Genomic DNA, 72,089 nt, shown 5'->3' on the forward strand with positions numbered 1-72,089 from the left:
GGCTAGTGAAGCTAACGTTCGCTAACTAGCTAGCCCGCTACGAAGACAAGCAAGAACGTACGTCTCAATGGCGCACAAGTGATATGTGAACTGTTAAAGCTGCATTGTTTCTCCTTACCTGCTGTGCGTCTTAAAGCCGTTTAGCTGTCATGATTGTTATGCAAGACTACAGTGTAACGATGGTGTGCGGAATAGTCAAATACACCATCACATTTCACGAGGGCTTGGATTCTTTTTTTTTTCTTCTTTTTTTTTTTTTTTTTTAACATTTGTCGCCATCTAGTGGTGAACATCGGTTGGTGAGGAACAGTGCGCTCCTCACCATGTTCTCTTACGCTTTAGTTGGGCGACCTACTTCTATCGGCTAAAAATGATCTTCAATAATCATGTCTTAATGCATATTTTGGTCTTTTTTATCATATTTGTTTTGCTTCTTTGAAATAGGCCACTCACAAAAAAAAAATTCTATAATTATTCTAATTCTATAATATAAGCGATAATTAATTATATGAATAGCTTGTAGACTATAGTGGATACGACATGTGGTCATCTGATAGAATCCATGCCGACACGGATATTATTGGGTTAGAGGCTACATGAAAAATCCCTTTCATGCAGTCATGTCTGGCCTACATGTGATGGGGCGTTTGTATGCCTATCTCCGGATGGTTACAATACAGTCTACTCATTTGGCATATTCTCTTGCCTGAATTAAACTACGAAAGTACAATTTTGCTCACTGAAAGTGATCATTGTAACCCACAAAAGTGCCATTGAGGTTGTGCATATAAAGCAGATGTTCCTTCCAAAAAAAAAAAAAGCCAACATCTAACAGCCTTTTCAAATATGACCGTGTCACATTTAATAGTGTATCTCCTGCATTGCAGCTGATTTAATGCTACGACTTTACACGCAATTTCCAGTCCATCTGTCCTTTCTTTAAGGGATTATCGTGGGATTAGTTCTTTTTGAAAGGTTGCGTTAAGGAAATAATACATAAGTAGCAACCTTATAAGGATTGTTTTATGCAAATTAGCAGTTAAGCAAGTGCAACCGGGTTCAATGCAATAACCATCTGGATTCATCTAGTTATCCTTCGACTTTGACACAAAAAGGGATGTTGAGGGTCGTTATAAAATGATAGCCTGTCATGCCAAGTCCCCCCCCCCCCCCCTCCCACACACACACACACACACACACACACACACACACGCACACACACTTCGCCGTGAGGAATACTAATCAACCTGTTCACCGTCAAGTGCAGTTCCTTGGCGCACAACTTCCCCATTCTGTGTCTGTCTCTGTTGGATTTAATCCAACAAACCTCCACCTGCTGAATAGTATCGCTTTTTTTCGCAACGTTCTTTGAACAGACCGCGACAGTTATCACTCCGGTCTCCCCCCTGTCTCTGTCTCTGTCTCTGTCTCTGTCTCTGTCTCTGTCTCTTCTGACGTGCGAATTGCAGCCGGAGAGAGTGGATCTGGGGACAGACAGCCCACGCCTGCGCCGCTTCTAGCAAGGGAAGCCCCCACGCGTTGCGCGCCCGGATCGCCGGTAGAAATTCGCGTCGCAGAGTGCGTGTGCATGTGCGTCAGGCTCTAGATGTGTGTGTTCGCGCACGACAAAACCCCTGGTTCCGTCCTCAACAGTTGCTACCGGAGCGGCGGAGAGGAGAGGTGGAGAGCGAGAGAGATAGCAGACTGAGGACGGACGGACGGACGCGGAGCCCCACGCCGCTCTGCCCGGCTCTGCTCCTGACATGCAGTCGTTCATCTCTCCGGTGACCAAGGCCATCCTAGTAGCGCTCTTCATCTTCGCCATACTCCTCATCCTCTATGTGATCCTTTGGTACATTTGCAGGGACGTGGACTGCGACCACGGCATTTGAGGATTCCAAACGGGAATAACGGGAATTTCACAATGGGGCGCACAGGGGAGCCCGCAGAGCCCAGGGTCATCCCGTAAGTCTGCTGCCTTCCTTTTGTCTTGTTTTTCTTGATGTGCCTGTTTAGGTTGTCTGTGAATGCACGCGTGTGTGTGTGTGTGTGTACACGCGCGCTTTCCTTGTCGTGCGTAATGTTAAATGCGCTCTGGTTAGAAGGCAGGTGATGACCGAAGTGCGTCTCACTGGCACCCGGTATCCCAAACCATGAATGAGCAGAAGCCCCACATTTCTTTAACTTGACAGCGATCGTCTATCAACAGCCCGCCGGCGTGTGTGCTACAGTCCCGCTGTCGCAACTGAACAGTGAATTCTCAAAGGTGATACAATGTCATCAAGAGAATATCGAACTGGTGTCGAAACAGGGAGACGGTGCGGGCGCGCGCGTGTGTGGGCTCTCAATTAATCAAGTAGGAAGATCGCCGGTGACATTGCGGTAAACAGCGTGTGTGTCCCTTAAGGTCAAGACCATACAGTGTTTACATCAGGTTGCCAATATTGTTTTGCCCCCCCCCCCCCCCCTCACTCTCTGCCGCCTTCGGTACATCTGCAGCATTAGTTCACGTTCAGTTCATCTTAGTCTCTGAGGAGGCTCCCACGTTGGCATTTTACATCCAACGAGATAACGGGATTATCTCTATTGGCTCCTGTGCGTCTTATTCCTATAATCGCTTTTTGTGCCATGTTTTTTGGCTCCTTATCGTGAATACGGCGCTAATGCTTTTACGCACGGTACATTTCGATTCCCCATGACATCAGTGAGCTTGGTTACAATGCTTTGTCCAGTCTTAGTTTAAAAGATGCTCTGACATGTAGGCTACTCTCTCTCTCTCTCTCTCTCTCTCTCTCTCTCTCTCTCTCTCTCTCTCTCTCACACACACACACACACACACACACACACACACACACACACAGGCACACAGACATTGGCCACGCTTAATGAAGGACTTCTCAATATTGCAGGCACGTTGGCCCCCAGTGCCTACATGCTGTCACATGGTCCACAGAGCTATTAAACATGTGAGATATGATAAGGTGCCATTTTTCATCTGGGTCTCAAAGCATTTAGTTTTTCATCCCCGGTAAACGCAGAACCAGGGAAATTAACACATTTTGCACATTCTAAAATGGATAATGTGAAGGACAAACCAAGGACATGTTGCTTTATAAATGTTTTTTTTGGTGACATTTGAGCAGGCGGATGAATAACAACACTCAGTGCTTTAATGTCTTAATTTGCACAGAAGAGTTTCTTTATAAATTGCATTTATTTTACACATCTTTGATGGTCGAGGATGGCGTGACTCGATCCCTTGTAAAATATTGAATGTTGAATAATATTCGCTGACCGCAGCTCACACTGTAGTTTAGCCACATGTTTTTTTATGGAACACCACGTCCCTATCTTCCCACCTCAAACACCCCAGAGGATTTAAAGAGCCGAGCGTCTCCCCTCACGCGCAGAGAAAGTGAAGGCTTACATTTTTTTTTTTTTTTTTTTAAAACCTTCTTATTTTGAGCTACGGGCACCATAATATTTAAAAATCCATAAGTAGCCTGGATACAGCCATGAGCTAAGGAACCCCCCGCTGCCTCCTAAACTGTTGTGTGTTGCTCCCACGGAGGAGAGGAGCGAGTCTGGTGGGATGGCAGATGCCCTCTTTGACCGGACTACAAAATGATTGCTGTCAGCATGATACGCGAGCGGCCCGTATCACCCCCCCCCCCCCCCCCCCCCCCCCCGCCCCCGCCACACAAACACACACGCATATCGGACTGTAAATGACGGTCCTGACTCTACCGGCCCCCAGTAATGACATAGAGCGTGAGAGAAAGAGAGAGAGAGCAAAAAGGTACACGATAACTGTCTCAACTGCGTCTCTGTCTGTTTAAACCGGTGCCCTGGATTGTGTGTGTGTATGTGTGTGTGTGTGTATGTGTGTGTGTGTGTGTGTGTGTGTGTGTGTGTGTGTGTGTGTGTGTGTGTTGAGATTGGAAAGAAGGGAAAAAAGCTGTGTTTGAGCGATTGTGTATGTTTGTGCAGTTTGTTGAAGAAGAAAGGCGGTGTGTGTGTGTGTGTGTGTGTGTGTGTGTGCGTGCGTGTGTGTGTGTGCCAGCGTGGGAGGGGGTTAAACACTGACGTGCTCCAGAATGACAGATGAAAAAAAAAAAAGTGGAGCAGGAAAGGCTCAGAGGGACTCAGCAGGGGAGACAGGTGTGTGTGTGTGTGTGTGTGTGTGTGTGTGTGTGTGTGTGTGTGTGTGTGTGTGTGTGTGTGTGTGTGTGTCTGTGTGCGTGCCTCTGCATGCATACATGAGCATGAGTGAAATTCACTCGAGTTTATTGAAAATGTTTCCATGTATGAACTGTAATAGTGCATTGTACTAGCCGTGCGATGGCAGAACGTATAGCGAGTAACCTAAAAAGTAGAGCATTAATAATCACGCACACGTTAACGACTCAACTTTTACTGCCGCAAGAATTTGTATTCGTTTTTTCACGAATAAATTTGTACCACAAAAACACGATGTTATGTGGGAGGCAGGCAGGTTCTTTCAGAATGCTTGAACGTTAATACACCTTGATAGATCCAAATTCAATTGAGATTGAAGTCATGAAATATGGAGGGACAAAAGTAAATTATTGAAGCCCGAGGCTGTGGAGAGGGGATTTGTTATCATATTCTCTCCTCACAATGTTCATAAACTGCATATGACAAGGTTTGTGTATGAATGTGTGTGTGTGTGTGTGTGTTTCCATCAGCCATTCATTATCACTAATACTCCATGATGGTCTGATAAACTAGACCCTCATGCTGATACATTCTACAGTCCCGTACAATACTGCCTTCATAAATACAGATATGATCAAAGAAGTTTCACATCATCAAACTATGAATGGCTCTGGATTTTCTGCCTGGGTTGCTGAGATGTGTTCATGGTCAGAGCAGAAGCTACAATGCGATAATGCTTTTCTTTGGCATTCACTCTGAATAACTCATAGCTTAGTATTAAACAGCTGCAAACACTATTCAGCACACTGATGACTCATTTAGACTACAAATGTTCATTATTGGTCCACAGCAAGAAAACATATCTAGTTATTCAATACGTCTAGATACTAAATTCAGAAAAAATATCATAAAAACCTGAACACGCTTTGTGTTTCCACACGTTTCTTGGTTCGGAGGTGAGAGGTCAGGGTCATCTACAGAACAGCGCCGGAGCTGGAGGGTCAGGGTTTTGCTCAAGGACACTTCAGTAGGAGTGGCCCCTTCGTGGCAAAGGGACTTGACCGTGGCTCTCTGAGTAAAAACACGGCCTCTTAGCTGAATGTAACGTGTGCTATTCATTCAAACAGCGTTGAATAATAGTTAAAGGACGTTGAAATATTCATTGGACTCCCAGTATTCTGCATTTCTTTGAAGGATATTCTGCGTTTCACAAGGTAACACTCAACGCTAATCAAGGTTTGACATTGGAATTTAGTAACTATCACCGTTGCATGATTTGGATAATGTAATGGGTAGTTCAGCCATTTAAATGACCTGTTTTAGACAGTTAAAATATACGATAATGAGCAGTAATTATCATATATATATATATATATATATATATATATATATATATATATATATATATATATAGTATTTTAAATATGTTTACATTTTGTTTAAATATTATACAAAGTAGGAAAATGAATTAAAGATGGTTTGCGGAATGTAGAATATAGAATGCAACTATTAAGTATGTATTAGAAAAAGAGCAAATGGATTTAAAATGAAGCCACATTATTAATATTACCATTGTTGCGTTCAGTTTTTGTGTATATTTCTCTGTTTCGAAGACCCTCCAGTGACTACATTCATATCCCATAGTAGTTGTATCACTGTTTGTATTTGAATGCATATCCAGAAGCAGACTCAAATTTCTTAACATTTGCTCTCATTAACATAATACATTTAGATTGCCCAGCCTTTCACTCCTCATTGCTCACTACTGACTTGAGTCCCAATGATTAATCGTCTCAATTTAGCACTTGTTGTGTTTTTTTTTTTAGATCTCCTCACTCTAATTTCTTCACTTCCATCAGGGCCTACATGCCTGGGGCGTCCTGTTGCACTTACGCCCCCTTGTCTCTCTCCTTTCCTTTCCTATCAGCTCTCTAGTGTACTCTCACGAAGGCCAACAATTCCCCAAAACACTCAAATAAGCTCGACATCACAAATCGGAGTCCTCAAACGGCGCCTTTAAGGACTGAAGCCTGGTCAAGATGACCCGACGTCACGCTAATGCTCTCATTGTGAAGGTCTAAAACTCAAATTGGCTCTCAAAAAGATAGAAGCAAAAAACACACACACACACACACACACACACACACACACACACACACACCTCAAAGCCATAAAAATAGATTGTGAGTGACTCAGCCGTTATGTAAAGTCCATCTCTGATAGGGCCGCCTGGGGCTGTTTATGTCAGTTTAGGTTGACGGCACTGGCGCTGAGGTGACACGCGTCTGCTGTGTCCAACTTCCAATACACACTCGCACACTTTCACACAAACACACGCACACTTTTTTTCCCATATGCGTGCAAGCCTCTCCCCCTCTCACTCTTCCTTCCTTTTTTCCCCTCCTCTAAGCCGACATTCCCCGGTGTGTGTGTGTGTATGTCCCCCCCCCCCCCCCCCGACGGACAGAGATGCGATACAGTCAGCGTAATGCACTCCCTCCAGCCCAAACAGCGTTGATTATTAGCATTCAGCGCAGACTGGGAGGGAAACACCACGTTAGACATGAATTACATCAGCCATCCCTCTGGCCGGGTGGACAGTTCAATCGGGGTAAACACGAGCAAACCAGGACTGGAATCTATAGCGCTGAGACTGATGCATCAGCTCGCTGCTGTCTTTAATTAACACCAGATCTGGTCCTGTCTGCATCAACCACCGATCATCAAACAGATGCAGTGTGTTTGATTATATGTTTATCACCTGCTCTGGTTGCCTATGGGTGATCCTTAACTTGTATTCATTATATTGAGACATTTTAATTTTAATCATCTTTCATGCAAATATGCCCCCCCCCCCCCTCCCTGTTATTAACCTGGGCTTATCCCATCCTCACTTGAATGGAATCCATGGGGAAACACTACAGAGTGTTTTGGAATAATAGGGAAGGCTCTAGTTTGAAAATTATCACATTTAAATATCTAAATTTAGCCAAAAGTGTCGTTTTCCACCCAATAACTGGCGCTGGTCCGGCGCTCATCTGTTGTGGCTCAAAGTGGGCGAAGGCGATATTAGTGGAGACGTCGTGATACATGCCGTAATGATCTTTCTGTCACGCCATCAATAATCGGGGGCTGCATCAAAATGTGTGTTTATGCGACCGCATGACTTAGCTGAGGGCGTCGGTGTTGTCGGGTTAAACAGAAAGGTAGGTGACGGGGCTTGAAGCCAACGAAGCAAAACACAGACACACACACACACACACACACACACACACACACACACACACACACACACACACCGCCTTAAAGTCTCGCTGTGCGCACACAGCCTTGGAGTCAAAAAGCAGAGGGAGACAGAAGGTGAGAGAACAAGAGACGAAAGAGTCTCCTCTCAGTCCTGACTCAGTGACAACAGGTCTCAGACGGAAGCAGAGGCCCACACACTGACTCACACGCTGTTAAATCGAGTGTGTTAAATGCCGTGTGTCTGTGTTTGTGTGTGTGTTGCACAGAGTTAATGACAGACTTAATTGGTGCGAGCAAATATCTCCCCCACTGCTCCTCATTCCACATCTACTAATGGAAAGCCATCCACTCCCCAAAGACAGTAAGGGGAAATAGTGTTGGGATGTATTTGATGAACATGAGCGTGCGCACACACACGCACACACAAACACACACACACACATACACACACACACACACACACACACACACACACACACATGCACTGTTTGGGTTGCTGAAATATGGAGTTTAAGGTCAGAGCAGAAGCTGCAATGCAACAATAAGAACTCATACTTTTACGTATTTCTATTTTCAGTCCTTCAAGCTCATATTAATTTAGCGACAAATGCTTGAAACCTCCATCAATACTTGGTCCATAACAAGAACAAATATCTAGCTAATAACAACGTTTCTACTGAATAGAAATATCATATAGATGCCAAATGGAAAGCTTTATTGATTTACAATAAAAATTAGGAAATGTAACCTGAAAGTTGCAGTATTTAGAATGGATGCTAATTCAACTTTTCCTGCATTAACAATATAGTTTCTGGATTCACACACACACACAAATGAATAAATAGCACACACAGCATGCATAATACTGAAGTTAGTGCACAACAATGTATCTAAAGCCAGATAGAGATTTTAAAGTAAGTATCAGTTCAGCCTGGCCGTATTTATGCTGCAACTATCTATAATGTATATTTAATGCCGCTGCCTTTGTTCTGGTTTCAAACTAGGTGCTACACAAATGAAGGGAAGCATGACTCTGCATCCGCATGGGTTCATTTCTTCCCTCAAATTTTACTCAGGTGCTTGAGATTGGAAAATTGAAAAGCAAAGACCACGCTCAGAGGTGCGCTCAGTAGAGTGCGCATCTCTGCCAGGTGTGTCTTCAAAGGACCACAGCTGTATTGTGTGATTGAATGAACACAAGCCACAATTGGCTGGCCTGTCGTCTAGACGCTAATGGGCTAAAACCCGCTTCATTCAAACCCAATGGATTGGCAGCAGCTGAGTTGTGGAGAGGTTCAGCAGTGTGTGTACTGATAGTTCAGTTAGCTGCTAGCGGTTAGCCAAACACATCATCCCAAACAACAAAAGTGAGCCACAGTGCAGCGGCGAGAGGCGCGCAGCAGTGAGTGCTGGTACTTCCGTTAGCTCTTGGCCAAACACGCCGTAAACCGTTATCCTTTACTGTGGGTGCAGAGTGGTGCTTGGGGGTCGGTGTCAGTCCGCTGGCAGTCAATGGCGGTATAAAAAAGGCAATAAAAGGTGTAAGCATGCAGCCATAACTGGACACTCAAAATACTGAGCAGTTTGCTGCAGCAGAATACGAGATTAGTCGTTAACAGACACAGAGGTGCACACTCACTCACTCACTCACTCACTCACTCACTCACTCACTCACTCACGCATGCAAAAAGCTACCCATCACATGATCTTCCTGGCGGAGATAATTGCAGTTCAAGGAACAGTGTGTTCAAGTGGTCATGTGTAGAAGAAACCCTCACTGTATTTTAAAAAGTACAGCTGTTGAATCATTATGGCTAATGAAAAAAAACGTGATCACAGCCCATTTAATACGTGCAAATCTATTTACTCTGTGGGTTATTTTTACCCAGCCCCAAAAATAAAAGTGGGATTTATTCTCTGTTTGTCGCAAATGCCTGTAAGTAAAAAAAAAAAAGAGGGACATGAGTCCCGGACCGGATGTGGATCCAGGATGCTGTCTGTGTGCAGTCGCCCACCGCAAACACATGCAGAAATCTCAGGTTTCACTTTCATGTTTACAAGCTGGCCTTTGGCTCGTCTCCCCATGGAAAGCCGGTGGCGGCCGCAGCTGAGCCGACACAACAATTACCAAATCTGTCCACGTACAGTCCACTGCCTTTTCCGACCCCCGAATCCTCCGGTGGTACACATCCAGTCATCTGTGGAGGGGGAATGCCTTGTGAATTGCTTCTCCTGAGGTTCCTTCTATTTTTTTATTCTTACTTACGATCTAAGCGTTTGTTTTTTGAGTGCAGTTTGAGTCTATGAAGCCCTTCGAGACACTGTGTGTGATGCCGGTGAACAGTATACAGATACTCTTGACTTCCTGTAAATAGGAAGTAAAAATCCTGATTGTGTTATCGTCTTTGGCTGTGGCTCAGAAGGCAGAGCGGGTCGTCCAAACACCAAGGTTGCCTGGCTGGCTCCATACGTCAAAGTGTCCTTGAGCGAGACAACGAACCCCAACTTGTTTTACTGCTCCTAATGCTGAGGGTGGGGCTAAATGCAGAGGTTGAATTTCATGTACGCATGTATGTGACAATATAAATGACATTTAAGTTAGATGAGAAAAGCAATACTACTCTCGTGTTTGTATGGTAAATGCAGCTGGAGCCAGCAGGTGATTAGCTTAGCTTAGCATGAAGGCTGAAAGCAGGGGGAGGCAAAAAAAAAAAATCAGCCATTTAGCTTCTTTAAGCATGTCTTCAACTTCCTCATATGCACAGATAAACACCTGCTGCTATTTACAGACAACAGATATACTCTCACACTCACACACACACACACACACACTCACACACACACACACACACACACACACACACACACACACACACACACACACAGAGAGAGAGAGACCCTTGTGCTTCAGGCTGCAAAATAAGGCATCCCCCATGGGGTTTGTCTTACATGATACATGCTGGCTCATTAGTGGCTGGACACTGTGAGTCCTGCAGTCTCTGAGCTTTGAGTCCATCCTCGATCGTCTGCCTCTCAGACGGAACAGACTTCTCAGGGAAAGCTCTCAAAGAAGCAGCTCCAACTGTGAGAAAAAGACAGCGTCAATTCACTCGAGCTGTTGCACTTTGGAGCCCAAATTGGCCATGACACACCCGGAAAATCCCCTTTCTTTACAATATGACACTTCACCTGCCATCTCCTCGGGGTGGCAGTTGATTAGTAACAAAAAAAAAAAAAAACATGGGGTAAAGTATTAGGGAACAGCGTGTCCTATTTTAAAAATGTCAGTGGCATTTTCTGGTAGAAATATCCGACTTTCTCTACCTTCCCTTCTCACCAGGTATAAATCTATGTGAAACATGAAAAATAAAGAATAGATTTTAACTGGCTCCCGAGATCCCATAGAGCTATTGTCAGCCTGGATTTACAAAAAGAAGACAAGTTGGGCTTTGCAGCCAGCCAGTGGCTGTCATATAAGACTAGGTGACTGTTGGTTGGAGCTATTTTGATGCCGTTCGCATGGTATTTACATCACACACCCTCCTGTCATGTCCTGTTCGCAGCACGTCTCTCGCGTGTGTATACGCACATCTTTATTTCTGTGTGTGTGTGTGTGTGTGTGTGTGTGTGTGTGTGTGTGTCTACGTGTGTGAAGGGCTGTCTCCCTGATGTCCCATCATCCCAAATAATCATCCCATCGTCATGCGTGAGATGCGATTTCCTTTAAACAATAGCAGGCCGGCTCGCCTCGCTGACCCCCAACCTCTCAGGCTGCGGCATAGCAAACACACACACACACACACACACACACACACACACACACACACACACACGTCCTCTCAGCTATGGCATTAACAGCAACACATGCACAATTTCAAAATACACACACGGCCTCCTACCCTCAGCCTCCATCAGGGCAGTGGCGATGAGTCAGTCTCTTTATGCTGCTGCTCATTTAACTGCCTTCTAAGCGTACTTTAATAACCGGGGCCAACTGCTTGTCAATGCTCTTGACCTTAACTATCGGATAGTGGGCGACACACAAAACCAATACTAATGATTTCCCTGCCAACAGAAAAAAGGGATGTGACTGTGAATGCCACAGACCTGTGTCTTTAGCTGACATGAGTGTAATTTAGTTGAAAAGGAAGACGCGGAGAGTTTGGTTGGCCTACTTTGAGTGCCAGTGATAATTCGGCTGATTCCTGCCCTGCTAGCCAAACACAATCCATCGCAGCAGTAGGCTGTCTGCTCACATTTGTGTCGTATAAACTAGAACACAGCTACTATATTATGCTTATTTATTTCAGATCCCTTACTAAAGTAAAAGTCCCATGGAAAAATACTCACTTACAAGTTAAAGTCCCAAATTAAAAACCCCGATTAAGTGAAAGTACAGAAGTATCATCAGCATCAATTAAGCATTTTACTGTCATAGCCGGTCATGGTGGATCTAGTTTGAAATACTTTATAGTTCGGTATTTAGTCTTTGCTCTTTGGAATTTAGTCTCTGGTCACTAAAACATATGAAACATATATTTCTATATATTTTTGGGGACTTTTCTCTAATTTCACTTCTCTGGGTTCAACAGCTATATTTAAATGAAACCATCAAGCAACACACACCTGTTAATTCTAGCGTGTTATGTGCATTAGTGTGCACCTGAAACTGAATCGGGAACCTGTTTCTATTTAAATCTGTGCATACATTGATGCTAAGCTTCCAATTTATGTTACCAATGATTTCCTTTATTCTTGCATAACTGTTGTACATTTTCATTGAACCTTTAGCGAGCCATTTGGAAATGGATTCGCTACTTGTTGGCGACCCCTGGTGTAAATTCATTGATTAGCCTTAATCTATTTCCACTCCCACACAGGTCTCACCACTTGAGTGGACTTAATGATGGCCCTGAGCATTTTAACATTGTGCATTCAATTTGAAAAAGGTTAAATGACAACTTTTCTCTTTCAATCAATCTCTGGTTGCTTCACAGTCATCAATTACACACACTGGGGCATTCATGAAACTACTTTCAGCTGAGCTTTTGTAATAGAGTATGCCTCTTTAAAAAGAGGTGGACGAATGAATTTCATTAATTTATAAAAAACATCAACCATTACTATCATTAAGCATACAGACACTTATGAGAACAAGGATGTTCTCATAACTGGCTTTAATTGGTTATTCTTTGTATTTGATAGCTCCTCATATAATTAAACATTTTCCTTTTATATACAAGGAGTAACTTTGATCATTTGACTATTACCATTTTAGCAACATGTGATCACTCCAACACTGGAATAGCAGAGAATACCTGTTCTCCAAAGCATCAGGAGGCTGAGGAGGAAGTGACAAACTAGGCTGCAGAAAATGTGGTAAACCTTGAAAGATAAAATCATTAAATCATTAGCAACGACACCGTGACATTTAATTATGTAAGCTCAGTGAAAGGTCCAAGACGTTCAATACACATGTGATGTATTGGCAGTGATTGGAAGTCATGGTGCGGGACATGAAGGACATGGGACATAAAAAATGATTTAACTCTGTTACTGAAGCTGTAATAAACACTCTTTAGATGTGTGCCACATTTTTATGTGAAATTATATTTACCAAATAAAAAAAAAGAGGGAAATACTTGTAGATATACAATATAGTTTCATATTGGAAATCCCAAATGAAGTCATTCTTTTCTGCATTTCGTTGGGTAAAACTTTGTGCTGATTGAATCAGGACAAAGTCATGATTTCCACATCTTAAGTCCCATCTCACTAATTATCACAGTAGCATGACTAGCCTCTAATAAGTGTGATGGACTCAAGTCATCCCAGGAGAGACAAAACCTAACATCCACCAGTCAGTCACCCAAAGTGCAGCTGCAGAGCTGCAGACATGAGCTGCAGACATGAGCTGCACTGCTCCAGAAACATGTCCTAAAAGCCTATCCTGGGAAATTATGGATGAAACCAGTGTGTCATGCCTCCGCTGCTTCTCGTGAGTGACCTCTCCGGCTGCAGTTAATGAGATAGTCAGTTTTGCTGAAGGGAGCAATATGCTAGATGGATCTACAGAGAAAGGGTCATACGGCACATCAGGCAGCCAAGCAGACGAGTCCCCGGCCTCCATCAGACACTAATCGCACCACTACACGTGATGGATGGCTGCAAAAGATCCGTATTTTCAAGGCCAACTATAGTGAGCTGTCAGAACAATAAGTCAATCTTAAGATTTCTTCTTTTTTTTTTTTTTTTTTAAGTAATTGTGAAAATGTTTCAAACTCTCTCCACTGTTCTGTCTGTTGCAAATCTGTTTGGAACGATTTGACAAGGAGAGAAAGCGAGGATGGACGACTTCTTATTGGAACGTATCCCGTAAACGGAACTGCACTTTGTTTACCCGGAGCTGTCCCTACACCGCACCGCCTCTCCTCTCTGCTCACTGCGTGACAAGAACGAGGCAAAGATGCTCTCTGCGGTTCGGTCTGGTCTTCTGCCAATGGTCAGACTGTATCTGCTTGGTGTCAAGGTTCTGTTGGTGCAGCTGTTCAGCAGACCCTTCGGGTTGCCAGGTTGGTGCAACTAACTAACTGGCTGGTGTCACCGGCGGGGCGGTGACGCTAGCGTGGATGCTAGCTAAGTTAGCTACGGCTAGTTAGAAAGAAGTAAACACGGGGTGAAATAAAGGGTCGTTTTGTTTATTGTCGTTGCCGAATTATCCAGAAGAGCTCAACGTTTCTGCCTCTTCTCACAGTGTCTTCTTGGAAGGCGTTTACGATTTGTCGCCATTAATTGGGGTTAAATGTCCACTTTTTATAACGCAGTTTGGTGAACGGATACAGTGTTTTTATATATCGTCTACAGGTCAATGAATACACATGAAACAGTATATTTCTCAAAGAACAGTGAAGTGCAGAGACTCAGAATTGTGCTCCTGTTGTGCATTGAACAGATACTGTTCCAGGAGTTCTATCAGTCAGACATGCATTACACATTATTGTGTGTGAAATTGGCACTAATTATAATTGAACAGTATTTGCAAAAAAAGCATGATACACTCAGTTGTCCATCATGCATGTACTAAAACAAATGAGACAAAATCACCTCGATGAACCCAAAAGAAAAAGGCTGAATCACAAATTGTCCATCAGAGCATCTATCAGGTCTTTATTACGAGGACTTCTCGTGTCTTCAAATATAGCTTCCTTATCAAATGGCATGCCCCCTGATGTCTGCGTGTCCTCTTCTGCCTCCGCCAGTGATGCCCAGACAAGATGGCAAGGTTGCCGTAGTGACAGGAGGAGGCAGGGGAATCGGCTATGAGGCGGTCCGCCACATGGCCAAGCTGGGGGCGCATGTTATCATAGGTACAGTATCAAGCACCTCACCGCCGACACGCTAACAGGACCACGAACACACACACACACACACACACACACACACACACACACACCCACACCTATGTGTCAAAATTACAACCACAGACACATTATTCATAATTATAATAATAATCTTTATATTTGTAGTGCTTTTTAAAAATTACAAAGTGCAGTTTTTTACCCAGCAGGCACTTTGACAAATTAAGTGATTATTTTTTTTATTTTTTTTTGAGAAAAGAAGGAAATTATCACCATGGAGTGCAAATTGCATCCCGGGTCAGAGGTCACCTGTGCATAGCGGCGAACATGACGGAGCAATCTGTCAAAGCGCGGAGGGGAAGAATTGAGCCTCGTCTCGTCACAGATAATGACGCCTCAATCACTGCTGAACCGGCTGAGATTAGTTTCGCCCAGTTGTTCGGCACTAATACAGGGACGAGGGGGACGGGGGACGGGGGGGGGGCGGGGGACAAATAACTTTTCAGGCTGAGTAGAGGACAGCTAACTGATGGTGTGGCTTTTAGAAAGTAACGCTAAAGGGATGTCTTGGTCAGAGACAAGTGGGATCCGTGCTCCATGTTGTTTGGGTTCCTCAGCTTCTAAGCTACAGATTCATCCCCTTTATAGTAAAGTGTCAGTCATATTAAAGGCGTCCTCTGTGTGCCTGTTTAAAAAAAAAAAAGAAAAAGCCTGTCGCTGTCAGAGATCCTTAATTAGTACGAGACGGTCAACAGCGCATTCTGAGAGCTCGTTGATCCGTCTTAAGGTTTGGAAATCGCATCAGAACTCTTTGTTTTCATCGTTATTATATATTATATATCGGAAATATGTGAGACGATGCCAAAAGACTTTTTGAGCTCTGCTGGGATTAAAAGGCTGTTATCAAACCGAGTGTTAAATGCAAATTTTAGGATTAAGAGAGGCTTTTTTTTTTTCCTTCTTCTTCATAAAACAAGGTCTGGTATTGTTCCATAAATGATTTAGTACTATTAACTCCCTGCAGATGAATGCAGTGCAACCAAGTGTTGTAAGGGAAGCGTCTGAGTGAAACTCCCAAATTGTGCAATTGTGTAAAAAGTATGACTTTTTAAACTTGGTAAAGATGTGTGGAAGAAAAGGCAAGAGCATTTATTTCATATTCATAAAGAAAGTAACCAAACTAACCAAAATAACATCAACAGGTCTGAATTCACAGCTGCTACCATCGAAAGTTTGATGTATGAAAAACGGACAACAACAAGACCGTGTTTACAGATGCAGCTCAATGCATGCCCGTTGCCACTCTGTCTATATATTATGCTTCCTTCCTTGAAGTGGCGTTGAGTACCTACTTATCAAGGTGATGCACTCTCACTCACTCCTCCTGTATCCCCCGAGCCGCTCGCTGAAACTCGTCGATCACCGCGCCTCTGATGTCCTCCTCCTGAACGTCATGCAGGTCGAGGCTCCGTCTGCCATCAACAGGCTCCTTTTCACTCACCTCAGCATTCTGTTGAGCCCTCTGAGTCGAGGCTCTGAAGTGAATTGTTTGGTGATGAATCTGTGAGTGAGGTACTGATTTAACTATTACATTACATTACAGTCGTTATCCAAAGCGACTTACAATTCAGCATCTATCTACACACCGTAGACGCAGCTACGGGAGACATTTTGGGGTTAAGTGTCTCGCTCAAGGACACATTGACGTGAGACTAGCAGAGCAGGGGATCGAACCGCCGACCCTCTGATTGAAAGGCGGCCCTGCTCTCCACTTATCCATGGTCACCCTACTACTCATGGCTGTTTGCATGTCTTTTTTTTTTACTTCCACGTGCAACTTGTTTAACATTTGACACACAAGTCGCCACGACACGTTTAGATTTCGGGGATGTGCGCATCCGATCCTCTCTCTGTTGTGGTTCACTGAGACATTTGTGTGTGTGTGTGTGTCTTAGCAGAAGCAGAATTCCTGTTTTACTCAAAATGAGCTCTTTTATTTCAGCTTGCATACAGAATGTCTGGATGAGCAAAGTCGCACTACCTCACCAAAACGAGGGCAGAGTTAAGAGGCTTCAATGCATGCAGCACAGGTCCCAACCCGGGGACTGTGTGTTTGCATAAATGTAAATATGAAAATATTATAACAACCCTGTGGGGGGGGGGGGACAGTGATTTGTGAAGCAAAACTTGGCAAACAACTGCGCGTCAAGCATTCAGCTGATGTGTTACAGTGACAGTTGTAATCGTAATCTGCCCAGCGGCATCTGAAGCCGCTTCTGTCCCGATCGGTTCCATCCGTACTTTTCTCTAACAGTGGCGCGATGCGTCTGTTTTAATTGTTTGTATTGTTGTGCGTTTTGTTCTTTTGTCTGGAGGGTTTCTTGAGGGGAATTATATTTTGAGGAAGTGCATTTTCCCCATCTAAGATTTCTCCCAGCGACACTCGACAACCGGCAGCTGAGCGAACCGCCATTAGCGTCTCCTCAAATGTACGCTCCCGCGGGGCTTGATGTCGTCTCTGCTGCTCCCGTTAAAGGAACCTCTTTATTCTCTGTTTGTAGTCCACAGTCACTTGGTTTGGTTTCAACTTAAGTCAGTCATCAGAATAAACCACAGGCGAGTCTAAGGCTTGCAGTCCTGCAGAGTGTTTCACAGCTAAACAGGGATTTTACATTCTGTAGGAATGCATTACATCATTTACAGAACGGTTCTAGATGAAGGTCCCCGTGTGAAAAACAAATTCTATATCTACAATTATTACAACTCCTAAATCGTCAAACGAACATGATCCTTTACAATTTTTTTGGGGGGCATGAAATAATGACTTTTACAAATGCTTTTCTTCAATTTATTACATTTTTTTTTCCCCCCACCAAAGATAAGACAGCGGTGGGTTTATGAATACATTGTCAACGCAGAAGAAGAATGAACAACTAATGGTCATAAATCAAATTCATGCAATACCTCTCACTGAGAGCAGCAGCAGGGAATAAGTAGAGAAAGTTCGCATCATCCACAGGTCTTTTAAAGGGGCAGCGTGGACGTTATAGCGACATCTGGTGGTCTGTGGCAGGTTGACTACCCCTCAGCTCAGCCCCTCCCTGTCCAAGCGTGTGAGCCTACAGGTGGAGATAGCTATCTTTAGATTTTAGTCTAAAAAAAAATAAAAATCATAACTATAATTAATGGCTGTGGATCTTAGTCTACACAAAGATGGAGTCAACAGAAAAATGAATTACCAACTATTTTGATAATTATCGTTTACGTCACTTTTAGTGACGGGGACATATTCAAAGCCTGGTCATACCGTGACATTTTCTTATTTTGTATTTTTTCACAAAGCCCCTCTTCCACAGCAGGATCTACCTCCATAGAACAACAACGCGTCTCCACGCTCTCGGCTTCCGGCGCTCTCCATTCGGTTCACGTCGCAAGCTTCAAAACTTTGAAGAAAACTCTTTTATTCATTCAGCGAGTGTCCCGCAAAGACAATGTCAGAGCGTCCTCGGAGACGGCTTAAGCGGAACACGAATGAGACCCGAGCCCTACGTGTGATTAACACACACACACACACACACACACACACACACACACAGAACTTTTTTTTTGGGCCGAGGTGTCCGATTGATCGTACGGGACTGCGCGTGCGTCCCAAATACCCCTCATCTCTGCAGATAATTCATAAAGTGAGAATATTTATGGTGAAGTGGATTCCTCTCTTGAGAAGAAGTGGATACATATTTCAGGTGGAGTGCTTGCATAGCACTTGTGTGATGAGAGCGTGCTTGGAGCCTCAGCGCCGTCAAATACCAGTTGGATATTACCCAGGATGCAATTGTGCTTGAAGGGGTTTTTGAGTAGATTCTGAATTGAAATGGTGCCTTTTTGAGTGTTGTTAATATAAGATAATAAGATTTGGGAAATGTCGTCTTTGCAGCTGCAGAATATGAATGGAATGACGTGAATAGACTCGACTAGAAACATGTGAATGCATGCAAGTTGTGCATGGCAGCGCCGGTAGTTCCTTTACAAGAAAAAGAATGAAAAACACACGAATGAAGGAAATGTGGAAGTTCAAACTTTACACAAATAGCATTCAAACTAGCAGTTTGAATGCCGTTCTTCTTCAGTAAATGAATATAATAAGCGCTATTTTTTTTTTTTTTTAAAACGATGTAAGAAGGAAACGATGCATCAGCTTTTGTCATGGTTAAAAACAGTTACCAACCTAAATATGGACATATTTTAATTCTCAGTAAAAGCAATTTACAATTCAAATATCTTAGATATTAATATCGCTCGCACAGAACTTTCTGTCTTACTGTCCACTGTCCCACAGCGAGAGTGCAGGGCACACATATCACACACTGTAATGGCAGCCGACAGGAAGTTGTATATGACCGGAGATTCTGCTTTAATAAAAGATGATTTTGCATGTCACAGTTTTCCAAAATGAGGTGCCGTGGTGGTCTCCGTCTGAAGGGGCAGGGCCTCACCTCAATACAGCTCCAACATGTGACCTAGCTGCTGCATTCAGCAGGCAAAGCAAAGCCGATGAACTGTGTCTAATTAACACACAGACATGAGGTTAATGTTCAACTTATCACAGGTGTCAGCATCTTACTCTGCGTCACGCTCCTTTCATCCGTTTGTTCAGCTTAAGCACTGATTGTTTAAGTCAATTAATTAGGTTACATTTATAACCCCCAGCCCAAAATATTTAGTAGCCAAATTAATACCTCGGGGACATTTTTAATTTTTAATCGGAGGCTATTTCAATGGAGAGCTTTGACCGAAAGCATTCGTGCAGACATGTGTACTCAATGACATGCAGCGTTCTCAGCATCCGTACGCAGAGATGTAGGAGAACAGCCGTTGGTCAGAAGTCGTGTATTGGCGTGGGATCACCGTGGGTCGGTACCGTTTGTGTGACCCTTGCAACCGAGCCGCATCCTGATGCTAACGTGCATCAGGCTAAATGGTGCGGTGCCCTTGAGAAGGCCTGTGTGATAATCCAAGATGTGTGTGTGTGTGTGTGTGTGTGTGTGTGTGTGTGTGTGTGTGTGTTTTCATACAGTGTGTATGCAGTATGCAGCCAATCCGCACATTTGAGAAGTGGGAACCAGCTAATGTTTGACTAAAGTTTTGTCCATCTGTGTTTTTTCAGTTGATTTAAGACTTAATTGACGGCCCTAATTTGAAGGAGGTCAGTTCATGAAGTTGTGTGTGTGTGTGTGTGTGTGTGTGTGTGTGTGTGTGTGTGTGTGTGTGTGTGTGTGTGTGTGTGTGTGTGTGTGTGTTAATGCACCCTATGTTATGTTAGTTATTTCTACTTTGATTGATATTTGGTGTGTACGTTTTTTACTATTTTCAGTTCTGCATAACGGTACGGTCGCCTCCCTTTTGAGACAAAAATATAAAAAAACAGGATCATGTTTTTTTTCCCAGAACTAGTTTGTCTCTGGATGCCGGTTCAGAGACAACAGCTACTTTAAAAATGCTCTTTCTCTGGGATCGCTTGAGTCAAAGTGTCATTTACCACGAGGCGTACCTTTTATTGGATATGTCGTACATATTTGATGGTATAATGAGTCGTATGTAAGGTACTATTACAGTTCTTCCTCTAGGGCTAAATAGCTGAATGAAGAACTCTTTTTGGAGACGCGTTTTGACGAGATGAAAGAACACAGGACTGAGGAGGAAAAAAAAGGAAATGTTGTTTTATTAAAAGCCTCTAAGGACTTGTCAGACGTTGTATTCATCTGAGTTGTCTCCTTCTCTTTCAGGCGGGAGGGATGAGCAGGAGGGTCTGGTGGCCGTCAGAAGGATCTGTGAAGAGTACAAAGAAGCCAAAGGTAACATTGCAAACATGCCTGAGAACACACACACACACACACACACACACACACACACACACACACACACAAATACACAAATGCTTGTGCGTGTGTTTACTTGTTCTCGTTTGCCGCTATTTGAAGATAAAGGCCAAAGCTGCGGCAGTGTGTCCCTCAGGCTTGTTTCTACAGTTTTACTAGACACACACACACACACACACACACACACACACACACACACACACACACACACACACACACATAATTGCACACTTGCAGGTGTGCGCCCATACAGAGACACACAGCTCTTCCACGCCGGCTGTGCAATGTCAGGAGCGTTGTTGATGCACAGCGAGGAAGGGGCGGATACGAGGGAAAAGCCTCTGAACAGACGACGAGGGGAGATAAGTCGAGCGAAATGTTAGCGAGGAGAGGCAAAGAGCGGACATGGAAGGAGACGGGGGGGGGGGCATGATAAATGGACAAATATAGGAAACTGAAAGAGGGAAGAGAAAGACGAGGTGGAGGGAAAATTGAGGTGCAGAGGAGACAAACGAGATTTATTACTCCATTGACTAACGCTTACAGAGTTCTCTGTATCTCCCATGTTGAGAAATTGATTCGGCTGACCTTCACTGCACCATAAATTCCACCACCGTCTCATGACTAAGGAGACTCACCAGTTATTTTTTTTGTCCCGTACCAAACGGCCTCGAGGCGGTATCAGTCAGTAGGTGTTTACCTCGGAGGATTTGTACTAATTATTTATTATTGCCGGCCGCAAAATAGCACGTCGCTTGTATTTGTTTTCACTTTGTTGAGTTCTGTGTCTGCGTGAGACACCTCGGGCTGTTCTTCGTCGTCTCCTCCATCCTTCTGCCATCCGTCTCGAGGAGCCAGGACGCCTGTAAGCAAGGATACGCCGGCGTATATCTTCTGAGAAAGTCTTTTTATCCGGCACCCATTCATCCACCCGTTATCCTCCGCTCACCCGGAGGGGGGGGGGCAGGCAGGGTATTCCAGACGTCCCTCATTTTCTAGCTCTTCCTCGGGGACCCGGAGGCGTTCCCAAGGCCAGACGAGGTGTACGATCCCTCCTGCGTGTTCTAACCATGGGGCTTCTCACCGGTCGAACTTGCCCAGAAAACCTCTGAAGGGACGAGGACTTCCATGATCAGATGCCAGAACCACCTCAGCTGGCAGAGGAGCGGCGGATGTCTGAGCACCTCACCTCACCTCCTAAAGGCTGAGCACGAAGGAAGCTCATCTTGGCCACTTGTAGCCACCATATGGTTCCTTCACCTAATGTTTAAATGATGTATGCTAATGAGGCACGGTTGTATGACTGCACCATGGTAATAGATGACTTTATGGACTTATAGACCACCTTTCTAGTCAACTATAAGACAAATTAAAGCCATTTCCAGTTTTTTCCCGATTTATTAGCTCATTATGCTAATGACCCTAATTACCCCACATGCCGCTCTTAGCAACGAAGCTTAATCTCATCTGCTAACCCAATATATATATATTATATTGTAATCATTACTATAGGCTACGTAGCAGTTTCCAGCGGGGAGCGGCAGAACGACCGGCTGCTTGTGTGCGAGATGCCGTCAGGTACAGAGACGGCGGCCGTGTAGCTGGTGTCATTGAAGTCGATTTCCCTGGACGGGGCTGTGGTGGGATTGATTACTTCTTTTGTAATTGGCAAGCACTGAGGCATAAGGGACAAGGGGGTGTCTGTAGCCAGATGCTTGTGCGCTGAATGAGAATGTGTGTGTGTGTTTGAATTAGACTGTAATGGATTCTCATTAGTATGTGAGGCAGGAGCTTTAAACATCTCTGTCCAAACGCCCTTTGGCATCCTTCCTAGTGTTTGCCCGTTTGTCTGTTGTGAGGAATGGGAGACGGCTCATAATAGACATCGGCCTGCAGAGGTGGATCTTAAACTGGGAACTTATGTCCTTTTTGGGGGATGTCAATGTGTCACCACTGACAAATAATTTAATTTCACTAGAAGCTTTTTGACGTGTTTCGTAGGATGTTTTCATCGGAGTCACATAATATTCTCAACTTTTTCAGCGGCAGGCGCGCCGCTCGTCAATGTCACGCCGTGGGCAGACGATCCAATCAAGCGAGAGGCGGGCTTTGCTGCTTACACCGCCGGCTTCCTGTTTTGATGCAGGTGGATGTGGTAGGGCAGGCGAGCTGGTTAGCTGTGTTGGGCTGCGAGAAGGCTTGAAAAGTTTGTGAGAGGAAGAAGGGATTCATATTTCATGTCGTGATCGATTCATGTAGGCTACAGCGAGCGAGAGTGAGGAAGGGATTGAGGAAGGGAGTGAGGAAGGGAGTGAGGAAGAGAGTGAGGAAGGGAGTGAGGAAGAGAGTGAGGAAGAGAGTGAGGAAGGGAGTGAGGAAGAGAGTGAGGAAGAGAGTGAGGAAGGGAGTGAGGAAGGGAGTGAGGAAGAGAGTGGGAGTGAGGAAGAGAGTGAGGAAGGGAGTGAGGAAGGGAGTGAGGAAGAGAGTGAGGAAGGGAGTGAGGAAGGGAGTGAGGAAGAGAGTGAGGAAGGGAGTGAGGAAGGGAGTGAGGAAGAGAGTGAGGAAGGGAGTGAGGAAGAGAGTGAGGAAGGGAGTGAGGAAGAGAGTGGGAGTGAGGAAGAGAGTGAGGAAGGGAGTGAGGAAGAGAGTGAGGAAGGGAGTGAGGAAGGGAGTGAGGAAGAGAGTGGGAGTGAGGAAGAGAGTGAGGAAGGGAGTGAGGAAGGGAGTGAGGAAGGGAGTGAGGAAGAGAGTGAGGAAGAGAGTGAGGAAGAGAGTGAGGAAGGGAGTGAGGAAGAGAGTGAGGAAGAGAGTGAACGCATTTCTCGTTAGTCACATATAATCTGTTGCTTACGCACTCAGTAAACATTGTAAACATGAGTTTATGGTCTCAGTCTCTAGTTTACAGTCTTCTTCAATACAGCATGATGTTCATTTCGTACATTATGCTCCATTTAGAGTCAAACAGAAAATGAAGCGGAGTGCGCTTTAAGGCGGGCTTACTGTGATTGACAGCTCGCTGCCACTACTAGAGACGTACGCGGCGTCTCTACGTCACTCCTCCGCATTCCATAAATGGTAACTTCCGTTCACCGGCTGCAAAATACACAACATGGCCGCAACACCGGTCCACAAACCAGTAAACTCACCCTAACTCTAAAAATACTATAGTAGGTGCAGCAGCACTAATATGTATTTACGGTACAGGGTTCATTTAGTCAAGTTCCACCATATTGAGGAAACCAGTCACCATAAAGTGAATGCTTGGCACCTGTTTGTATGTCAGTATATCTTTGTACAGTGAAGGGGTTTCGGTATCATGTTGTCGTGCATCTCCTTGTGTAACAAAGCTATTGTCCCTAGAAAACCCTGAGTACAATCCTGTGGAAATATGCTAATGCCTTTAGACCGCATGTGGGCTTTAGTCAATGAGGCTTAAAGCATTTTACTTTAAATTATAAACAGACACACACACACACACACTAACACACAGGGTATTTTTGTATTTTCGCCAAAGGCAGCGCTGTCTGTCCACTAACTTTAGTCACGGTGCACTTGAAAGTAACACTTTGTGCCTCAAACCATGGACCTAGATTACAGTGTGAAGCAAGGCAACCTGGGTGTGTGTGTGTGTGTGTGTGTGTGTGTGTGTGTGTGTGTTTGCCTGCTTATTACACACATTACATTTTCTCTCGCTAAGGTAAGCCAGCTGCTCCCCTCCTACAAAAACACTATTACCATTTCACCTAAGCTCTTTCACTCCAATCAACACCACTTTTTGTCGCCTTTGTTTAGTTAACGCGTAAAAGTAATTGAACTGAGGTGAAAGTTGATAAAAGACTGACCTCGTTAGTGTGCGTTTCTACACCAACCGGCATGTTTTTGTGCACGTGAGGTGGAGTTCATTCGTGTGTATTACTTCTGACTGATTGTGTGTGTATACAGGATATATGTATGCGCGTGTTTATTTGTAGCACTGCTATTATTATTTGCGTGCGAAACACGGCCTTACAATATACGCAGCGAGAGATTTACAGCTGTCTCGACTTCATCATTCCTTTAACGCTACACGGAGTTGACTGGGCCTCCAGCCAGCCTCCTCTCAGCTGAACGAAGACGTCTGTGGAGGAGCTAACGCTGGCACCGGGCCCAGACTTAATATTCTTAGATATCACTGTGTGTGTGTTTTTTTTATCAGGCGCTGAAACTATTTACTCCCTTCTCACCCTGTAAGAGCTGGTTTTATAGGGGGGGACAGTCCATTCATCCAGCTTCATACAAGGTGTGATGCAAGGAAGTTATAACTGGCTTCAGATCGCGGTGAGTTTATGACTTGACAATCATCTTTTTATAGAGTTGTGTTTAGAGCAAAAATTAATCAAACTAATCTAGAAAACACGTCTGAAGAGGATCAGTCTCTGACCGCATTAGGACCGACGTTTGATCTCCGACAGCAAAGAATTTGCCAAAAATAGTATTATTATTATTAGTAGAAGTATTCTAATATTACATTTAGTTGTAATTTGGCTTAATCATGTCTACTGTATTCACAATCAAGTCACACAACGCATGTTAAAGAACATGAATGCACTGTAAACGTTTAGTCCTTCTTATATAACTAATAAGCATGTTTATTTTAAGTTGTATTATTCGTTAGATCCTTTCTACTCGCTTCCTCCTCTGTGGTTATCAGCGTGTTTTTGGTATAAGCCGTTGATTCTCCGTTTTTTTTTTTTGTTTTTTTTTTATCTCGTTGACTGCGGAGGCTCTGATTGTGCACTGATGCGGCGGGAACCGTTTCTAATCACGTTTAGTGTTCAGAATTTCAGACGCAATTGGATAACACTCTTGTGTCTGCTTTCCCGTCCGCGAAGAGCAGCCGGTTGAGACGCAGACACGGAGCCGGTTTGTGTGGCAGAGGAAAAAAAAAAAAAAAAAGGGGGAAGAGGGCGGTGTTGGTCCACAAGCTCTGAAGCGCAGTTAGAAATCGCTACTCTTCCATGAAACCGTCCTTTGACTTTCGCCCCCTTCAAGACTTCACGAGTCACGAATGTGACGTGGTGCATTCAAGTGTCCTTGTTTGGAAGTAATGCCAAGAAGCACACTGTGGCTAAAAATCTGTTGTGTTGTAGGCAACAGTGACGTTGTGTCGTCCTTTTTCCACTGCAGACATTTTGACTTAAAAGCACAGGTGTTCCTAAAGACATTAACGATGGCTCTGTTCTATTCAAGCATCCTGATGAGCCGTGACAGTGACACAGGCAGCTATATGGAATTCAGCCATCATGGATTTTTGTCCTACTGTGACATGACCAAACCATGTGTCTGTAATAAAATGATGAGAGGATTTGGTGGCATCTAGCTGTGTGGACTTCAACCAACTTAAAACCTCGCTCAAGAGGCCCTCATTACCGTAATAACACTACTTCAGGAGCAACTACGGGTTCCTTTTTTACGTAAAGTAATAATGTTTGGTTTGTCCATTCCGGGCTACTGTAGAAACATGGCGGTGCAACGCGGTGATCAAATCTGAATTCAGCATCAAACCTTCAATCCATTTAAGACCTTTCTGTGGCAGTTTGTGACGCTGAGAACATACTAGAGGACATGGCGCTATAAACTGTGCAAGAGCCGAGCCGAGTGTTTTTTCCACCGGCCTTCAGCCGTCACATAAAGTACTAAAATAGGTTTTAAGACCGTATGAAATAGTGGAAAAGTGGCAGAGCATTATAAAAGTCCAGACGATTTACAAACCTTCTCTAAGTTTACGTCAAACTTTGAATTACATTAACACGTCAGCTATGTGCTGCACACTCAAATATATCATATTTATTTGTATTAACATATTATTTATGGTTGCTGACATGGCTTCAAACTCACTGTTTCATTAAAACACTTTTAACACTTTCAGTAAGAGACACAACCGCTTTCAAAATGAATTCAAAATAATTACCTAGCTGTTTAATTTGCAGTTCACAGTTTAATTTAAGTGAACATGCAGCTGAAATGATGATAATGATAAATTAGAAATGGATCCGGTGGGTCTTAAACAGCATGTGTGTGTGTGTGTGTGTGTGTGTGTGTGTGTGTGTGTGTCTCTCTAATGTCAGCTCCTGTCATTGGTTTTAAATAATTCCCCTGTAATAAAAACACAGTTGGTGTGTTTGAGTGAAGGAAGCTGAGCCTCATAGAGGATCCTGGGGTCCTAATTGAGGACCGTCTAGCAGCGGGCCCATGCCAGGTCGATGCCGCCCCCCCCCCCCCCCCCCCCCCCCCGCTGGGCTTTCTAGACATCACTGGGCTGTCTGAGAGGGCCCGACCCCAAGGGAGCCCACTCGAGAGGAGAGAGGAGGAGAGAGGACTGACAGGCAGGACACACACACACACACACACACACACACACACACACACACACATTTGCTTGCTGTTATACAAGCCAAATACACACAGACACAGACACACACTGAGATATAGTTGTGGTTAATGTCGTTCAAATACACACACTTGTTTTCGCTGCTTCTGTCTTTTCTTTTTTCCACCTCTCTGTCTCTCTCTCTCTTGCAAACAAACAAACACACTCGCTCTCACACACACACACACACACACACACACACACACACACAGTCAGCATGAGGTGAGCGGCGTGGCTTGGAGATAAGGCTGCTATCAGACCTTCATCAGGAATGGCTGCGCTCTCATCTGTCACTGCGGCTTTTTTTTCCCCTCTATCAGCTCCATCAGCTCTCCTTCCTCAGTCCTCCTCCTGTCTTTGTCCGTTTATATTTGACCCTCTCCAGGCTTACTGGAGCTATATATATATATATATATATATATATATATATATATATATATATATATATATATATATATATAGGGAGGAACAATATGTCGTTTTCCTGACGTTTGAAAGGCAGTCCGCTCATGTTTTAGTACGTTTTACCCAAACCGGATTTATCAAATACCAATAAAGCACAAGAAGAAAGGAGGATATTTACATATTTGGGTGGGGTTCATGTCGACGTGTTGATGTCTTCACATTCTCATCGTTGACCCCGGACTCACTGCTCTCTCTGATACTGTGAGATAGAATACTACCCCCGTCACCTCTCCATCGAGAGTGGGAGTGGAAAGCCGTGTCGCCGCTGAATATTATAATAACTCTTATGGTTTCTCCTACCGGCCTGAGGACACAAAATGAAACACCTCAACCTGTTGAAGTCCCTTCAGTCAGCATGTTTAACGCTCGGATGTGTTTGTATTCTTACGCTGCATTTGTATTGCTCTTAGATTTGTTTGGTAAGACAATTGTCAATTTCATATACAAAAGTACATGCAGTATTTACATTCTTATCATTAGTTTTTCTAGCAGAGAAATGCTCGGAAATGAAAGCCTGTAGAGGAGGACGGGGAACGTTAAGCCCGTCTTGATGAAAGGAGATTTAACTTAACTTTTTAAGATTAGGAGCGACTCCGCAGTCCTGTGGATCGTGAAGGTCATTCCACGGTGGTGGAAAGAGGGACGAACATCTTTTACTTGTATTTGTCTCAACAGTGTGAGGAAGACAGAAAGAGACAGGTAAGGCTGGAAGAATAAGTCCAACTACGAAGAACTGGCCGGAAAATATAAAGAAAAACATTTTACAGTTTGAATAAGATGACTTCACCTTTTTTTTTTTTAAACGCACACAAACATGGTGCAGGAGTGGAAAAACTGTGACAACTCAATACGACACACATCCTCCCAGGGTTGGAGCAGAGACGTGAGGGACGGACGACGGACAATTTACAGTAATCCCATGTCGTTTATTGGCTAGTTAGGCCTCACTTCATCGCTGTCTTATTCTACTGGAGGTATTACAATACTAGAACATGAACACTCTTCATACGGTGCTGAGCAGATGTCCCCACAAGAAGTGTGTCAGTACACACACACACACACACACACACACACACACACACACACACACACACACTTAACTCTTACTCTTAAGCACACGGAGTCACTTTCACACTCTGATGATACCAGCTCCTGGGCATTGCTGTCCTACCTGTGTCTGATCAGACGTTAGACCCGGTAGAACGGGTGTGTTAAGTCTCTGATGGGGCTCAGGAAGAAGTATTAGGTTTTGAAATAATGTGCCGGAGCAACTGAAGCAGAGCGCTGCCAGCATCGCAGTTTAACGAGCCGCCGAGCCTACTGTAAGAGGTGATTAATACACTCTTTGATGTCTTACAGCCAGAAACGGCTATAGCAGAAATAATCCGTTTACAATGGCTCTGACGTGTGTATCTCTGCGTGTGTGTGTGTGTGTGTGTGTGTGTGTGTGTGTGTGTGTGTGTGTGTGTGTGTCCATTCCAGTGGAGTTCGCCAAACTGGACCTCGCCTCTTTGCGGTCTGTCCGTCAATTTGTCCAGAGCTTCAAGGAGCGGGGCCTCCCGCTACACATTCTAGTGAACAATGGTGAGTGATGAAGACGTCGGTAGTGTTCAGTGAGAAAAGTAGAAACCATCGATGAGATTCATCTAGATGCTGTTATCTGAATTTAAAGCATTAGACACACACACACTTTTACACTCAGTGCATTCCAAGTTCGACACAACCCGTCATCCTCCAAATGTGATTTAACTGATCATAAAACTGATGCCGTTTGACAGTGTTTATGATATAAAAGTGGATATTGTGGAATACTTCTTTTTCTTTGGTCAACTCCCGTCAAAGTCAAAGAAGCGCTCTCAGTCTGAGCACGTAGTGTCGAGGCCACAGGTGTCCTCTTATCGGTGAGTCATCCACTGATGAGCCACTAAAGACAGATCACAGGTGTGATCTCACATAATGAGTTCACATGAGACCCCTCTATTATATTATTAGAATAGTATTAACCAATCTATGGCTGTTTGAACAGCATGGGCTCTTTTTACGATGTTTAGAATGCATTCAGCAAACGCTGAAATGTATTCTTGTGTGCTTTAAACGCTTGTGTGTGTGTGTGTGTGTGTGTGTGTGTGTGTGTGTGTGTGTGTGTGTGTGTGTGTGCGTGTGTGTGTGTGTGTGTGTCAAGCGGGCGTCATGCTGGTTCCTGAGGGCCGTACTGAAGACGGCTTTGAGCAGCACTTTGGCGTGAACTACTTAGGCCACTTCCTGTTGACCTGGCTGCTCCTGGACACACTGAAGGATTCTGGGAAATGTGGTGACTTCTCGCGCGTTGTCAACGTCTCCTCGTCAGCCCACCGCGTTGGCGAGATCGGACTAAATGATTTAAATGGCTGGTAGGCTCACACACACACACACACACACACACACACACACACACACACACACACACACACACACACACACACACACGTTAGCAATCACAACCATATCAAATGATGGGATCTTGTTTTGGACTTCTATCAGTGATAATAACATTTGACCGAGTTCATTATTTAGATCTGGGCTCACAGGGAGACCAGTCAGCTGATTAGACAGGATGTCAACAAACTCCAATGAACAAAACCACAAACATCATACCATAGCTGTGCTGAACCAGAATGAACTGTTCTTTTTTTTTTGTTTTGTTTTGTTTTGTTGTAAGAACATATTCAAATCCCATCACCGACGCCAGCGTCTAGTTTTCTCGTTGGCACCAGTGGACGGCTGTCGGCGCCAGTTGGCTCAGTGTCGTTCCAGTTAGCTGTCCTGAAGCATTAGCGGCCTGAATATCTTCATTGCATTGGACAAAGGCTCATACCGTGTGTGCTTAGCCTTCTCACGATGTGTTAACACTAATTTAATTCAAGATTCTTTTCGGTTATTAATGCCGTTCTGCGCTGCGATGGCTTGCGAGGCTTTAGTGATTTGCTCGGAAGTCAAACGGCAGATGAGAAAAAGAAGGAACTTTCCTCGTACACCTGCTGACGTTACTTTTATTGTCGGACTGGATCTCACCAGTTGCAGATCTTTGTAAGTTGCTGGCGCTGTGGAATGAGGTTGTCTGGTTTCAGATGCTTCACATCAATGACACCGTGCTGTCCTCGTTTTGCCCGTTGAGCCCGAGGATCCGGAGAGGTCTCGTTAAGTTTCCACTGTAAGAAGAGCTCGGCCTTATTCAACAGGACATGGAAAAATACAACCTATTGTGGTTTATTAGAATAAACTGAACAAAACTGAGTTTAACTGCCCTTTTATCTCTGTTGTGTTTAAACATGGGTTTAATGTCACAGCCTTACAGTATTTACCGGTGTGTCTCTCTCCTCAGCCAGTGTTATTCAGCCCACGCTGCTTACTGTCAAAGTAAGCTGGCCCAGCTGTTGTTCAGTTCCCACCTCCACCAGGAGCTGCAGCGGGGCGGTTTCCCACTGAGTTCATGTGCCGTGGACCCGGGCATGGTGGATACTGCTCTCTATCGCCACCTGTGGACGCCCCTGAGCCTGGCGCAGAGCGCCGTCGCTCGCCTGCTTTTCAGGGTAAAAACCGCAGAGCTGCACTTTCATCTGCTTTACTCACACATTTGATTCATGTCAGCAAAGCAGCTATGATACAAACATTAAAGTACACTTATAAGACACTTATGATAAGTGCTAAAATAAACCAATGACTCGCCACTTTCCCTCTCAACTCGCAGTCTCTAACCCTTTATTTTGATTCTTTTACGTTATCGTTGCAAGATGTTTTTAAGGACGCCGAGGCTTTAATCTATTTTGCTTTCAATCATTGATCCCTCGAGCTCCACTTAATGCTGCTGGTTTCTGTTACTGAGTGACTAGAGTGTAAATGTCTTGAAGGTAAAATGTATCTAAGGTCTTTCTCAAGGTCTGCGACAGATTTGCAAACTAAATGTTTTGTTGCCAGATCTGCAATCCAAATCTTTTTTGCAGCGATGAAGCACACACTGGATCACAAGCTCGCAGCGGCCTCCCGTCACACACCTGTGTCTGCTTCGTTATGACGACGCTTAATTAAAAAATGTGGACTGCGTCGCTTTGTAGTTCTTCGACTAAAACAAACACCAACGCTCTCCCCCGGAAAGGAAGCGCTGCAACACGAGTTTTGACTTTGTTCAAGGTGTCCGACAGCGACCCGAGACGACGAGCCCGCGTGACGAGATTGTACAATTTTATTTTTACAAGATGAAACACAGACAATCAGTCATGCGCACACACACACACACACACACACACACACACACACACACACACACACACACACACACACACAGTCCATCCACATCACTGGAAATGGAAGTGCTACTAAAAATCAAGGCAGGCTGTTCACTGCGTGTTATATTTATACAACATTTCTTGCTTAGCTTGAAGCGCTGGCCGCGGGCTGCTGTTAATGTCCCTGGGATTTAATGGAAGGAGACGTGCGTGTGCGCGTTTGAGCCCCAAAAAAAGAAAAAAAAAAAGAAAAGGCAATTGTCACAGGCATTTGCCTCCGAGCACAGCCCTCGGGATGGTTCTGCCCCACATACGCAAACACATTAATCACAGAAACTCATGCATGTGATCATTAACACGCACACACACACACACACACACACACACACACACACACACACACACACACACAACACTGTGTCTCTCCTGTTACGACACCTTTTTTTTTTATCTAGAGCCGTAACATTTAGGTTCATTCAGAGCCAGAGGCGAGAAGATGAACAGAGAGAATTAAAAAGACAGAGAGAGTACTTTATGAATCCTAAATCACAAAGCAGACAACACAAGGACAATCAACAAAGTAGATACAAAATATATATATATATATATATATATATATATATATATATATACACACAAAATAAATACAAGTACTGTAGCTGCAAGGCATTGAGAATCGTGAGGCTCTCACCAGCAGCCGCTTTAGGCAGCATGCTGCAATACATATTTGGAGGAAGTAGTCATCGTAATCAGTGAGTATTGTTCGGTAACCTTTGCACGTGAAGGATTAAACAACAGAGCAACAGGTGAGCTGAAATGAGTGGCCTGTTTTTCATGATTATTAAAGACAAAAACAATACTTGGGGCATACAGACATAGAAGAAACGTAAATAGAAAAATCAGCGAGGGTTGTCGATGGTGAGACACCTCAGCTGTGCCTGCAGCCTGGCTCCCTTACAAAAGTATTACTTAGTTATATCAGAACAAATCAGCATATTCTGCTGAAAAAAACAACGATCTAACTGATGTGAAACCGTTTCAAAGATGACCTGATTAGAGTCCAAGTGTTTGTAAAAACTATTAGTTCTTTTCAGTTTCCAATGAGTAAGAGTGGTCCTCTCCACTGAGAGGCCAGTTAATCGTTGCATCAGCCTTGTTGTTGTTCCAATTACCTTGCTGAATGACTTCATGCTCAACACAATTTGACACATATTTCCTTTGCTTATGTGTTGAACAGCTCTGTGGTGAGAGATACTTCCCACTTTGATCTTATATTTATGCAACAGTTAGAAACATATTATTATGTTATATAAGAGTTTGGAAAAGGTTCCTTTTGCCACTTACTGTCTCTCTGCTTTCATCAGCGGTGTCAGATTTTAGTATTGAACATGAACTGGTCTAAGTTGATTAAGATCAAAAGCTCTTGTAGCGTGAACAGACTTGTGTTTTAATCAAGAACAGCCAACATCTGACGAGTTACTTTTGAAGCATCATAAGCAATGGCCTGTTGCCATGGAAATATTGTTTTCTTTCTTCTCACAAAAAGCGTTCGTTTATCGCGCTTAGACCTCTTCGTGTGTGAACACACAGAAACATGAATAATGTCGCGCAAGTTGTTTGTTAGTATCGTCGCTTGTACTGAAAAATGTTGCCCTGCAAGCGAAGTAATAATTAATTCAGAGAAACAATTAAAATTCATGTTTGGAATGGAAATATAATGGCGTACAACAACACACACACACACACAGACACACACACACAAACACACACACACAGAGGTTCACATACAAAGTTTGCAAGTGTATTGTTGATACTCGCAGGATGTGATCCTTTCTCTGCTCTGAAACCTGCTCCAGGTCTCACAGCTGACACTGAGATCATTGTTAAAATGCATCAACACTCACACACACACACACACACACACACACACACTCACACACATTTGCACACACAAATACACAAATGCACACACACAGGCCAACACACTGAGCCATCTTTAAACGGACGCTAACATATAGTGACACCAGCCCTTCTTTGGCATTCACTCACAAACACACACACACACACTCTCTCGCACGCACGCACGCGCACACACACACACACACACACACACACACACACACACACACGCTGAGACACGTTGTTTGTTTTTTGCAGTTAGAACTTGTTGTTGAACTTGTCATCCTGCAGTCACTCCAATTCTTTTTGATGTTTATATTTATTTATGTGTGTGTGTGTGTGTGTGTGTGTGTGTGTGTGTGTGTGTGTGTGTGTGTGTGTGTGCGCACGTCTTCCTCAGACTCCTGCAGAGGGCGCTGCCACGGTGTTGTTCGCCGCTCTGTCACCGGCCCTGGAGGGGGAGCGTGGGGGGGGCTACTGGGCCAACGGACGCAGAGTGATGACATCACAGCCCACCTTTGACCCCCAGCTGCGGCTCAGCCTATGGGAAACCAGCGTCCAGTTGCTGGGCCTGCAGCAGTAGCACGGGAGGAAGGGACGACTGACCCGAGGACACCAGACAGAGACCCTTACCTCGGGACACCTTCTCCTCCACCTCCCCGTTCTCTCAGAATTTACTTCCATCCATACCTCACACCGAGGTGTTCATCGAGATTCATGTTGACAATCTGACAATCCGCCGCTGGACTGTGATTGGTTATTAGGGGAGCGAAGACCTCCATTTGTTCCAGACCCGCCGCCAAAGAACGTTTGTTTTCCACGATGAGCAAATAAACACACATACAAACACACAGTAGGGTTGTATCAATATATGATTTTGCTGTCAAAGATACCGAGTCATTAACAGATATCGGTTCCCTGATCGTAGCTAACCTGATGTCTGGCCAGAGAAATCGTTCCACGGTGTCATGTGTTCTCAAACCTGCAATGACACGCGGCCTCACTCTGCCTTAATGTCTCATAGTCCGGCTTTTCAGTGAGGACGCTCATTGTCCCTGAAACGCCGTTTCAGAGCCTTTTCCATCCGTACAGTAAAAATCCCAGCAAACATTAAGACGCTTTTTTTGGAGAAAAATGTTTTTTTTTTCTTCTGACTTCAAAATCACATGGTGATCAAGCCCTAGCACACACGCACGCACACACACACACACACACAAACACAAACAAACACACACACATTCATGCACCACGATATTGTCCTGTTTTTCTCAAATCTGAACCTGCCTTTCCGTGGCGGGGGAATGTGATGTCATCTTTTGACACATCGCAGTGATTCTACCGATCTTCCTGCCGTCCCACTCGTTTGAGTGGGAGCACTTTGTTTTTATGGTACATTACATGTGCTTTTACTGTTTCGCGTTAACTGCCGGTAGGTTTTATTCTAAGCTAGAATTTTTGTTTGGAAAATACGATCAACTCCTCTCTCTCTCTCTCTCTCTCTCTCTCTCTCTCTCTCTCTCTCTCTCTCTCTCTCTCTCTCTCTCTCTCTCTCTCTCTCTCTCTCTCTCGCCATGCCTCAGCAATCCAACAAAAGACATTTCTTGTCGGGGGGGGGGGATTTGGGATGACACTGACAAAAGGAAGCGATCCCATGTTAAAGTAGGCCTAATTTTGGAATAAGTCCCCCTATAGACCCAAGAGGGATGAGACGTTTAGTTTTGTTCTGGGGAATTTCCTCGCTGTTGACATTTCATGAAGCCAGGATTTACAGACATTCCCGTTTGCTTTTGTCTGCTCAGAAACGATGGGGAACCAACCGCCACTTCCGTCCCCATTTTCCTTTGTGATGTGTGTTAATCGGTTTTGCTGTGTCTGTGATACGTGTGTGTGTGTGTGTGTGTTTTATGCTCCTGAGTTAAGAATTAACTCATGCTCTCCAGACCCAATTCATGTTGATGGATAGCACAACAACGGAACACCGGTGGGAGGAAGACAGAGGCGAAGCACCTTTTTTTTTTTTCCTCCAAAATTCAAGCTGTGATTGGTTCCTCATTGCTGCTGCTGCTGCTTCCTCATTTGGCGCCGCTCCCAGTGCATTGTGGGATTGAGATTTCCCTGTGTCATGAGAATCAAACTCCATCTGCTGAGCTGACACACACACTCACTCAGAAACATTGGAAGCCGTATATCCAGGCGCAGGCTTATCTAAACAAGCACACAGCAAACAAACGCGTCTGTTATTCATGCAGGAAAAAACAGTCTCTCACACACACACACACACACACACACACACACACACACACTGCGCCATAATGCCATCTCCACTGTGATAAACCATTTTAGCTGTGAAGATGAAAAGTTTTATCTCAAATGAATAAGTTTGGGCTGTAAATCCTGCCCCACATGCCATCCCATTGCCGTGTGTGTGTGTGTGTGTGTGTGTGTGTGTGTGTGTGTGTGTGTGTTGCTGCTCTGAATACTGCCACCGAGCATCCAGCGTTTGTTACTACCTGCCGTATGTGAAGCAATAGTGTCACTGTGGTAGCTAATTCAGCCAGTAACACAGAGCCAGACATTGAGAATAGGAAAAGAACCCAAGAGTGTGAAAGTTAAAGATAAATATACCAGCTTCAATTTACCATCAGGAATTCAAAACGTCTCTGTCTAGATGTGGGGAAATCGCTTAATGAAGACCTTGTTTTGAGTGGTTTTATTTCAAGTTTTTTTTTTTTTTTTTTTTGGATGATTTATCTCAAGGATGCACGAGACGCCGGTCTAGACTCGCAGAGATACAAACGAACGGTGCGTTCAGGCTCTCCTTGTCACCTCAATTATAGACGATTTCGGTTTTTTTGTTTGTTTTTTTTTACCATCAAACAGCCGACAACGGTCGCGAGTTGTGATGTGTAACGTCTTAATGAACACCAGGTAAACAGCGGACCAGGTTAGTGGTAAAGATATCCATGTTACTTCCATGTGTTTGTAACGCCCTGTGATTAACACGTCCATGCTGCAACTAGTGGAGCTGCGTGCCTGGCTTCCGTTATTTACTCCCTATAGTCGGTCCAGTCCGTGTGACGTGATTACCGGTACACCCGGTGTAGCTCATCATGATCACGTGAGCTCACGAGTTGACAAAGATTGCCTTAATGCTCCGTTGAGCGGTCGATCAGCACCTCACGGGTTGAAGCAGCGTTTCTTGGGCTTTGTTGCAGAGGAGCCTTTGAAATGGGACAGGCTCATTACGACGAAATAAAGCGTCTGGAGGGTCTTCAGACAAATGCTGCGTTCATGATTCCCAAACTCACACCTCACCTGACGGCTCCAGATGGTCGGTCGTCTGGTTTCCGATGCCGTTGAGTGACGACATTCCACTCTATCCGTTACGTTTGGGTTTAATCAACATTGAATGATAGACTTTGGTGAATAGATGAAATGGTTGGGAGAACATTAGTTCATAATTACAGAATGACTCTGTACAAGTTGGAACCTAATTTGGCTTTTTGTCTCATGTGAGTGAGAGACGCTCATTCCTGTGAGCCAATTAAACACATTCACAAGATCCAGAACCTTAGTGTGTTTGAAATGGAAGTTCAATTCATGTTTGAAATTCTAAGTTTAAAGCAAATATCTTTTAGGTTGGTTTTTTTTCTGACGTAGTACTTTAGAAATTGACGTAGAAATTGACTTAATGCCAGCAACACAGCTCAGTACTTGAGTATCTCTTCTTCTACTCAACGTTGTCAAACTGCTTGGTATGAAGGTAGATTTGTGTCTTTATTACGCAAACAAAACCTTTGCTTTCAAAACGAAAAGCTACGGTTTCAAAACCAAAAGCTACGCTTTCAAAACCAAAAGCTACGGTTTCAAAACCAAAACCAAAACATAAAGCTACGAGTTTAGTTTGGACGTAGTGGGCGGGGCATACGCTGCTGAATGAGCCAGGAGTTTCTATTGGTGGGTTTGACTTGGATCCCGGCATCTACTTCCACTGTAGAGGTTACTGTGATGAGCGGCATGGAGGTAAGTTGACATTCTATTGCTCTGTTAGCACTTCACTTTGTTTTCATGTTGTTAGTGTCGTAGAGTCTCTTTTTTTAAAGAACGACATGAGGTGTTGTTGACATGAAGCTTCACTTTCTGCGTGCATGTGACGTAAGTCGAACCCACCAATAGAAACTCCTGGCTCATTCAGCAGCGTATGCCCCGCCCACTACGTCCAAACTCAACTCGTAGCTTTACGTTTTGGTTTTGGTTTTGAAACCGTAGCTTTTGGTTTTGAAACCGTAGCTTTTCGTTTTGAAAGCAAAGGTTTTTGTTTTGCAACCAAAAATTATAGTTTCATAAGCAAAACTAACAAATAATTTATTCTCAGTTTATATATTTTCACTTACAAACTTGATTTTTGATTGCAGTGCGAGAAATTTGCTTTCAAAACATATTTTTTTGTTTGCGTAATAAAGACACAAATCTACCTTCATACTTGGAAGCCTTGTACCGCCTCAGTGCTTCCTCGTTTGACTGCGTGGTTCCCTGAGACGACCGTGCGGACTCAACAACAGAGTAACAAAACGGCTCGACCTTATAGGCCTGTTTAAACGGAATGCGCTCGCCTCCCTTCACACAAATGAAAACACCAGCTTAGTTTAAAGAAGTACAAGGCTACGGTGTGTGTGTGTGTGTGTGTGTGTGTGTGTGTGTGTGTGTGTGTGTGTGCGCGCTCTGCAAACTGTCAAAAGAGCTAAAAACACATCGTCACTGACTGTCTCTGCTATCTGAGGCGGGTGGAGGAGCGGGAGGGTCCGCCTCGGGTGTCCCTGTCGTGTCAGCGCTCAGAAGAGGGCTGCTGAATTATCAATGATTACCTTGTTATATATTTACCGTGCTCCTGAAGCGCTCTGCACAGACGGGACAACACGGTGAACTTTCTGATCTTGGAAGAAAAAAAAAAACAAAAAAACAAACAACCAACCACCACCAGGCTCAATTAAGTGTCTGTGATGTCGTCTGTGTTTGAATTACTCGTATATGATCGTTTCCGAAGCGTCGTCGCCGCTGGACAGTGGAGCTGTATGTAGACTGACTGATGTTCTAATAGCCATTCTTCTGTCTGACCGGGGATATTACATTTATATTAAATGTTTCAGTCCCACGTTCTGCAAAATTATAAATGTGTATATGTATAGGAAGAGAGACAATATACAGATGTATACCGGGGGGGGGGGGGGGGGGGGGGGGGGGGGGGACCAGATGAACTGAGTCCTTACTCTGGGAGCAGTCCGGTTAAGAGCAAACACACGCAGACATTTATTTGTCCTGTCACCTTTTATTGCCATTTTCCCCATATACCCATTTTCTCCTTCGGTGCGAGTGCGACCTTTTCACTCGAGTCCCCGCGGGCAACAAAAAGAGCGTGTTCCCACTTTGAATCCCGTGTAAATATTCAGTCCATCTGGGCCCCCCCCCCCCCGAGGATTTAACGAAAACGTGCAAAAATGTTTTATTTTTCATCATTATTTCGTTGTTGTCGAGATATGCATCTTATTGCTTTTGCCGTGCCTAAGAAGAAAAGCTCCCTCATATATGTGTAACTGTGGATTTTTCTCATGTAGCAACGAGCTTGTGTAGAAACTGTGATTACCGTCTCGTCCTGTGCATTGCCGTAAGTTTTCTCTCTCTGTGGAGGCGAAGAGTGTGTGTGTGTGTGTGTGTGTGTGTGTGTGTGTGTGAGAGTGAGAGTGAGAGTGTGTGTGTGTGTGAGTGAGAGTGTGTGTGTGTGTGTGTGTGTGTGTGTGTGTGTATGTGTCTAGATAAGGGAGTTCATGTCCATGTTTTGTTTTTTTTGTCAATGGTTGTGATATTCCAGCAGCAGCCACCACCTTTTCTATTATCCAAAGCCTCTCAATAAACATATCATTGTGCCAGTCCTGCTCTCCTTTACTCTCTCTCTCTGTGTGTGTGTGTGTGTGTGTGTGTGTGTGTGTGTGTGTGTGTGTGTGTGTGTGAGTGAGAAACTGTCAGACCGACGACACACAGCGTGAGACGGCGAGCCTCGAGCACAGTCTGAACTTTTGAGATATTCTCAAGATCCACCAGTGAAACTCAGACGCGCACAAACATTTACTATCGGGTCACAGTGCTGTTTGTCCTCGACCTTTTTAATCCACACGAGCAGCACGTAGTATATGGATGTTTCAGAAGATTGTTTTTACCCTTAAAACTAACAAACTCAACCCTTCAAACTATCAAATGTATTGAATTAGTCAGCTGAGAATCAACAAACATGTTAGCCAACGGCAGCGTCAGGTTGTGCTGCAATACATATGTTTCATTTAGCCCTAATAAACTACTTTCTATGGTGAAGAGTACTTAGAAGTCTCGCATAGAGTACTTAGAAGTCTTGTAAAGAGTACTTAGAAGTCTTGTAAAGAGTACTTAGAAGTCTCGTATAGAGTACTTAGAAGTCTGGTATAGAGTACTTAGAAGTCACGCATAGAGTACTTAGAAGTCTGGTACAGAGTACTTAGAAGTCTGGTACAGAGTACTTAAAAGTCTTGTAAAGAGTACTTAGAAGTCACGCATAGAGTACTTAGAAGTCTGGTATAGAGTACTTAGAAGTCTTGTAAAGAGTACTTAGAAGTCACGCATAGAGTACTTAGAAGTCTGGTATAGAGTACTTAGAAGTCTGGTATAGAGTACTTAAAAGTCTTGTAAAGAGTACTTAGAAGTCACGCATAGAGTACTTAGAAGTCTCGCATAGAGTACTTAGAAGTCTGGTATAGAGTACTTAGAAGTCTTGTAAAGAGTACTTATAAGTCTTGTAAAGAGTACTTAGAAGTCCCGTATAGAGTACTTAAAAGTCTTGCATAGAGTACTTAAAAATCTCGCATAGAGTACTTAAAAGTCTTGTAAAGAGTACTTAGAAGTCTCGCATAGAGTACTTAGAAGTCTTGCATAGAGTACTTAGAAGTCTCGCATAGAGTACTTAGAAGTCTCGTATAGAGTACTTAGAAGTCTCGTATAGTCTTGTATAGAGTACTTAGAAGTCTCGTATAGAGTACTTAGAAGTCTCGTATAGTCTTGTATAGAGTACTTAGAAGTCTCGCACAGAGTACTTAGAAGTCTCGTATAGTCTTGTATAGAGTACTTAGAAGTCTCGCACAGAGTACTTAGAAGTCTCGTATAGTCTTGTATAGAGTACTTTGAAGTCTCGCACAGAGTACTTAGAAGTCTCGTATAGTCTTGTATAGAGTACTTAGAAGTCTCGCACAGAGTACTTAGAAGTCTCGTATAGTCTTGTATAGAGTACTTAGAAGTCTCGCACAGAGTACTTAGAAGTCTCGTATAGTCTTGTATAGAGTACTTTGAAGTCTCGCACAGAGTACTTAGAAGTCTCGTATAGTCTTGTATAGAGTACTTAGAAGTCTTGTATAGAGTACTAGGGGTACTATAACTGCAGAGACTTTAACTGAGGATTTTATTTCAGAAAGGAAAACACACAAACCAGAATCCTTGTCTTTTGCTCCCCACTAAATATATTCATAAATTTGGACCCAGACAAAGTGCAACAAATTAATTAAACACGTCTCCACCTGCGTGTGTGAAAACAGAGTTTCTATATGAAGCAGCATTTCATGTCGTCTTGAAGAAAAGTGCCGCAGAGACACGTCTGATTAGGCAGCTGAGCCAATATCACTGCGAAGAACCACAGCAGAAAAATCATCAATGCGCATTTGAATGGCAGGCGAGCAGAGGTACATCATGTATATGCCAACTCGTTAGAATGAATATCTGACACAATGAGGAGTCTCTTCAGCTCTTTGTAACATGAGGACACACACACACACACACACACACACACACACACACACACACACACACACACACACACACACACACAATACAGCATGTCTGCACTTAATTGACTGCCGTCTCAGCTCACTCGGGCAGAAAACAGAGAGAGGGAAAGAAAGAGCAACCTGAAATGACAAAATGATCACCCTCATTCACGTCTTGGTAATTGACGCTCATATTTGGGACAGACTGTGTTTTATGACAATGAGTATGAGCATTACAAACACACTCAGGTCCTTTATTCAGCCATTAAGTGGCAGCTCTCCCTCCGTGAATTCCTCGTGGGAGATTTAATGAAGTCATTGCATGCACTCTCATAAACTAGGAAGTGGCTAATAAGCATTCATTTATGTAATTACTGCCAAATGACTGAGAGGACATTGTTATTCATAGCAATATTCAGGACCTGGTTGTACACAGTCCCTCACCTTTTTTTTTTTTTTTTTTTTTTTAACCTGCAGCATAGTCTTGTACACATCTGGATAGCCTAAAACTAACAAACTCAACCCTTCAAACTATCAAATGTATTGAATTAGTCAGCTGAGAATCAACAAACATGTTAGCCAACGGCAGCGTCAGGTTGTGCTGCAATACATATGTTTCATTTAGCCCTAATAAACTACTTTCTATGGTGAAGAGTACTTAGAAGTCTCGCATAGAGTACTTAGAAGTCTTGTAAAGAGTACTTAGAAGTCTTGTAAAGAGTACTTAGAAGTCTCGTATAGAGTACTTAGAAGTCTGGTATAGAGTACTTAGAAGTCACGCATAGAGTACTTAGAAGTCTGGTACAGAGTACTTAGAAGTCTGGTACAGAGTACTTAAAAGTCTTGTAAAGAGTACTTAGAAGTCACGCATAGAGTACTTAGAAGTCTGGTATAGAGTACTTAGAAGTCTTGTAAAGAGTACTTAGAAGTCACGCATAGAGTACTTAGAAGTCTGGTATAGAGTACTTAGAAGTCTGGTATAGAGTACTTAAAAGTCTTGTAAAGAGTACTTAGAAGTCACGCATAGAGTACTTAGAAGTCTCGCATAGAGTACTTAGAAGTCTGGTATAGAGTACTTAGAAGTCTTGTAAAGAGTACTTATAAGTCTTGTAAAGAGTACTTAGAAGTCCCGTATAGAGTACTTAAAAGTCTTGCATAGAGTACTTAAAAATCTCGCATAGAGTACTTAAAAGTCTTGTAAAGAGTACTTAGAAGTCTCGCATAGAGTACTTAGAAGTCTTGCATAGAGTACTTAGAAGTCTCGCATAGAGTACTTAGAAGTCTCGTATAGAGTACTTAGAAGTCTCGTATAGTCTTGTATAGAGTACTTAGAAGTCTCGTATAGAGTACTTAGAAGTCTCGTATAGTCTTGTATAGAGTACTTAGAAGTCTCGCACAGAGTACTTAGAAGTCTCGTATAGTCTTGTATAGAGTACTTAGAAGTCTCGCACAGAGTACTTAGAAGTCTCGTATAGTCTTGTATAGAGTACTTTGAAGTCTCGCACAGAGTACTTAGAAGTCTCGTATAGTCTTGTATAGAGTACTTAGAAGTCTCGCACAGAGTACTTAGAAGTCTCGTATAGTCTTGTATAGAGTACTTAGAAGTCTCGCACAGAGTACTTAGAAGTCTCGTATAGTCTTGTATAGAGTACTTTGAAGTCTCGCACAGAGTACTTAGAAGTCTCGTATAGTCTTGTATAGAGTACTTAGAAGTCTTGTATAGAGTACTAGGGGTACTATAACTGCAGAGACTTTAACTGAGGATTTTATTTCAGAAAGGAAAACACACAAACCAGAATCCTTGTCTTTTGCTCCCCACTAAATATATTCATAAATTTGGACCCAGACAAAGTGCAACAAATTAATTAAACACGTCTCCACCTGCGTGTGTGAAAACAGAGTTTCTATATGAAGCAGCATTTCATGTCGTCTTGAAGAAAAGTGCCGCAGAGACACGTCTGATTAGGCAGCTGAGCCAATATCACTGCGAAGAACCACAGCAGAAAAATCATCAATGCGCATTTGAATGGCAGGCGAGCAGAGGTACATCATGTATATGCCAACTCGTTAGAATGAATATCTGACACAATGAGGAGTCTCTTCAGCTCTTTGTAACATGAGGACACACACACACACACACACACACACACACACACACACACACACACACACACACACACACACACACAATACAGCATGTCTGCACTTAATTGACTGCCGTCTCAGCTCACTCGGGCAGAAAACAGAGAGAGGGAAAGAAAGAGCAACCTGAAATGACAAAATGATCACCCTCATTCACGTCTTGGTAATTGACGCTCATATTTGGGACAGACTGTGTTTTATGACAATGAGTATGAGCATTACAAACACACTCAGGTCCTTTATTCAGCCATTAAGTGGCAGCTCTCCCTCCGTGAATTCCTCGTGGGAGATTTAATGAAGTCATTGCATGCACTCTCATAAACTAGGAAGTGGCTAATAAGCATTCATTTATGTAATTACTGCCAAATGACTGAGAGGACATTGTTATTCATAGCAATATTCAGGACCTGGTTGTACACAGTCCCTCACCTTTTTTTTTTTTTTTTTTTTTTTTAACCTGCAGCATAGTCTTGTACACATCTGGATAGCCCGGTTCCTTCTCAGCTCAGAAGTAATATTATTATAGTACTTAATGTTGGGCCAAAAAAGCAACACTTAAATTCCCAGTACATCTCATTACTTCTCTATCTCAAACATGAAGAATCTGCTTTTCTTTAACATTTGAACGAGCCCAGTTCAAGAGCTTTAAGACCAATTAATCAAGTACTGAAGTCAAGCACAATCTTAAGCACTTTACTTCAGTTTTGACATGTACCTTTCCTGTGATCTCTCCACTGTCTATTACAATACAGGGTGAGGGAGATCGACCACTAGCTGAGAGGCGATACCAAGAGCAAATGCCCTTTTTCTTCGGTTTGTAAATTTCATTTTTAGCTCTTTTAATAATTTTTAAACTTTAGAAATGTGTATTGTAATTCGTTACCCACATTCATTTTTCTATGTTATGCTACTTACAGCTCAGTCACTCATTTCCTTAATACATTACAGAGGAATCAAACCAGTGACCCTCTAATTACAAGCTCAAACATAATTTATTAACCATAGTTTAATTCGTTCTTCATCATCATCTGAGGTCAATCTGCTGAACAGATGTGTCCAACAGATGTCTAATAGAGATGCACTGATGAGTTTTTCTCAGTGACTGGAAATAAAAACAGAATGGCCTTTTCTTTTGACCTCCATATAACTGGGATATTAGAGGATCTGGACTATAGACACGCATGCTTTGTTACATTTAAAGACAACCCAAGGAACAAGATTTATCTCTTATTATGATCATCTCTTATCTTATGAATAAACAAACTAAACCTGTGTGATGGCAAAACAGTGTACTTTATAGAGGTAGGTGAATAAATGAAAGCGAAACATAGAAAACAAAAAGAGGGTCTCTCTTCCTGTATGAGAGAGGAACGTCTGTCTGCAGGTCCACCTATTAACAGTCTTTAAGTGTGAGATTAAGACGGTCATTAATCTTCCAGGCAGCAGTGGCTTATGGGAAAGGCCGGACAGCCCGGGGCTAAGTGATACATGTACCTTGTCAAGACTCCTGATGGAGGGATGGATGGGTGGACACACACACACGCGCACACACACACACACACACACACACATGCAGGCACGCACACACACCTCACCTGGCTAATAAGGAAGGAGAGGTGAAAGTCGGTGCATGTCAGCACTAAGATTAATGCTGACACAGTTACGCTTTTGATGTTGCTTCATCTCAGTCTCGTTGCAACAGGGATTTATGAAAAATATTTTTTTTCTTACATCATGAGAACCCTGAAACTGCTAATCATGCTGTTTGGAATAGTATATAAAGAAATAAAGCAGCACACATTTGGAGAGAGTGAAGGTTCCTCTAATAAAACCTTTCCATGCAACTACTCCAGTAACAAACAACTGCAGTCACCTGCTGCTTGTTCCCAACGCAGAGGTCCGACTCAGCCTCTGGAACGGGTTTCTGTTCCACACCCTGTGCCGATGATAAAAAAACATACTTATCAGAGAGCTATCATTGCACAGGTTTGCATTCTGCGAGGTCCTTGTTTGTTCGTTATGCATCTCCGTTAATCTATTCATAATTCTAGACCATACGTGTTCTCTAATTGTGTGGCCAGATTGATTCGGTTTGGGCTCTGGTTTATAGGGAAGGCAGCAGTTGGAGTGAGGCCAGGAGAAATACAGATGGAGAGTTCTACTCTGTGGAGCCAGAACAACAGACCGGCCTTTCTCTCCGAAGCACAAAGTGCAGTGCAACCGCTTCACCACGCACCCACCTCTAACCCTCACGTTTTCCAGGGCCTTTCAATTGACTAACCATAAGGTCGATAGCGTTCTCTGATTCAGCATATCGCTGACGATATAATTCAGGGAGCTCTCGATACCCTCGTTAATTTGCCTTTTGCTAACAATAATCCCGTGTCAACGTGTCTCGATAACTCATGACTAAGCTTAAGTAAAGCTTAATTAAAGAGTCTCTACGCATAGCTATCTGCAACCAACTGGGCCCTGTGCGCTGCCAAAACGATTAAAATGATCAAACGATTTCATTTTTTTCACACGTATTGAACAAAACTTGGGAACGTTTCAATAAAAAATTGAGGCCATGGATTACATCTCGTGAGCTCAAATTAGAAAATCCTGTCATATATATATATATATATATATATATATATATATATATATATATATATATATATATATATATATATATATATATATATATATATATATATATATAGTGTACCATGAAATTAGCAGTACTTTGAGCTGACAATCATGCAGTATTTTAGGAATGTAATTACTCATATATGACATGACTCTTACCTGCTGGACTCCACTCTATAGTGGTTCATCCAGGTGGTTCTGTGTAGAAATGTGGGCAATATATGTGTATTGTTTATGAGTTTTCTGAAAAACCTTAATTGTTCACCATTAAATCTATATCTATCAACATGTTGTCACTTTGCATTCAATTAGATCATGTAGCATTCAGCGCCCCAGTTACTTCCTGACCGCAGTGATATAGAGGTGAGTTTTTATTATTTATTGTTATTATTATTATGTCCTGTTGTATTCACGTATGTATTTTCTCTCAGTGACCCAATGATCAAATATTCAAGAAGGTTATTTACCTTCACAAGACAAAAAAAAATGGAGTAAACAGACTCCCTCTAATTTTAGGCTTGAAGGCTTGAACATGAACTTTAAAAAGCCGGAAAAAGTACAAGAAGATCATTTTTATTGTCAGAAGGACAAATAATGGCAAAGTTTACTCCAAACACAGCAGCTCAACTCGCAGAGAGAAGAAGAAAGAAAAGAAAACAGTAAAGAATTGACCTGAATAACAGCACAAAATGAGGTAGAAAATAAATAAAAACCTACAAATGAGTACTGATGTTCAGTAATTATTCAGTTACTGCCTCGATTTGTCCAATGATGCATTGCTTTTTTCACTCTAGCCAAACACTGTGTACAAGCGATAATTCTCTAGTGGAGAATTGGCATCACTGCCCTCCCTCTCCTTTGTCACCAATGCAAATGGGATTATATGTTAGAAAATAGCATTCAGTGGTTTACAGTGGGCTGTTGGTGAAAGTATCGTATCCATTCAAAGTCTGCTGAGGAATTTATGAGGGTTGAGACGGTGAGTGGTTAAGCTTTTGTGTGTGTGTGTGTGTGTGTGTGTATCCCTTAGTATCTTTTAAACACACACGCAGATTTCCATACACACACACACACACACACACACACACACACACACACACACTCACAGAGATATACTGTGGGAGAGGAAGGAATTTTCTTTCTAAAAATGGCCAAAGAAGAGGAGGAGGAAGAGGAGGAGGGGAGGAGACGAAGGCGGGGTAAGTACGAAGATATGTGGAAATGTAGCGAGAGAGGAGGGGGATATATTTCTCTCTGAGCTGACACGGAAAGGAATAAGAGGAGAAGAGGACAAGTCATGAGGGAGAGAGAAGCAAGAAAACCAGACAAATGTCTGAACGCAAAATCAGGAAATGTAGGAAAAGCCGGAGAAACAGAAAATAAGCTGTCATTTTCTAAGTAAGAAATATATATTTGCAGGACAACAATGATGAACCAATAACTCAGATCATTAATTTAAGCCAGACTAGAATATCCATTCGTCTTGTTGTGTTATTGGATCTGCAAGTACACACACACACACACACACACACACACACACACACACACACACACGGACACAGCAGAGCCCGTCTGAAAAGCGGATAGCACAACAATCTCCAGGGCACAATGCTTCACTCCACCCACTCATCTCCGCTGAGAGGATTGAGAGAAGACGAGAAAAAAAGGGGGGGGGGGGGAATACAGAGGTGGGAGGGCAGAGAGCTATTATAAAAAAAAGAAGGAGAAAGTGGAGAGAGAAACAGCAGGCCTGATAAAGAAAGGAACCAAGAAGATGAAGGAAAGGAAAGTGAAGAGGATGGGGGGGGGGGGGGGAGGATGACACAGCGGAGTGAAAAGAAAGAGGAGTGTATGTTGGCGTCACATCTGCAGTGGAGGAGAACTGCCTGACAGCCATCAGACGCCCGCTGAATGACAATCTCCTTCTCCATTCTCAGGTGGCTGTCTTATCCCACCTTCCTTTTCCTTTTTCTTTTCTGGCAAAGAAAACACTTTGCCTTTCTCGCCCCTGCAACGTCCTTGGAATTCGTGATGCACCGGGGTTTACCGCGCCGGGGGGGGGGGGGGAGGATTTCACACCTGGCAATCCATCTCTCCTGAGACAATATGAGCTCCTGCAGCTTGTATGCCAAGCCGATACCGCGGTCAATAAACTATTACAGCGGAATCGATGCTCGGTGCGAAACATGGAACGAATACAGTCAAAGTCCGACCGATTTACAGTAATCCGCGGCCACGGTGTTGAGGCCAAAAGATAGAATAGGTATCAGGTCATGGCCTTGTTAAAGGTGACAACTGTGAGACTGAAGTTGCTTCCTTACAGCCTCCAAACTGTTGTTGATGGGTTAACGAGCATCAACATTGTGAGCAATCTTAGTTAAACCTCTAGTAGGTCCAGCATGTGTTTAAGGCCGGAACAGTTCGGTGGTGGCACAGGTTACCAAATAAAACCAAACATCTACTCTACTTGTGCCATTTCAAGCGTCTTGAGTCCCAATCAAATCCAGATGTGACGCATGACACATCACTCGCAGCGTCCGTTGGCCAGATCACAAATCTGAAAGCGACGAATCTTTGTTTTCCCGGGCGACAAGCAAATATCGGTCTCACTACACCTGTACAGAGGGTGGTGGTAACGCACCTGCGGCTGTTTGATAGTTGAAAGAAATACCGGAATAAGTTAACACTTTGGTGGTGTAATGATTAGCAGTTAGCAAAGACAGCTAGCAAGCTAACTATTTATAAACTAAAATGAAGTTTTATAGTCTTCAAATGTTCAATCACGACACTATCTGATCTCTGAACTGTGGTGGGAATAAAACTGATAATTGCAGGTGTCACAATGTGGCCCAAAAGTCAGATTATTATTAGACACCACTTGATAGTGAACTCTGAAGCACAGTCAAGAGCCCCCCCCCCCCCCGCACCACACGGAGCAAATTGAATACAAAAGGCAGCAGGATGTGAAAAGAATAGACACGTATACGATATGCAGGAAAAGGCCTGTGTGCACTTTGTAACTCCTGTATCAATTTAGAACCGTGCAAAGAGCACAGGTCATCATAAGAGTGGCACTAACGGCTGTATAAAGTATTTTATTCCATCAGCTAATGTTGATTTAAACTGTGTAATTTGGCCCGTTACCCTGCTCTGTATCAGGTCCACCTTTAAACTGTTTATTTCACAGTAATTCAACAGCTCTGTGATTAAATCTCAAGGAGAGCTGCGGAGGAGAAAACAGACTGAAATAAAGATGAGCCAAAACCTCAGCTGACTGACAAACGCCGAAGTACAGCTCACTGATTTCAACGCTCGCTTTTCGAGGAGGTCAAGTTTAACGCCGTCACTTCTTTATTCCACGACTGTCGTCTGTCCGGACTGTCAATGGAGCCATGTTGATTTGAGTCCCGTGTCACCGTTAATTAACCGGAGCGGAGGGTGACATGCCGCTCTGCTCAATGCCGAGCCAACTGCTGCCAGACACAAATCAATGCTTAAGAACCTCAGCCATTCAAGTTGTTGCTTGATATAAAGTCAGCCCGCTAAACGAAATCCATTAAAAACAATTTCGCTCCCGCTCGTCCGTGATGGATTTTTTTTTTGACGGAACGATTTTGTAGCTTTCTTGTAAGTTAAGGCCTGAAAGTTATTTTTGAACCGTTGTCTTGTAAAGCGCCATATGGACCCACGTCTCGCAAAAAACACATGATTAATAATTCACAGCTCATCTGTGTGTCCTGATGCTTGTTGAGCAGTATAGAGTGAATGTAGCAGAGAAAACAAACTTCTGCGTCGTGGTCTTTGAGACTATCAAGCATGCAGAAATGTCTCACCTCGAGATAAACAGCTCACCTCTGAGATTGTTCACTCCCACAAGGTGTCACTTTTTTAAAAAAGTTTTTACTGTGTGACTGGAACTTACACAGGAGACTAAAAGTGATTAGACCCCGTCCTGAAATTAATTAACAAGTTTTGAAGACAGCAGATGACTATTCACCCCCGGTGGTACAACATGCAGACGCTGAGCGGACCTCGGAGATTTCCTGAAAGTGACCGGAGGTCTATCTCTCTCGATCTTTTTTAAAGCTGTTATATTTTTCGGTCCAGGTGGAAATATGTATTATTGGATCACCGTGAAATTTCATACAGACTGGCTACTTTCTTGACACAGCCACATCCGTCACTTTTCACGCAAACAACCGAGTGCTGGCACCAATAATCACCCAGGAGAGATCGTCTGAAAACCTGTCTTATTAATGTCATTTTTTAAATCTTATTTCATCTTTTATATGGCTATTGCTATTCTACGCAACTCGTGCTTTTATTGCTGAGCTGACCCGCTCTTTCTTCACAACAGTTGAGCCATGTGTTAACAAATGAAAGTGAAACTTGAAACATGATTGCGGGGCCCGGGGCGTTCAGACGACCCTGAGCTTTTAAGCATCGGCGCTCATGTCCAAGCCCACATGTGTAACAGAGCTGCAGTGTATATTTGGGAATGCTTTTGCAAGCCCATCATAAAAAAATATAACAAATGCATTTTCGGTTATATCAAAGAAAAGAATAGACGTGCACGTGTGGCACACCCAAAAATGTGACCACATTGATGTTCATTTATGATTTAATTTGTCATTTTATTTTGAATGATTTAATATGTTAACATGTTATTGAATTATTAAATGTAATTAGAACATATGGACCCGTACAGAGGGACCGTTAAGAATTGCAGCGCCTCAGGAGGAACTGTTGACACCGGAGCAGTTGCGCGCAGGTTACTTTAGGGCAGGGGTATTTAATTAACATTCCAAAAGGTCCAGATAGAGAAAATCTCCTTGAGCAAAGGTCCGGAACATTACAATAATATCTAACTTGCGCTATTTAGTGCCACATATATATATATATATATATATATATATATATATATATATATATATATATATATATTCAAGAAGCCTAGTAGTAGTAACAACGTATCTGTGTAGTCAACAACTGTCAAATCAAATAAAGAATGTACACATCAATTATATTTTAACAATTATTCTCAGTTTTCAAATTTAAGTGGACGGATTATAAATAATACATACAAATACATAAATAAATGTTATTCTCATTTCAAGTAAAATAAGGGCTGGATTAAAGAATAACTGACATAACTGAAAGCTTTTGAAAAACGTGCATCTTAATAGCAGACCATCTCAAGGTGTCACTCAGAGAGAACCAGGACATTCTGATGTAGCATTTCAAAATTAATTTTTCTCATCTTCTAACAAGAGAAATGTGTGAGCATGGACTTTATGTGTGGTTATTAAACTACTTGTTTCAGCTCTATTATCTCTGTTAACGTCATAGTTGGTCAATGAATTCATGTGTTAGGTTCTGATCATATTGGGCTCTTAGGTTTATTTTCTGTGACTTCATTTCAGATGTGAGTGGGTAGTTTGCTCAAAAGAGTTGTGCTTTGTCTCGTAGTGGCGCTTCACATTACCGCTTTTAATAATCTCCACGGTCTCTGAACATATGAGACACACTGGTTTTAAACTGTCAGTGGGAAGAATGAACCTATAAGAGTCTGTTCATTCTTGGTTAAAGACTCTGGTCTCTCTGCCCTCTTTTCTCTCTTTGGAGAACGCCATGTGAAATAACTTCTCTGACTCACGTAATAGTTCTTCTACTCCTCGTTCTCTTTCCTCGTCTCCCCATTGTGTCTACATCTCACTCGAGTCAGGAAACTTGTCAGAATACCATATTTGATTGGCTGAGCTGCATCATGTGATGTGATTTACGCCGCTGAACAAGTGCCGTAAAGGCTGGAAAAGCTGCGCCGGTTAAAATAAAAACGCTCCGTCAAAATGGAATAATTCTCAATTATCTATCGGTTTTAGGTCGTGGGTCCGGATACAACGGCGTCTGGGTCCGGATCCGGACCGCGGTCCGCCTATTAGTGACCCCTGCTTTAGGGTGTGACTCCCGCGCGTTCCTCAGACGTACTCTGGAGAAAGAACCGACTGCCTCTTGTCCTCATTTCTGCCGAACGTTACCTGTGTCCTACAGGTTAGTACTGGAGAAAACGGCCAATGTTCACTCTTGGGGAAACAAGGCTGTATGTGCACACTAATTTTGTACGGCTTTGTGACGTTATTGTGAAGGTGTAAATATGTAGCTTAGAAATCCGCGACGGTCTCGAGCCGTTAGCTTTAGCATGTAAGCTAGCTGCTTGCCGCGCTAAAACGGGTTGTTTTTACCTGAGTGTTGTCTTGCAGGGATGTCGCTAACGTGATCTACGTTCACAGAGTAATTATTTGGACTCTCACACTGCTGTTGGTTACAGAAAGTGTTAATATGTTTCAGTGCCTTGTGAACAAGTATATTTAGAACAGTCAGTTAATATGAAATGTTAACTTGTGTGTGTGTAGGAAAAATGAATGTTGTAGATTGAGAGTTTTGGATACTACACTGAAGATGAGTTAAAAAACACGTGTGTACAATGTGAGTAATGTTAGTTCAGAACAAGTGCCTTGAGTTTCAGAACAGGGGTAAAGACAGAATTGCACATTAGTTAATGGTTAATGACAGTTAATGGAGCTTAAAGCTGAACATGCTGCTGTTTAAACGCTCTTTTGTCACATTGTTTTGTATCTCTGTGTGTGTGATATGCAGGTCCATCATAAGTGTCCAGGTCAAATCTATTTTCAGACAGTTTAATATAGCTTGTTATAAATACAGTTGAGAATTGCTTTACAGTTGCCCTGAATCACTCGTGTACAGGCGATCCAGTGTACTTTATGTTGAGTATCGTGGAATACTGTGAGAAGTACACTAAAGATGTATTGTGCTAGTTGCGTTGAATACATTTTGGTCAAGAATTGTACGGTAACAAGACTGTTTGACACTTATACATTTCAGAGACAGTAGGAGACTGTAATATAGACTGCTGCAACACACACAGTGGTGTTACATTGAATGTTGTTTTTGAAGTAAAGAACGAGACGTACTCTGGAGAAAGAACCGACTGCCTCTTGTCCTCACTTCTGCTGAACGTTACCTGTGTCCTACAGGATATTCATGTTGTTGCTCAGGTACCATTCCTGGGACCCGTAACACACACACATGCAGAAATATGGTCACGCATGTAATAGCCCATAGTACAGCTCTCATACACTGTGTGATTCACACAAATCCAGACTTCTCCTTATTTTATCTGACAGATAAATGAAGGGCGGCTTTCACCAGACACTCGATTTCACTTCAAATGGAGTGTGTGAAGGGTGTGTGTGTGTGTGTGTGTGTGTGTGTGTGTGTGTGTGTGTGTGTGTGTGTGTGTGTACGTGTAGGAGTGTGTGCTTTGGGGAGTTAAAAACGCATCACTGTTCCTCGACTTTCATTCCTCTCCTCCTCCCCCCCGTTCACTTATGTAGGACTCTGAGAAGAGCGGGAGATTATAGAGAGATTGACTGGATTAGGAGTGTAGCAGGGAAGATCAGGAGGAGAAGGAGTCTATGGGATGGGAGGAGATCATGGGGGGGGGGGTGGGGGTGAAAACTGGATGAAACGAGGAGGAGGACAAGAGCCTTCCATTAAGCGACCATAGATGGGGAGTGCTGTGGTGTCCTTGGGCCTCAGGTCAATAAAGCCATTATATTATAGTAACACACATACACACACACCTACACGCTGTCCAGGCTGTCCGGAGACGTGTGTGTGTGTGTGTGTGTGTGTGTGTGTGTGTGTGTGTGTGTGTGTGTGTGTGTGTGTGTGTGTGTGTGTGTGTGTGTGTGAGTGAGAGAGAGGTGAACAGGAGACAAATGAGTGACATGCAGTCTGCTAGAGAGACATTTGTCATCATGTGAACACGATCTCTACCTCTGACAGAGACACACACACACACACACACACACACACACACACACACACACACACACTAACCCTCAGGGCTTCAGTTCCCAATACGCTCACATCAAAGCATACAGGCTTTCATTCTGCATTCTGCCATTCCTCATCTTCTGCTCTGTACGTCTTTGATAAGGATAACATTCGATTAGCTGTCTCTGCGCTTTCATATCTCCCCCGTGTTATGGACTATGACATGATGGAACGGATGAACTACAGTCATCTGATGTTAGAAGTTGCACTATGGAGCCTAAGTATTTTAAAGCATTTAAAGTCAAATATGTGAGCATAAAGTATGCTCACAGCTGGCAGCAGCCGGTTCCAGATAGCAGGCTAACGGCTGGGATGCCCATGTCGAGTCATACAACGGGGAACCGAGATCAGATCTTGTGATGCACACAGACTGCTAGTATATGCGGTAGGACTGCACGGTAAAAAGGAGCTATCTCCTTTGGTGATGTCTCAGCCAGGCGCCTGCAGCTCTTCATCAAACCAGCTCACTAGATGTTGTCTTTGTATCGTCCCTTGCGATCTTTCAAGCTGCTCTACTAACAGAAACAGCACCACACATGTCCATATCGAGTCGTGTAGACCAGTTTTTATTGATTTCTATTGCACTTTTTTTTTTTTTTTATAGCAATTTCGTATTTTGTGGTACAGTCTTTATTGAACCTTAAGGCTCCATGGCTTAAGGGACTGACTTGAGTTATTGAGTGAAGAAACAAATGAGCGAACCCTTATACATGAATCTATGTATCTACGAATCTGTCGCCCTATAAACCCACTGGAGATTGTTGTTGTGGAAAATTGGTGACTGAAGGTCCCAGTTGGGTGTAATTTCCTAAAATAAGTCAGTTAGGAATGAACTGTAATAATAGATCAAAGTTTATCTTTAGATTCTTTCACAGGTATGTTTGGAGAAGATCCGGTCTCCGTGGAGAGTTTGTCAAACCTGCAGCGGTGGCAGGAAAAGCCCAGATTGCGTCAGCATGCGGCGACTTAACGGCAAAATGTGAGCCGTGAGCCCCGAGCTGAAAAAAGAGCTCACCGTGTGACCGTTGCACAAATAGATAGCAAAGACGTTAAGGAGGTTTACGGCCTCACACACACACAAACACCTTCCTCTCCTAAAATATTAAAACCTATTTCAGTTTATTGTACTTTTAGTTTTGCCGCAGGTTTCCTCTCCTTTCTTAGACCTATTTATTTTTCTCTTCTGTCAGTCACCGATGCTCTGCAGAGTGCGTGTGTGTCTCTGTGTGTGTGTGTGTGTGTGTGTGTGTGTTTGTGTGTGTGTGTTCTTGAAGTGGCAGAGGTGTATCATGTTTTCATGCATTTGATTTGTTCGCGTCAGTATTCTTGTGCTTTCTTTAATGATCAGTGATCTGTGTGAGCGTCTACGCAGTGTGTGTGTGTGTGTGTGTGTGTGTGTTAGTGGGTGAGCCCCTACGGTGCATTAATGAGACATATTGGCTAGACACAGCTTTGGGAAGGTCACACTAAATTGAGGGATTGAGGAAGAAGGGGAGGCGTGACTCTGATGACGATCAGAATAAACCTGCTTTAGATTATCGGGCAAATGTCATCCTGTAGAGGAAGAGGAAAGAAACAATGGCGGAGAGAGCAAAGAGGAGATGTGAGGAGTAAATTATGATTGTGTCACGTGAATCTGAAGACTCAAAATCGTGACGCAGATGTCAGACTCATTTGAATGTGTTAATCAAAGGTGTGCTGGCTGGTTTCCAGCCCTTCTGGCCTTCCCTGTCTCCTACAATTATGCTCTAGCATGATTTAGCTTTAGCAAATTTAGGTTTTGTAAGAAATGTGATGCCGCCTGGAGGCTCCTAAAAGAGAAAAGTTGATATAAAGCATATATCGTGTGTTTTCCTGGTATCTTAAGCATGATTAACGGTGTTACTGTAATTTCTCTTTTTCAACGTGCAAGGTGGTCCCATATACTCAACACCTGGTTCACGTTATGCATGTGACGTAACTTATGTACGTTAGGTTAGGATGAAATAAGTCCACGTTGAGTTTAAGGCAGCCCTGGATGTGCAATCTGGGCATTTCCTGACACTACTGAGGGGAGCGTAATAGTTTGACACATGAGGTCGCTGACCAAGCTGCTCTATATGACGAGTTGGGAGTGAGAGCGGGTTGGTAATGATATAACATTTAACCAAAACCCCAATCTTAACCAAATGACGCTCTGCAAAAGGTCAATCTGCAAGACTATCTTTATGCTCACTCCACTTATGTACTGTAGATCATTTCCTTTCCCACTTCCAGCTCAATCAACTGACTCTGGGTATTTCTTTCCTTTCTTTTTTTATTAATTTAATTTAATTATTTAAAATTTCTTCCCAAAGCACATTTGTTGCGTGCACATGTATTTGAAGATGCTCCAGCAGCATTTGAACGGTCACAAACCTGTTTCGAGGTGTTGGCATTTAATCTCTTCATCCATTAAATGATTTATGAACTAATTCTATGACTCATACTCATCCTTGACCTTGGGCGGGGGGGGGGGACAGGCCGGTATGGGCGAAGCCAGCCGTCAGCCCGTCTTTGCTATTTTTCCTCTTTAGTTTTCCTCTTTGGGAGGAGGAGTCTTAAAGTACTGTGTGAATCAGGGAGGTCATGTAAACAAGCTAAGAGTGCAGTTGATCTTATAGTTACCTCTTACAGTTGTGTAGTCATCTTTAAGTCTTCTCAGCGTCTCTGCTTGCTGGAATTCCACGGTGTTCTTCGGAAATGATGACAGCTTCACAGCTGCTGAATCGATGACGGATACTGTCATTCAGCTGCCTGGTGTTGGACTGATAAATCCACAGAGCAGCCTCTGCCGGCTGCGGTCGGTGTGATTAACCAAAGTCCCTGTGGCCCGGCCAACTTTTCACCTTTTTGTTCCTGGAACAAAGAGGTCAGAAACTGCTTCTGTGAGAGTGAGTACAACAAAATGCAGCCTAGCAGACAGCAGCAACGTCTCACGGGATGAGATTAACACTTTTAAAGGGCAATTATATAGTGAGAAAATACGTCATAAAAAGACATAATAAACCTTTTTAAGAGGCTGTTCCACTCTGACAATAAGGTAAAAAAAAAAAAGGTAAGATGTCACAAGAAAAAAAAATAAAGTGCTTTTTGGCACAACAATGGATACATTTAATGATGACCACAAACATTAAACGTAAAATACTGCCAATGCGTTAGCTTAAAAAACACCAAGGCTGTCCTCGCAAGACAAAGACAGCATTTGTCTTTTTTTAATGTTGATGCTTACCTCTGTGGACACCTTTTTTTTGATTTACAGGAGCCAGCCTCAAGTGGACAGTTTTTGGTAATTTCTGCATAATTGACCTTCACTTTCACTGGACGCGACGTCCATTTTTTTTCTTCCATTTATAGCCTATTAAACTATGTAAAGCAAAAAGTAATGGTAAAAGTAACTATTTAAAAAGTAAAATATGCGCCATCATTTGCAATGGCCAGTTGAGTTCAGCATTATGTTTTCTTATCTTAGCTTTTATGAAAAAAAGACCAAGGGCCATGCTTTATTTTAGAGTTAACAGATTGTTACCGCCTTATTAACCTGAATTTATTGAGAAGGAAACTTAAAGAACTTCACATTAAAATGTTTTATAAGTGTCTAAATGTCAGAGGAGGGGATAGTCATGTGCGTGAGCACAACAGATGCTCATTGGGAGGCTATCACCTGCTCATTCCCCTTTCACGCTGCAAAAAAAAACAATTAAGCTTTTAAATTAAAATAAGATAAAGAAATTGTCTCATTTGATTGTTGGAAAAGTTTCCTTTGACGAGGAATATTTTATGCCTTTCTTGTGCCTCATTTTGAAACAATGACACAAATTTTTGACAAATCCTGAGACGCGACAAAATGTATTGAAATCGAGGGGAATTACTGCGGCACACTGGGCACAAATGTTCTCTAGTCAGACTGAATACAAGTCTTATTATGATTGATATTTTTTGCAGTGTGTTCCCCCCCCTCCGTTCTCTTCTCTAGTTATTATTCAATCCAAGTCCGCCAGGCTCTTACTCTGTGCAGTGGAGTGCCAATTATTATGGTAATGACTGAAACAGATATCAGATGGGTTTCCCTGGAATAAGCTTTTCATATTTCACACTCAACACTGTGTGTGTGTGTGTGTGTGTGTGTGTGTGTGTGTGTGTGTGTGTGTGTGTGTGTGTGTGTGTGTTGGAAAAAGAGAGAGAGACAGCAGCTGGATTCAAACAGGAGAGTTTCTCCATGTGCAGAATTGAGTTTTCTCACATTCGGGGGGCTGAATTAAACCTTTATGGGGAGAAATTCAGAGCAAACCACTCGGCTCATGCTCATCAAAAGCACATTCCTGTGAACACTTTCGACATAAATCGTGGTGATGAAAGAAGCCGGTGTCGGTGACGGGAATTGGACACGAGAGAGACATGCGATGACGGACCCGTTTCCAAGGTCATTGCTCCGTCTCCGTCCCGCGTCGTCTCCTCAGCCTTCCTTGGATGGATTCACGAGTTACCCCGTGATCCTCGCGGCATCACCTAATGTGTTTCATCAAATGTGTTTGGAAATGCTGAGGGATGACATTGAAGTGCAGGTCCGCTTAGGGAGCTGGCAGAGGGGTTGTGGCGTGAACATCCTGTCCTATATTTAGGCAGGATGCAGGAAAAGGGATTCAATGAAGGAAGCGTGGAGAGAACAGCACACTGGCTTAAAGCTTCAAAAACCTGATTGGAGAGGGGAAAAAAAAAAAAGGCAATGTTTGACCCTACCTGGTCTTCATCAGGCAGCTGGCCAACATGACAAAAGACAGCGGACTATAAATAGGCACACAAGTGACTAGTAATTGTCAATGACTGTCAGTGAATATACCCTGTGCTTTGTGGTGTTTCAGGAACTGTAAACTGATTCAGTTTTAGTCTTTTTCTCAAAAAACAAAATCTCAACAAAACCTAAATCCATTTTACTCTAGTTATCATATTTGAAATATTAGTCAAATCTTTTGCTATATATGTATACATTTTTTGACGTCTTCTAACATTGCGTTGCCATGCGGTGTCATTTCCTGTTGATGGTGAAGCTATTGGGAGCGCTGTCGTACATCACAGTGCTCATGTCACTCTGCTCTCTGCTGTCATTCACAACCTGGATTCTGTACTTTGGCTCTGAGTTATGCTCTGCTTCATGCTCTTAGATGCTTGTTTGGGAAAGGAAATGTACTTATGACTTCTGGTGACTAGTAGTTCTTTTGATTACCAATGTTGATGCACTTATTGTAAGTCGCTTTGGATAAAAGCGTCTGCTAAATGACTGTAATGTAATGTAATGGATTCACTCACCAGCTGACCACCGAACACATTTATTACACAGCGAGTGATTTGAAAGATAAACAACTGCTACATTTATGTTGTTACGATGTATTTAAATGTGTTACTTTTTGTTCCACCTGGTTGCATGATTAGAGAGCATGAAGTGAAAAAACCCACTGATATGAATAAAGTTAATTTAATACCTCTTTTATCATTAAAAACCAAAAGCCTGGGACTGGAAATCCTCCTCTATTCCTCTAACATTATACTAGCAGAGACATAACGCGATTGAGCGCTGGATGAATAGTTAGGGGCTACTTACTATAAGTGGTGCCACAGATGCATGCAAATAAGACTTTGCATTAAAGTCCTTATTTTAATGTTTTTTTGTCACATTTTTTGTGCCCTTTGTCTTTTCCCCACAAAGGTTGTGTGAGCTTTAATGAACGTGTGATGCTGTCTTTGTTCCATCCGTTTGACTTCCCACATAGTGAATAAATGACAGTAAGCACGCCAACGCCAGCTCCTTCCTCCAAGGAAAATAGATCTGATTGCATTCTGTGACAGTGACAGACTGTAGGTGTTGAAAGATGTAGTTTACTCAGAAAATAATGACGACAGGGAGGCGCCGCGCAAACACAGCTCCCACCCGCACACAGTCCAGGACATTTTGTTTCATTTCCTCCAAACTGTCTCGTTAAGAGCAAAAACACGACATTCTTGTCAAGTAGAAATCTGACAAAGATCATTTAAAACTGCTGCCGTATCAAAACTAATCTGCATTTCCGGGTTTTTTTCTCCGTGACGTGTCGATCCTCCGATGAGGGGAGAACGCTGAGGTTTATTGATTTCAATGAAGTCAAACACTTTCCAGGCCCTTCGTTCATTTTCAACAAATCTCAAGGCTTCACCTTTTGTTTACCCTCGAAGTCACAAACACGTTGCTCTTCAAGGATGGGAACCCTGCGGGGAGAATGCCACCATTGCCACCAAAATGTATTTTTAGTAGAAGAATACAACGCCTGAGTGATGCCATCCAATAATATTCCACTGAGCGAGCTCAATAATGTAAGCAGAATGTGATTAAGGCTGACAGATGTTGCAACTGTTGCGCCGAAGGAAGAAGCGATGCAGTATTTTCAGGAGGAGTTCATTATGCTTCCCTTCTACGCTCAATAGGCCACTTTACATTCATAAGTCATGTGTGATTGTCGGTTTTATTTAATAAGCCTAATCGTTTGTTTTCCTTCTATTAATATCCGACACTGAGATATGGTTAAAAAGCAGCTTCCCTCAGATAATCCCAGCTTCACTTATTTTTGTGTTCTACTTTAACATGCATCATTGACCTTCGTTTATTTATGAAGAAGATACATTACATTACTTCAGCTCAGGGAACATGAAAGACAAAACATATGCTCTATGGACTTAATTCTCCAGAGCTAGTGCATTACAGAGACAACAGACGATGATGATGCTCTATACAGTGTGTATCTATGACTTATTGTCAGTATTTACAATGACTGCAGTCCATTTTATTTATATAACCCAACATCACAAGTTACACATTTGCCTCAAGGGGATTTTAAAATAAAATGTAGGTACAGAAAAATAATAAAAATTGTCAGAATATCAGAAATTGAAAAAACACCTCCCTGCACAACGCATTAAAAAAGTTTTTTAAATAGGATAAAAATACTTATTGCAAAGGAGTTTGAAGCTGCCACACCGAACATTAAAAAAATAACAGACATAGCGCTATTTGCCATTTAAAAGGAGCGATTCCTATGAATTATTCCCTCATATCCCAGAAATATGTCACATTTAGCTCGATGAATACGATGAAAGCAACAGTAAAAAGCAGAAAAAGTGACAGATTAATCCTTTACTCGACAGAGTTAAAGCTTACCAGCAGGGTTCGTTCAGACTGAAAATATATTCAAGTTGTTTTACTTTTCATTAAAAAAAAACATGTCATCTAATGTATTTTGTGTACATTATGCTCATCTAAAAAGTAAGAAAAAGAAAGTTTTACCTGCTGCTCCCTCCATCCTCTCATATGTAGAAATACATATAAATACATCTCTAATTGAACTCAATAGCTCAAGGCTTGCAAACATCAAATACACGTCACGCTAATTTACAAGGAGACACGTATAAAAAGGACATTATCTCTTCAAGCATTCGAAAGTCAATTTGGTGTAGCTTCACCTGAGAGATACTGCAGGATTAAGAAATAAGTTCAAAGGCGATTGCTTCTTTTCCCATCGTTTGAGATGAAGCCTCAAGGCAAACGTGGTGATTGCAGCTCTTAGTGTGCATGAGGAGGAGGGGGATATGCTGCTCCATTGGGCTACCTTGTAATTTTATACCAAGAAACATCATTGAGGTGTTGTGGAGGAGGACATGTTCAGACCATACAAAGAGAGGACCGTGTTCCAGATGAAATTTGTCATTTACTGCAAGAATATTACACTTCTCGTATTCTGATCATTATTTGAAAGACGGCGTCACACCATTCAGAGACTGCAAATCCTTCAAAAGGCATTTCAATAAATTGGAATAATAATGGCTCTGTCCTCCTGAAGAAAACAACCTCACTGTTGTTCGCCAAGACTAGTTATAGCTCTGTACTCCCCCTGTGAGTTTCCACTTTAACGTTTCTGTTTGTGTAAGGATTTAATAAATAAAAAGTGATACATACTATGTATTAGCTAGTGAGCTTCAAGGGTACGCAAAAGGTGTAAGGCTATCAAAAAACAACATCATGAAAAAAATTTTGTCCTGATGAGGATTTGACTGCAATGTCGTCCATTTAAACACATTTCTGTCAGTTAGGCAGGCATCGCTATTGTGATTTTCACACTAAATATAGATTCTCTAACAAGGACCACGCCATACAACAAAAATAGGTTTCGAGAGGTTTATTGCATGAGGGGTGAAGGGGTCGAGGTAGAGGGATGTGGGGTAGGGGTTGAGGTAGAGGGATGAAAGGGTTGAGGTAGAGGGATGAAGGGATGTTGGGTAGGGGTCGAGGTAGAGGGATGAAGGGATGTCGGGTAGGGGTCGAGGTAGAGGGATGAAAGGGTCGAGGTAGAGAGATGTTGGGTAGGGGTCGAGGTAGAGGGATGAAAGGGTCGAGTTAGAGGGATGAAGGGATGTTGGGTAGGGGTTGAGGTAGAGGGATGAAAGGATTGAGGTAGAGGGATGAAGGGATGTTGGGTAGAGGTTGAGGTAGAGGGATGAAGGGATGTGGGGTAGGGGTCAAGGTAGAGGGATGAAGGAGTCGAGGTAGAGGGATGTGGGGTAGGGGTCGAGGTAGAGGGATGAAGGGTTTGGGGTAGAGGGACGAAGGGATGTGGGGTAGGAGTCGAGGGATGAAAAGGATGTGGGGTAGGGGATGTAGGGATGAAAGGGTGTAGGGAAGAAGAAGGGAGGAGGGTAGAGAGAGTCGTAGAAAGAAGGTTGGGGGAAGCTATGGTGGACCGTTGGTGTCCGATGCCTGGCGGGAACAGAGGGATGGAGACTGTAGAGTGGGGTCCGTCTCTTTATGAGCTCTGGTGGTGCAGAGTCCCCCGTTGTTCCTGTAATCCAGTGAGAGATAGAGAGAGAGAGAGAGAGAGAGAAAAAAGAGAAAAGAAACAGGGTTGGGGGGAGGGATGTGGAAGCTGAGTCAAAGAGGAAGTGAACGGGTTTGTTGTGCCGGGGAAATGGGCTGTATCTGGGGCGTGGTCCCCGTTCCTGAACCAAGTTTATGAAACTAAATGTAGAATATTATCTCGTAAATCTCAGGTAAGAGCCATCGCCAATCCAGCTCTTTTGGGCAAAACCGGAGCTTTATTCTTGCTCAGGTTTGATTTAAAGTTCCAGATGAAGTGCAGAGCGCCTCGTTATGATGTTTGGAGTGCTTAGTGCTTCCCTAAAATAAACGATGACGCCGTAGTGAGCTTGTGTTTGAATGCGGTTTACGTACTTATGGAGTATTCTGTCGGGCACAGATGGAGGATAACGGTCTTAATATTGCATTTGCAACTGCGCCACATCCTCCACAACAGCTCCTGAAATGTTCTGGTTCGGTTGCACTCACTAATTAAACCACACATTCGCCACAGTTTATTTGGCCTCTCTGATGATGTGCTGAATCTGCTGATGAGCACAGGAACAAAGGGTTGGACTGAAGCATCGGTTTCCTGGGACATGCTTGGCACATGGGAGCACGTTGTGATGTTGGTTAACCTTTATACTTCCTGCACTAGAACACAGGCTGTCAGATAAGACACAGGCTTCAAAATAGAGTCCGATATCGTTGTCCATTCTGTCAGAGCAAACAAATCTTTTCCATTCTGTAATTTTAAAGGATTTTCTGCAGCTCTTTCCTGAAAATACAAACTTCTACTGATGAAAATGTTGCTTTGCTTTGACATTTCGGTCTCGTCATCTTGCCACAAACATGGTATTAATGCAGGTTGTAATTATCAAACACTTAATCGACACGTCTTTCATTAGCCGACACCTGTGCTCAGCATACAGCAGTAATGCGGCTTCACAGAGGTAATCACGGCAACATTAAAAGTAACCTCTGCACAGTAAAATGGGACGGCGATGTCACATTTTGATGTCAACGGAACAGTCTCCTGCAATCAATCTCCGCATAAACTGCACTGGAAATGCATTAACGTCACCTCGCGTTCTCTAATCGTGATTGATTAGGAGGAATACACCGGCAGACGAATGAAAAGTCACGGAAAATGCAAAGAAGCGGCATTCCAAAAATACTGTTTTTATGCCTCCTAGAGTGTGTCACGTTGTGTCTCACATTGCTCTGACCTCATTCATTATCATTCCTGACAAACTAAAGCGTGTTCAACAAGTAAATGTCCTTTTCACAAAGGCCACTCCTCACTGCATCATTGCAAAAAACCAACAACAACAACAGAAAGCTGTTCCCCTTTCACTCTGCTGATGCAGTCTGCTATCTGTCTTATTGTTTCCTCTCCTCGTCTCATGGTTTACAGCAACAACAGATCCCTTCTCTGTGTTTTCTCGATGCTGCATTGATGAGCCGCGCTGCCTCCCCCTCCATGTTTTTTTTTTTTTGGGGGGGGGGGGAGTTTTCAAATGTCAGGGATGAAAATATTTTCAGAAAAGACGGAGGTGGGAGAAAAAACAAACGTCACTTTCTTTCATAGAAATAAACTCTTTTTCACCTTCACCCTCTGTTGTGTGTTTCTATGCGGTGCACCCTGTCATTGTCATTGAGCATGGATGTGTGCGCTCTCTACACTGTTGGTTTTGCTATGATTGAGACAAGTGTTAAGTGGTGTTTTTTTCGAGTGGCTGCATACTGGGAATTTAATCACCTGAATGTCACCAGTTAATCAGATCATTAATGCAAGTGGTTGTAGAGCACTTTAAACCTCAATGGCACCACGTTGCTATTTCTGTGTGTGTGTGTGTGTGTGTGTGTGTGTGTGTGTGTGTGTGATATCAAATGTATCCTGTGAAGCTGGGGAGTCTTCATTTAGAATTTAAAGAAACCTAAAGACGCACATCTTTAACTCTGCAGCACAACAGATCTATACAATCACCACAGCGCCCAAGTTTGGTGTCATCAATTCAGTATCGACCAAATATGAAGTATGGTCACATGTCTCCCCTTCTGTTTTTTGTTTTGTTATGGCGTTGAATAATGGACAGAGAAGTGTCACAGTGAAGTTGACATTTTGACCTTTTGGATATTTAATCACTTCGTCGTTTTATCCGATTAGACATCCGCGTGAAGTTTTCAGCCCCGTTTCCTAAAAATGACGTTCCCATACAACTAAATTGCATCGTTACGTTTTGCGGGGAACATATTTTGTCGAGGATTACTTTTTTTTATCACAAGTAAGTTTCAAATGAATCCACAGAACCCTGCGTGGGGGGGGGGGGGGGGGGGATGCTATTTGTTTCTCGTGAACCAAATACTTTTGTTGCCTAATCTTAATGAAGTAGTTTTGCTTTTGTCTTGTAATCTTTCAGTTTATAAGGTTAAGTGTTTCTCATCATACATATATGATGTATGAAATATAAATGTCTCAGCTGCTGTTATTACTCATCTTAATTCCTACCTGTTGCTTCTTGACATGTTGTCGTCTTCCGCCATACGTTTAATTCCTATTCATGTTTTTATTTTGTGCTCAGAACCCTTTCGTCTAATCTCTGGTGTCCGTTTGTACGTCCTCCTACATTCGGTCCTCTGCACGTCCGCGACAGTCGAGAGACACGGAGAGTGTTTTGTGAGTTTTGAATATCTGAACCGTGTCTTGTTGCATGGGGGGGCAGATTTGCCCCGGTTTCATAACCAAGTAATGACAAGCTCACCAGAGCGCCTGCGATGCATGACTCATAAAGATATGATTTTTTTTTTTTTTTTTTTTTTTTTTTTTGAAATGCTAATGACGATTATACACAGAGCGGAAAAGCGAGATAGAGAAAGAGTGAGATGGAGACGGTGAGACAGAGGGAAGAGATCCTCCGTATCTCGTCGGGTCTTTTGCCGGAGCTGAAAGTCCCGGTTTCCTTCTGAGCGTCTAAGATAGTTTTTTTAAATAATCTCTCTTTAACGGCTTTAGTATTTCATGACTTTGAGATGAGTCAGAGAGAAAGAGAGAGAGAAAGAGAAAGTCAGAGTTTAGGCGGTTAAGCCTGCAGCACTATGAGAACGCTCTTCTTACTTCTTCTCTCTCTCTCTCTCTCTCTCTCTCTCTCTCTCTCTCTCTCTCTCTCTCTCTCTCTCTCTGTGTGTGAGTGAGTCTCTCCCTCTCCCTCTTCATCGTGTGTTCATCTCCAGCGCAGAGAAACGGGGCAAAACAAGATCAAAGAGAAGGTCAGGCACACATGGACACAGTTAATCTTCCTGCTGTCATTCCAGCCACATGAGACAGTGCTCCTCCAAGAGAGACACAATTATCTTTGTTAGTGGAGTCGACTGTATCTTCTGCATCACTGGTTAATACCCACTGGCATGTGGACAGAGGCTTTTTACCTTAAAATGCTTTATGGGGGTGAGGCAAAGCCAGATAGCAGATGTGCAGAAGGAGGATTTATCTTCGTAAGTGTGCTATCATTCCACTTATCTTTTTTTTTCCCCCCATTCTTCATGGGAAAAAATATGTATTTTTCTTCTCCATCCTCCTGCCATCTTCCCCCGCATCTCCTCCTCCCCCTTGCTCCTCCATCGTCTTTGCCTTCTTTAACCCTTTTCTTCATCTACCACATCTCCTCCCTCCCCTTCTTCTTCTTCTCCGTTTTCTCTCCACAAACACTCGGCTTCTGTCTTTCCCATCTTCCGCCGTGTTGAGCTAGTGAAGGTCATTTTAGTATTAGAGGCAGAGGGGGGGGGGGGGGGGGGGGGGGGGGATAATGCAGCTATATGCACAACTGCTGCTCTGGATAACTGCAGGAAGGCAGATAGATGGATGATAGGAGCGGCAGCGTGAACGCAGAGAAACAGACAGAGGGGTGAGGGAGACAGAATTTCCTGCGACCTTTGTCTGCATCCTGATGAGGACACACCGTGTGTGTGCGTTGATGAGGACACACTGTGTGTGTGTGTGTGTGTGTGCGCGCGTCTGCCGCCGACACAACACTACTCTGCCCTTATTTGGACCAAAGCGTGCTGCTTCCATTGGTTTTCCATGGGTGGTCCATGATGGTCACCCGCTTCAAAATGACCTCGGTGTCAATGACGGCGTTGATATTTGCATTTTGAAGCAAGCGTGAAAAAACGGCGTCCTTGTAACTCAACGCTGATCGTTCGCCAACCGCTACCGGAGATCGTGGTTGTGTGTGTGAAGCTCCCTTTAAAAGTGATGCTGAGTATGCAAAGAGTTTAGAAGGTGGTGTATTTTTCCAAAAAAACCCCCCCAAAAAGCAAAAGAGTCGACATGTAAGGAATGTTGTCTATAAGTTTTGGCATTTCCAGCTAACCTAGCTGACTACTAACAGTAGTGTCTGGCGTCGCCAACTGTCCCGTATTAGCTGTGATGTCCTGTATGATGGGCTGAATTGGTTTGTCCGGTATCGACTAAAGCCTGCCTTGACTAAAGCAAGTAAAGAAAGACTTGATGAGTCACCATGTCCCTCTTTTCCATTTGAAAAAATTCTCATTCCTCATTTATTTTGAGGTTTATTCACATAAGCTGATACCAAAATGATGGAAAAGCTATATACTAAATGGAATAATACACATTTTTTTTGCCTTTTCAACTGAATAAGAATATCAACATTCGCTGTATATCCACACCCCACCATACCCACACCAGCTTTTTGTTATTTGGCAGTGAGAAAGTTGATGAGTAACTCTACCGTAATGTTGCTTCTAAGACCAAAGAGTGTATCATTGGATGCATTAGTCTTAATACTCAAACCCTATTCTCATTTCTTGTGAAGTGAAAATTTGTTTTAAAATACTAAATAATAAAGCATAAATCTAACCTCTGATGCTTGTGTTTTCTTTAGTAAGTCTCCAAACAGGGATTAAGGAATAAAATGACGCTCTGATCCTACTGTATATGTCATGTGTCATGCTAGACTAACGCCTAACAGCAAGAAGTAAGCATGGCAGACCTTAGCAGAGGGTATTGTGTTCTGTCCGTGGTGTTGGGTTGGTTACAGCCTCATTAACAGGTGAGGACTGGAACCATAATGCACTTTTTAGATTTATCTTTTTCCATTCGTGATCAACTCGGGCACACTGAGAGAATGGCCTCCTCATAACCCTACATCTCTTCTCTCTGACCCATGTCGTTTGTACAATATGCTGCTGCTGCTGCAGGGGTAGAACATGTGGGAGAGAAGTACACATCCGAATGGAATAAAACAAAAATGTTTCGCTATCGTTCTGAGGGAGACCAACAGGCTGCTGCAGGAAGCAACACTCAAGAGTTTTACTTAGGCTTACATCAGAGCCAGCTCTGTGAATACATTTCCAGCATAGCATGTTTGACAGGCGCTTGTGGGATTGCATGCAAAACAGGGTTGTTTTTTTTTACCCTCTCGGATGCACAGTTGGAAAAAGCCCACAACGTCGGTACCCCCTGCTGTGTCATTGTCAGACACGCAGCTCGCTGCTATCTCTCCCTGCTCCCACAAGCCGCTGAGAGCTCGGTTGTTACTGGGTTGTTTAAAGTGGCTCGGTGTTTTCGCAAACCGCCTAAACCATTCCTTAGCCTCCGTGGAAAGTGTATGGAAAAAGAGACGGAGTTGAAAGAGTTCTGCAGCAGAGCCGAGCCCACAACCCCCCCCCCCCCCGCTGCTCAAGCCGACCCACCGAATCGACATGAGTGGAGGCGGCTAATAATCCGTGGAATTAAATGAATGGGAGTCATTTTCCCCTTGTGGATGTTCTAACTTGACAGTATAATACAGATTAGTGGCACTAGTGAGATATCATGCGGGAGAGTAGGTGCATGTTTTTTTGCATGCAGTGTTAGGCTTACAGATGTACCTATAGCCTTATGAGTGTCACTGAGAGTACATCCACATTTAATATGTTTTGCTCCGTTTACACTGAGCGTCCGCACTACGCCGGCGTTTTCGAGGAGGAGGAGTTTAGAAACGATCCCGAAGCCGGATAACTTTGGAAACTCCGGGTAGCGTATTCGTGTGGAACGGACGGAAACGCATAAGTTTGGAAACGACGACGTAGACACCCGCGATCGACTACCAGGTTAATTTAACGCGGACAACTGATTACAGTTATTGCTGACCTTGTTGTCTTTACTAGCAGCTGTTGTCCAGTTAAAGTCTGCATGTCTGCGGAGGAAACAGCTGTTATTGTAGCGATCAGTGAGCGGAGAGAGAGAGAGAGAGAGAGAGGAGAGAGAGAGAGAGAGAGACCCGCAGCGCTGTAACTAACGTTAAGTCTGAAAAATGTTATCTGTTTGAGTTTATAGAGGAAGATTTGAGAGAAGATCTTAAGTATCAAACACGTACTTACGATCATTAAAGACTACTTTATTACTCTGGTTGCTTAGTTACAAAGTACGACAATCTACTTCCTGTTTACATCGGCGCATGCCCAGTGAAGGTGAAGAGTCACGTGATATTCGTTTCCAGGCGTGTGGTGTGGACGGAGATCACTTGGGAAACGATGGCTGAAACGCCGTGTGGACGGAGATCGTTTTCGTTTGAAAACTCCCGTTTCCAAATGAAAACGGAGTAATGTGGGTGTAGCCTGAGTTTCCACCTTCCTGCCCGTCAAACAGGCGGTGTGCTTTGCCCGTTGTGACTCCCTCGGGGACGAGGACTAGGGCGACCCTGGCATTTACACGCTAATGAAAACAATCATGGGAAATATGTTAATCTGCCCGGCTGCGGTTGGCTGAAACGAACTGTGCTCTTTCAGAAAGGCCAGCTGCTTCTGTGAGTAATCACCGATGGCAACTGAATCCATTTAACCATTACGGCTCGGTATTTGACCCGTGCGTGTGACGTTCTTCCTACACTTGGGTCACAGAGTCGAGATTATCCGTTTCGCGTCTCCAAAAACAGCATTACTAATCAGCTGGGTGACATTTTTGCAGGCAACAACCAAAGGGGGGGGGGGAAATGCATCAGTAGTCGCAAAGCTTGTGAGGACATCATTACCAAGCGGGAACGACTCCGTTTGACAGTTCAAAACGCTGAAAAATCATCAGTTGGACTAATCCCGGCAAAGCAGAACCAACGATGAAACGAGCTGAACCCGTCCACGGAGCGGCGTAGCCGGGATGTACGGCTGCTGGGACTCGGCTGAAAAATGGCCGCGAGGGAAGGAATTACTCAGACTGGGGACAGACACCTAATATGATGAATCACAGGAGAACACACAACCAGGTTCATGCACTATATGGCAGGGATGCATGCAGCGTGGATGTCATGCTCATATAAATGAGAATAGTGTGTGTGTGTGTGTGTGTGTGTGTGTGTGTGTGTGTGTGTGTGTGTGTGTGTGTGTGTGTGTGTGTGCGCACTTCTTAAGCAGCGCGTAGAAAACGATGATAACCTCAGGAACGAAGAAGTAAATTATGTAAGACGCACTATAACACTTTACCCACTCTGTGTGTTGTTGAAGAAAGCAATTCATGCATTAATGCACGTTAACACAAAATACTAGAAAATTAAAAAAACAAATACATCTGTTCACATTACTTCTATATGTATGGAGGAATGGTGATCTTTAGACTGTAATGGACGTCACCACGGAGATCTTCCTGACTGTACTCGGTTATCTGTGCGTCGTATTTCAGGGTGAAGACTTTGAGGGAGTGGCTTCAGCGACACACAACCCTCTGAGGTTGAACAGGTCTTGTGTTGTGAAAAGGACAACTTTGTTTTCTGACAAAGCGCGGGAACGAAACGGATCGTTTGCTGTTAATTTATGATGGAATAATTGTGTGTGTGTGTTGTGCGTGGGAAGATAATAACGCTCACACCCGTGATGAACTGTTTGCCGTTGTTTTCCTCACTTTGATGGAAATCGCCTGCTTCCACTTCAAAAGACTCCCTCGAACCCAATTACAATTGCAATTTTTTCAACGGTCACCTTGTAAAAAAAAAAAAAAAAAAGGTCCTATGTTACGTAGGTTCAGCGTGCTTCGAGTGTGTCTTCCTGTTCAGAAATCATTTCAAGGCTTTTTGTAATACGAATTGAAAGGCCACCTTCAGGGTCTCGGGTAAGAATCCGTCCGCTCTGACTTCGCTCTCCACTCTGGACAAGACAAGCTGTGGAAAAATCACTTGATTAAGACAAACGTTGGACTCGTGCGTGTGTGTGTTCTTCAGTTTTTGGCTAGGAGGATCAAATGACGTCAACACCGGGACGCGGGTGTATTTCTGTCCCTGGTCCCTTTTTCTTGGGAGGGGGGGGTGGGGGTGTATGTGTGTGGGTAACATGTTGCCAGGAGCGGAAGTGACAACCTTGTGGCTGAAATATGTCTACCAGAGTGTGTGTGTGTGTGTGTGTGTGTGTGTGTGTGTGTGTGTGTGTGTGTGTGTGTGTGTGTGTGTGTTTGAGAGCGATGGACTGTATTTAGTCATGCTAAGGGGCAGGACAAAGATATAAAAAAAACAGAAGCAACAGTAAGTGACAGAGAGGAGGAAGGGCAAACATGGAGGGATTAGTCATTATCAAAGAGGAGAAGTGAAACATAAACACTCTCCACTAACATACATTCTCTGTTTCTCTGCATAAGTAGCTCATGGAAATCTACGACCACCTTTGTGTGTGTGTGTGTGTGTGTGTGTGTGTGTGTGTGTGTGTGTGTGTGTGTGTGTGGGGCCTACAGGGAAGACATCTTTGTCATCAGTTCAATACTGCTGTCAGCAGCCCATGAATTATGGAAGTGTTTGGAAGTTACAAAGCACGGCTTACAGCCAAGAGACATTTTTATTGAGTCGTGAGATGTGATGGGTGTGATGTGCGCACATGTATGTGCGCGTGTGTGTGTGTGTGTGTGTGTGTGTGTGTGTGTGTGTGTGCTGTGAGGAAAAGACAGATCACCCCTCTTCTCTTCTTATCCCCACTTCTGCTCTTGGTCTCT

At 43.3% G+C, this 72,089-nt stretch overlaps 2 protein-coding genes across 3 annotated transcripts in view; one reads left to right on the forward strand and one right to left on the reverse strand.

Moving 5' to 3' along the window:
- LOC137892336 (zinc finger protein 148-like) overlaps positions 1-240 on the reverse strand; it is a 7,321-nt gene extending 7,081 nt beyond the window's left edge. Inside the window, exon 1 of the mRNA XM_068737388.1 lies at positions 119-240. The gene's annotated coding sequence lies outside the window, so the exon portion shown is untranslated. The remainder of the gene's footprint in view (positions 1-118) is intronic.
- Positions 241-13,674: 13,434 nt separating this feature from the next.
- LOC137892341 (dehydrogenase/reductase SDR family member on chromosome X-like) lies at positions 13,675-34,548 on the forward strand. Of its 2 annotated transcripts, XM_068737401.1 has the most exons (7): positions 13,675-13,997; positions 14,685-14,792; positions 20,570-20,638; positions 29,019-29,120; positions 29,719-29,926; positions 30,898-31,105; positions 34,098-34,548. In XM_068737401.1, the coding sequence occupies exons 1-7, from the start codon at positions 13,892-13,894 to the stop codon at positions 34,278-34,280; spliced, it is 984 nt and encodes a 327-aa protein (XP_068593502.1). In that variant the 5' UTR covers positions 13,675-13,891; the 3' UTR covers positions 34,281-34,548. The 2 variants fall into 2 exon arrangements, with proteins under 2 accessions (XP_068593502.1, XP_068593510.1); XM_068737409.1 differs by lacking the exon at positions 14,685-14,792.
- The last annotated feature ends 37,541 nt before the right edge of the window (positions 34,549-72,089 follow it).

This window comes from Cebidichthys violaceus, unplaced genomic scaffold (genome assembly GCF_023349555.1).
Source record: "Cebidichthys violaceus isolate CVI_PGR_0920_01 unplaced genomic scaffold, fCebVio1.0.p SCAF_11, whole genome shotgun sequence".
NCBI lineage: Eukaryota > Metazoa > Chordata > Actinopteri > Perciformes > Stichaeidae > Cebidichthys > Cebidichthys violaceus.

What these genes read in the sequence shown, in the direction of transcription:
- LOC137892341 (XM_068737401.1), top strand. Translation starts at nt 13,892, where the DNA reads ATGCTCTCTGCGGTTCGGTCTGGTCTTCTGCCAATGGTCAGACTGTAT. An exon ending in AGAGTACAAAGAAGCCAAAG is followed by an intron (nt 20,639 to 29,018) that starts GTAACATTGCAA and finishes TGTCCATTCCAG; the next exon opens with TGGAGTTCGCCAAACTGGAC. An exon ending in TCGCTCGCCTGCTTTTCAGG is followed by an intron (nt 31,106 to 34,097) that starts GTAAAAACCGCA and finishes CGTCTTCCTCAG; the next exon opens with ACTCCTGCAGAGGGCGCTGC.